The sequence below is a fragment of the Epinephelus lanceolatus genome, chromosome 16 (assembly GCF_041903045.1).
Source record: "Epinephelus lanceolatus isolate andai-2023 chromosome 16, ASM4190304v1, whole genome shotgun sequence".
Lineage (NCBI taxonomy): Eukaryota > Metazoa > Chordata > Actinopteri > Perciformes > Serranidae > Epinephelus > Epinephelus lanceolatus.
The window spans coordinates 42,118,410-42,179,357 of NC_135749.1; the positions used below are offsets into that span (position 1 = coordinate 42,118,410).

Below are 60,948 nucleotides of genomic sequence, written 5' to 3' on the forward strand. Positions count from 1 at the left end.
ACCAGACAATTAATTGCACAGCCTTAAGAGAACGTTTGGTTACATCATAACCTTGTTTCTCTGAGTGAGGAGATTATCTCCCCAGGCTCAAGGCCACTAGGTATTAGGGGTGTAAATCACCAGTTTCATCATGATACGATATTATATCGATTCTATGGACAACGATACAATATTTTTCGATATTGCAAAGTCTGCCATGATGAGATTCAGGGGTCTGTGATCAATATTATTAAGAGTAGCTTAAATAACCATAATCATTCAGTGGCTGTCTCATTATGTACTGTAGGTCACTAGTAATTTAAACCCCCCAAAAAATACTGTTTCAGCTTTTATGTCCTCTTGCCTAATATCCTGCTTAGTAACATTTGAGTTCTACATAGCCAAAAGAAAGAAGGCAGAGGCCCGCAAAACATCACCAATATCATATAAAAAGCTACCGTTCGCAAAAAAAAAATGTAGCGTGATGCACAACGTTTGCTCTGATGAGAGCGCACGTCTGCGGTGTGTCAGATTTGATATGTGTGGCTGGAGAATGTTGTTGAGGTAAATGATTTAGTCTAATGAAAAATGGTAGCCTATCTTGCAAACAGATATTTGTTGGGAAATAACAGCATGTGTATACAGGGTCTGAAGATCCTCTCCTGGCATAAAGCATTGCGTATTTATTCTGCCTCGATATCGATCGGTTTTCCTACATACGAACAACCATGTTTGTCTGACAGCTTGCTTCAGGCTCGGCAGTAGGGAGGAGACAGGGTGAACTCAGGGTTTCTTATAGAAAACCTGCCAGCGAGTAGATTAGGTTCAAAGAGTCAGTTGCCATGGCGATTGACTCAGAGTTTGACTTACCTCTCTTTCTGGAAATGAAAACCCAGAGTTTCCCTCATTAACGTTAACATACTCAGAGTTTTCACTAAACCCCCTTTCTGGAATACCCCCTGGTCTGTCTTCACCTACACATAAAAACAATTAAAAGTGTGTTGAATACTGTTGATCTTGAATGTGCTCTTCCACTGACCGGGTTGTCTGGGGAGGGGGCGTGGTAAACAGGTAGCAGATGTCGCAAATTAATAAATGACTGCTTGCCCCGGTTCCAGCTGTGTGTACATGCCGGTCAAACAAAACCAATTCCTCCGTCAGTTAAAACATTTTAGTTGGTGTTCCAGCTCTTTTTATGATGGCAGCTCCAACAGGTTATGGGCCCAGGAAGGAGCTTGGAAGCGGATGGAACCATTTATGTTTCGACGGAGATGAGAAGAATTATGAGTTGTGGGAAACTAAGTTTCTGGCACACCTGCGTCTGCTTAATTTGAAGAGCACCAGCCGATGATGACGATGCCGGTGCAGCAGACGACGCTGAGAAAAATCAAGAGGTGCATGCAGGTGTATGCAGAATTGATTCAGCTGTTGGACGATAAAAGCCTGCCCCTTGTGATGAGGGACGCGGCGGATGATGGCAGAAAGGCGCTAAAGATTCTGAGGGACCATTACGCTGGTAAGGGGAAGCCACAAGTAATGAGCTTATACACGGAGCTGACGTCCCTTCAGAAAGCTGTTAATGAGAGCGTCACAGACTATGTTATTCGTGCAGAGACTGCTATCACAGCACTGAGGAACGCAGGAGAAACTTTAAGTGATGGCTTGTTAACTGCAATGATCCTGAAGGTATGTAGGATATATATATATATATATATATATATATATATATATATATATATATATATATATATATATATATATATATATATATATATACACACACACAGACACACAGACAGTACAGGCCAAAAGTTTGGACACACCTTCTCATTCAATGCGTTTTCTTTATTTTCATGACTATTTACATTGTAGATTCTCACTGAAGGCATCAAAACTATGAATGAACACATGTGGAGTTATGTACTTAACAAAAAAAGGTGAAATAACTGAAAACATGTTTTATATTCTAGTTTCTTCAAAATAGCCACCCTTTGCTCTGATTACTGCTTTGCACACTCTTGGCATTCTCTCCATGAGCTTCAAGAGGTAGTCACCTGAAATGGTTTTCCAACAGTCTTGAAGGAGTTCCCAGAGGTGTTTAGCACTTGTTGGCCCCTTTGCCTTCACTCTGCGGTCCAGCTCACCCCAAACCATCTCGATTGGGTTCATGTCCGGTGACTGTGGAGGCCAGGTCATCTGCCGCAGCACTCCATCACTCTCTTTCTTGGTCAAATAGCCCTTACACAGCCTGGAGGTGTGTTTGGGGTCATTGTCCTGTTGAAAAATAAATGATCGTCCAACTAAACGCAAACCGGATGGGATGGCATGTCGCTGCAGGATGCTGTGGTAGCCATGCTGGTTCAGTGTGCCTTCAATTTTGAATAAATCCCCAACAGTGTCACCAGCAAAACACCCCCACACCATCACACCTCCTCCTCCATGCTTCACAGTGGGAACCAGGCATGTGGAATCCATCCGTTCACCTTTTCTGCGTCTCACAAAGACACGGCGGTTGGAACCAAAGATCTCAAATTTGGACTCATCAGACCAAAGCACAGATTTCCACTGGTCTAATGTCCATTCCTTGTGTTTCTTGGCCCAAACAAATCTCTTCTGCTTGTTGCCTCTCCTTAGCAGTGGTTTCCTAGCAGCTATTTGACCATGAAGGCCTGATTGGCGCAGTCTCCTCTTAACAGTTGTTCTAGAGATGGGTCTGCTGCTAGAACTCTGTGTGGCATTCATCTGGTCTCTGATCTGAGCTGCTGTTAACTTGCGATTTCTGATGCTGGTGACTCAGATGAACTTATCCTCAGAAGCAGAGGTGACTCTTGGTCTTCCTTTCCTGGGTTGGTCCTCATGTGTGCCAGTTTCGTTGTAGCGCTTGATAGTTTTTGCGACTCCACTTGGGGACACATTTAAAGTTTTTGCAATTTTCCGGACTGACTGACCTTCATTTCTTAAAGTAATGATGGCCACTCGTTTTTCTTTAGTTAGCTGATTGGTTCTTGCCATAATATGAATTTTAACAGTTGTCCAATAGGGCTGTCGGCTGTGTATTAACCTGACTTCTGCACAACACAACTGATGGTCCCAACCCCATTGATAAAGCAAGAAATTCCACTAATTAACCCTGATAAGGCACACCTGTGAAGTGGAAACCATTTCAGGTGACTACCTCTTGAAGCTCATGGAGAGAATGCCAAGAGTGTGCAAAGCAGTAATCAGAGCAAAGGGTGGCTATTTTGAAGAAACTAGAATATAAAACATGTTTTCAGTTATTTCACCTTTTTTTGTTAAGTACATAACTCCACATGTGTTCATTCATAGTTTTGATGCCTTCAGTGAGAATCTACAATGTAAATAGTCATGAAAATAAAGAAAACGCATTGAATGAGAAGGTGTGTCCAAACTTTTGGCCTGTACTGTAGATTGCATAGTTACAACTGGTGCCAGTATCCATGCAGCCAGCAGCTGCAGCAGCAACAAAGGCTCTATCAGCTACCAGCTGCTGTCACTTGTTTTTTTCTGTGTTGTTGCTCCTCACCTTTTTAAGATTCAAACAATAAAGATAAATCTAAACATTAGCTGGAGCTGAGCTAATGTGAAAAAAGAAAGAAAGGGTCGCTCTAGTCCTGTCCCATACAAGTTTGATCCTGAAAAACATTCAAGTATTCTGTTTGTTTGTTAATGTTTTTTTGCAAGCTTTACTGACCACTGAAAAGCATTCTCTTTTCACCTCATTGACCCCTCTAGATGTCCTATAACATGGTGTGGATGTGTAACCGGCTGATCCAGTTGAAACTGCTGAGTAAGGGCAACTTAGATTCAGATCCTTTGCAGGTGAGACCACTTTTTCCTCTCTAAACTCAAGTCACATATTGATATTTTTATAATTGTTTATCTGATTGTTTATTGTACAGACCAAAACACTTTTACTGTACAAGATACACTGCATGATGAGATATTGCAGTCCAGCGATAGCCGTGGCCGGACGCATAATGTTTTCGAGTTGTCTGTCACTGTGACCTTGCATCCGTCTCATTCTTTTGAATACAATATCTCAAGAACATCTTGAGTGAATTTCTTCAAATTTGGAACAAACATTTACCTGGACTCAATGATGAACTGAGAAGATTTTGATGGTTAAAGGTCAAGTTCACTGTGACCTTGCATCCGTCTCATTCTCATTAACATGTTATCTCTTAGACACAACACAGTTTCTTCAAATTTGGCACAAATGTCCACTTTGAGTCATGGATGAACTGATTAGAATTTGTTGTCAAAGGTCAAGGTCACTGTGCCCTTGCATCTGTCTCATTCTCATGAACGCAATATCTCAAAAGAGCCTTGAGGGTGCTGCCGGGGGAAGATGTATATGAAGCATCCATGTTTTCGCAGACATGGATGTAAACTGTAAGTGCAACTTGAATGGTTCAGCCGATAAGCCATAGGTTTAGTGACAATACACAGTCCGTACAGTCCAGAAAAGAGCTTTGTATAGGTACCATCTTTAGGCTCTTTGGGGAGGACCAGGGAATGAAGGTAAATGTATTATCCATAAATGATTTTAGCGCCATCCCCCTGCCTTCTGGAGACATACTGCTGAACTTTATCCACACCTTTATTCACTGGCCATTCACCCACTCCTCATATATGCATGTACAGCCTGTCTCTGCAAAAAAAAGATGTTAGCTATGCTCTGTTTTCCCTGCATTTCGTATCTGCTTGCAACACATGATATGTGTCAATGTAAACAACTGAGTCAGAATCGGAGTTTAAGATACACTTGAAAATAATAAATAAATAATCCATCATCAGGCATGTCAAGTTCTGGTCAGGTTGCTAAACTCCAGTTCAAACTCAGTCCAACATACAAACTAAAACATACATGACTCAAGATTGTTGAGTTTTATTCTTAGCATGCTAATTTATGTTCCATTTTAAGATAGTTATGTACTACAGTATCTCACATAAGTGACACTTTGATATAACTTAAAGTAGTCAGTGTACAGCTTGTATAGTAGTATAGATTTACCTTCCTCTGAAAATTACTCAAAACACAGCCATCAACATCTAAACAGCTGGCAACATAAGTGAGTACACCCCACAGTGAACATGTCCAAATTGTGCCTAAAGTGTCAATATTTTGTGTGCCAACCATTATTATCTAGCACTGCCTTAACCCTTTTGGGCATGGAATTCACCAGAGCTCACAGGTTGCTTCAGGAATCCTCTCCCACTCCTCCATGATGACATCATGGAGCAGATGGATGTGAAGACACCTTGCGCTCCTCCACCTTCAGCTTGAGGATGCCCCACAGGTGCACAGGTGCAGCCCCCCAAACCATGATGATGCCACCACTATACTTGACTGTAGGCAAAGGACAGTTGTCTTGGTGCTCTTCACCAAGGTGCCACACATGCTGAAAGAGCACCAAGACAACTGTCCCTTGCCTACAGTCAAGTATAGTGGTGGCAGCATCATGGTTTGGGGCTGCATGAGTGCTGCCGGCTCTAGGGAGCTCAGTTCATTTAGGGTAACATGAATTCCAAGCAGAGCATGATTGCCCCTCTTCAGAAACTGAGCTACAATGCAGTTTTCCAACATGATAATGACCCAAAACACACCTAGTAGATGACAATTGCCTTGTTGAGGAAGCTGAAGGTAAAGGTGATGGACTGGCCAAGTATGTATCCAGCCCTAAACTCACCTGTGCACCTGTGGGGCATCCTCAAGCTGAAGGTGGAGGAGCGCAAGGTGTCTTCACATCCATCATGGAGGAGTGGGAGAAGATTCCTGAAGCAACCTGTGAGCTCAGGTGAATTCCATGCCCAAAAGGGTTAAGGCAGTGCTAGATAATAATGGTTGGCACACAAAATATTGATACTTTAGGCACAGTTTGGACATGTTCACTGTGGGGTGTACTCACTTATGTTGCCAGCTGTTTAGATGTTGATGGCTGTGTTTTGAGTAATTTTCAGAGGAAGGTAAATCTATACTACTATACAAGCTGTACACTGACTACTTTAAGTTATATCAAAGTGTCATTTCTATAGTGTTGTCCCATGAAAAGATATAATAAAACATTTCCAAAAATGGGAGGGGTGTACTCACTTATGTGAGATACTGTATGTTCTGTATGTAACACCACATAAAAGATAGACCACATAGTATAATTCCATATATACAGTATTTGGGGAAAACACTGAAATTTACCCTGTAAAATTGGATGTGTTTGCTAAGTGCAACACAAAGTAAAATTGAAAGTGAAAGTAAAAATTCATGTTCTTCCTTCTCTTTCAGAGTTCAGGACGTTGATTTCTAACCATTGTGTTTCACATTGCAACTGTTTTACCTGATTCTATTTTATCTACCTGGTCACTGATGAAATTGTTGTTCACAGTGATTATTCTGTACTGTTTTTATTGTGCTGTGGTTCAAATGTGTCTGTAATCTCGACGACATTGGAAATGAGGGAAACCTCAATGTCCTTCGAGACTAAATAAAGGTTTGAAATGAAATGAAATTAAATGAATAAAAAATTGCTGAAAAAAGAGACAAAATGATAAACACCATCCAGTGATTTTCTTCTTCCGGTTTTTAACTGTAGCATGGTGCCCAGATTAGACCAGGTCAGAAATGTGTGATGTATCTTTGATACTATTTCTGAATTATGATGAACTGATAGAGGCGAAAGTGATAGCTAAGAAGTGGATAGAGCAAAACAAGACTCTTTAAGTCCAGTACATGTATGAGTGGTAGATGGACTAATTCAAATCTACACTGCAAGCTGTACAATATACAGTTCATGTGAGAGCTGAAATGTGCCTGTATTGAATCTTTTCTCCAGAGACAATGTGAAAGCGACGTAGAGGACACTGAAAGCAAGCCTGCCTCTCTGCTGTGTCGAAGACTCAGCAGCAGTTCATAGAGCTGAAAAGAGGAAGGAACAAGGGTCCAGCATGTTCAGCAGAGCAGAGAGGTCCAAGCTGGAGTGGAGCATCACTTAAGGGAAATGATCAAGTGAAACAGATGACTAAATATTGTTAAGTGTTTTAGAAATACTTGGGATGATAGTGACAAATAAGTAATTACTGCCATATCTGACAAGCATTTTGTAAAGGTCGCCTAGTTCTACCTTACACAAGGCATTTAGTGACGGGAAAAATTTATAATTTTTCATGTTCCGCTGTCACATTTATTAATGCTGTATGGTGAATTTATCAGATGCCATTTATATGTACACGGGTATGGTATGGACTGAAATATTGTTATTATGTTGATGCCAAAACTTGATATAAGGGGGAAGTGATGCATGGCGGGGGAAAACTGATTGTTTTTGTTCCTCGTGGATTACCTCAAGACACAACTTTGCTGCCAAGCGGGATGAGTGGTGAGGTTGCGTGGTTCTTTGTTTGTTTTTGTGAACTGCGGCGCTTCATTACGCTCCAACAGACTCCCCTTTAACATACATGTTTTCTTTTTTGCCGGCTTCTAGGACTTTGATTGACTGCTGGGGGGGGGGGGGGGGGGGGGGGGTACTTCGGGTTATTTTGTGAAGAGTGTGTTTTGTGATAATGTGGAAAAAGGGTTTGATAACCTGTGAATTTTTTGTTGAACCGGCGCCCACGCCGTTTCTTGTTTAAGTGTTATCTCCGTCCGGACGCGGACATGATTTATTTTCTTTCACTAAAGTTTGATTATTGATTCAACTTATTGTGACTCATTCGTTAATCTTCGTTTATTCTGAATATTTTAACACAGCAAGTGTGAGAATTTGAGTTTGTTTTGGGTGATAAAGCAAAATTATTTAATCTCTTTTCGTATCTCAAACACCTCGCACCTGATCCGCCCGTAACCTTTAGATTAGCGTTGTAACTTTTCCTTTGGTTAATTTTATTACAAGGGGAATTGTTACAATTTCTTTACTTCAGCTGAGCTGCTTACAGCTCATTGTCACTGATACATGCCTTTCATGATACTTGTTGTGAAGTGCAGAATGTGTTCGGGTGGTTACTGATTTGGGGAAAATGTCTGATAACACCACGTGCACAGAAAAGCTTTGGGTAGAACATTATTTCTCTACAGAAAATGTAAAAAGTACTTTGTCCACATCTTCCTTGACTTTTACATCACTGGTAATGTTTTCATGATCAGACAAATATTTACTCTTGATGAAATGTTTCCCGGTGATGACTAATACTGGGTCTTGTATAAGAATAAAATAAAAACTAAAATGACAGTATACATACATGTATACATGGGCAGATACACATTTCAGACATACCTAAGCAGAGAGCAACACAAGTCAAAATGTAAACATAAGTACACACACACAATCATATATATATTTATACATCAGTCACAGTTGTCTAAGAATCAGTTATGAAACATCACACAATTTTTGAGTTTTTATATATGTCAGAAATGGTTGCTATGTCCTGTAAAATTTAGCTGTAGAGCCACCGAGCGTACACCTTATTTTCTCCAAATGTAGAAAACTCATGAGATTACCAGCCCAATGTGCATGTGTGGGAGATGCCTCCTGCTTCCACTTAGTGAGTATAAGGCGTCTAGCAATGAAGGAGGCAAAGGCAACAGCATTTGTGTAGTGTCTAGGAAGAGGTATATTCTTTGAAATTACTCCGAAAATTGCAACTAGTGGGGAGGGTGTAAATTTGACTCCAAAAATCACAGAAAATGTATTAAATATCAATGTCCAATAATTATTAAGATTTGGACAAGTCCAGAAGGTATGAATGAGGGATCCTGTTACTGTTCTACACCTGTTGCATAAGGGATCTGTAGGCGGTGCAGAACCTTGAACTGTAAGAGGCCATGTCTGGTGCAAATTGAGGAAGAGTGAACTCTTTGAAGAATTGACTGCCAATTGTGATCTGTGATTTTGGAAGCCAAATCATCCTCTCACTGGGCTGTAATAGTGGAGAGAGAAGGAGAATGTACCCATATGGAAAAGAAATAGAAAAAACTTATAAGAAGTTCCATCACCTTCAGTGTATGTTTTATGTATTGTGCATCATATAAGGCTTATATGATTTACTCTTGAAAGTGGCCACTTTTGCATTTTTTTCATACAAGAAAATAAAAAGAATTACATAAGAATCATGTGAAATCTATGTATGCGGTATATAAGGAAAGTACATGTCAAAGTATGTTTTCCATACATGTTACATATAATTTTTGCAGTTTTTCCTATATGTCTGTTTTAAAGACATATGCTTTACATATATGAACAAATACCATTATATATATGTTTTCTGTATGTAAAGTCAATATATTTTGCAGGGGAATTATGCTTTATTTATATGCTTTCTATAAGCTCATTATATGTCATTTAATAAAAACCAGTATAAAAACATATATGAATATGTACCATTACATATAGTTTTTTTGTATGTTAAGGCATATAATGTCATGATAAACTATGTTTTCTTTGTTTTTTCTATAAGAATTCTTAAATGTCAGCCTATGAAATTTGAAATAAGATTATAAAAAATACATACTTTATATATATATGAATCTATACAGTCAGTGTCATATAAGTTTCTGTCATAAGAAACACATGACTCACACATGAAAGTGACAAGACTTAATTTGTCCCTTTACTACTGCAATTGGATCAAACTGTGTAACAAACTAGCAATGCACTAACTGCTTGGTCAGCTCCCAGAACAACTACTTTCTACTATTCAAATTACATAAATGCAGTCTATAAATGTTGTCTTTCAGTACCTGTAATATTGAAAAAAATGGCTGTTAGGCAAATTTTTAATTCAACAAACTTTATTTGCAAAACAAATTAGGCATAGTCACTTACATTAACTAATATGTACCACTGCTGAACAAAAATAATTTCACATTGAACAGTGTGTTTGTTTTCAACAACTGAAATTACACAACAAACAGCAACAAAGCTCAATTTAAGGGGATGCTTTACTATTGGCACGGAACTCTGTAATCTTGGCATTTATTGTGATTCCAATGCTGGAGGGTTGGGTCCCTGGCCACCTCTCAAGAGTTGCACCTACAGTATATATAAACAAAAATTAGGGGAAAAAATAAAAGAACTTAGTAGAACTTAACAGTTAGTAATCTGAACAAAACCAATAAAAACCAATAAAAGAAGGATCATTACATTATATTAATGTCTAATGGTGCCAGCTCTATTGCAGTGTATGGGAGATGCATGGAGAAGTTCACTAAAACGAAATACATCACACTGTATGACATTTGATGAAGAAATGCCTCTATCAAATGCAAGAATATACTTCAGACTAAAAAAAAACTTATTTTTTAAATGTGTTCATTTGTTTATTTGCTATTGGACAAAAAAACTCCAGAGGAAGATTAGACAGTATTCTATGAATGAGGTTCTTCCATTTGGCTGATGCATTTCTTCATTAACAGTCATAGATGTAGAAATGTTGGGTAGATATGTTCTCCATGCATCCAGAATGCTGGTGTGATGTATGACTATCTTTTTTAGGTTCCTTGATTGAAATCAGTGAATACAAAAAAGCATGGACTATTGGCAAAACACATATCATAAAAGGCTGATAACTTACTGTAGATGGCATCCAATTTATTTTTGTCCAGAGGTAGACGAGTATCTCCTCTGCCTCGTTTCCCTCCTCGAAGATTGCTCACCAGCAGTATCTCCACTGGGAAGACTGCCGTGAGCAGATGCCTCACAAATACTGTGGCCGAATTTGCATTAACGGCATAGGCCCACGGCAGTTTTTCTACCATGACTCCAGTCCCAGGATGGATCTCCACCTGTTTAAACAAGGAGACATGGTGAGCATTTTAGGATTCACATATGTATGATTTGCTCACCCCAAGAGACTTGAGACATTAAAACAAATGAGATCTGCCATAACCGTACATATTAGTTGTTCTGATTATTTATGAATTGACAAATGTATGAATTGTACAGTAGAAATAAAAAATTCTAAAAAAAAAAGTTGTTCTGACAGACAGTAGATCCAATATATGCACTGTATTTATTCTTTAAAAATCAATTACCTTCGACGACGGGGAGTCCCTTTTTGCTGGAAAAGCAGACTCTGATGTGGAGCGCGACGGTGCAGATTTGGGGAGAGACAGCGGTGAATCAGCAAATGATGAACCGGGCCTGGACTGCGGAGAACTTTGGGGGGGCAGTGGTGGTGTGGTAAGCTCTGAACTGGATCTCTCAAGAGGTTCAGCCAAATCAATAATATTCTTCATGGTCTGTAGGAGGTCTGGCACATCTATACACAGTAGACCAGAACAAAAATGGTTAACATCATTCTTTAGTATAAAGTAAATTATTGCAAATACAGGCTAAAGTGATATTTTTTAAGTGTACTGGTTGTCTAATTGTTAAATGAGTGGGAAGAAGTGATACCTTGGACAACCAACTCCTTCAATTTCATGTTCTCTTCTCTCAGGTCTTGGATCTCCCGCATTAGTTCAACCACTGTCTTTCTCAGACTTTTATCACTTGAAGAATGCGGTGAATCACTGTACATCTCAAGGAATTGCTCTGCAGGGTCTTTCCTTGTGAGAGCCTTTGACTTCTGGGTATACAGAGAAAAAAAGAATAGACATGGACATAGAACAACTGACAGAAAACAAAGACACAGATGATGGTGGAGTTGAGCAGTTGAAGTGTACAGACAACAGATTCAGTATCAAGAATCAAGAATCCTCATATATGTTTTTTTTAATGCTAGATAGTGGCGGCTATAATACAGTAGTGCCCACCACTTAAACATTCTGTTTACATGATACCACTGAATAGGGGTGTTACGGTACATGTATTCGAGGTACATACCAAACCATGAATTTTGTGTATCGTTACACCCCTACCACTGAAAAATATGGTCACCACGAAATAGTTAAAAGTAAATTGATGTTAACTTGACTGGCAATGACTGAGTCAGAATCTGAGTATCATCTGGATCTGAGTCATCTGAATCATCCTGATATCTTTGAGGGTGGACTGATGCCTTCTTGGTCAGGTCTGCAGGTTCATTTTCCTTCAGCAGTGCATCAAGTTTATGGGTTGCCTCAAAACGAGAAGCTAGAGAACAAAGGAAGGATAAAAACAAACAGATTTAATAACATACTGCTTATTACTCAAGAGCACTTTTTGTATCGCCATCTATGTTAAGTTTTCAGGCCATTGCAGCAATGACTAGTATTTCTATCAATGACTGAAAAACACAACTGCACACTGGACTGGTTATACTTCCTGTGTGCATGACAGAGAGAGGTAACAAAGAAAAGAAAAAAATGGAATTCAGAGAAAGAGACAAAGACAGCTAAACAAACAGGGTATTTGTGTATGTGATTAACTGCTGCAGTGTGATGTCAAATTGCATTTTCCATTCCCTAACTACTACTTACTAATAACATATTAATATGTGATGACACTGACAGCATCACAACAAAGTATGTGTTGTGTAGAGCTGTGGTTCATAGTGGGGTTAGCAAAAATGCTGATAATTAATATTTTACTATATTTCTATCCATATGAACAACAGAATATACAATTATTTTGGTTATGGTTTAATAGACTTTATGTACAAAAACATCTAAAAGCAAAAATCTCATCAGACAGGGGATTGTGTTCTAATTTATGTCACTTTAGGAGAACTTGATGTTAAAAATAATAGAAACCACTGCTGCAGAGTACTACTATGGTTAACATTATGAGAGCTACTGTGTTATAGTGTTGCTCATGCATTCACTTAGAGACAAGTGAAGTTGTGTAAGTGAATGACTGTTAATGAAACACAGTTTAACTGCCAGCTTACAACTTTCTAGCATTTTGTAGAGCAGTATACATGACAAAATGGTGGCAAAACTGTTGTAAAATAGTATGAGTTCCATTTACATGTGTAATTTTATTTCCACGAGTATATCTCACCAATAACACTGCAAACTAAGGTTGCTTTCACACCAGAGCTGTTTGGTCCGCTTTAAATGAGGACAATCTTCACTTCGAACCATATCAACATCAACTTACCACTGACAAAAATTACAGTGCCCCTGTAGCGAGGCCACCCTCCTCGCTGTTTCTTCCCATGGCGCCATTCGATAATGGCTGAGTAGGTGGAAATGGGATTCCCATGTTGGTCCATCTTGGAATCATCATACCCCCTATGTTATCCGTTTTTACTTCACTGAGCTTCCCAGAATCCTCCCCTTCACTCCACTGCACCACTGCAAACTTCCTCTCCATGTCTTCTGCAGTGATCAAAAAAATCTAATTATTGCTTAGCTAAGCAATATATGACCAATAGACATATAAGTCTATATATTCACAACTCCACACAATATACCCTTTTCACGGCAGCCATATTGACATGATATTTGATATGGACATCACAGTACGTTAACATTAAAATTGCGTCATAACATAAAGTTAAGTTACACTAAAACACGAAACATTGTGTTAAGTGTTTGTAACGTTAGCCTGACACTTATTTGCAACACTTGTCCACATTGCTTCTGCAGTAACTGATATGCAGTGTACCGGGTATCTGCAGGTTTAGGCATAATATGACGTTGTTTAATGCCAGCCAGTGTAATTTCATATGCACAAAAATTGAGAATTTCCACATTTCTAACTCGTTTTGATGTGTAATGTTACCCTTTAGCATTCAGGTAACCATCACTTTCAGCAAATATTGCAAAAACAGAAAATCAAATATATGTCAAATTTAAGCTAAAACCTTGAGATACATAACCGGTAGGAAAAATTACTTACTGCTAGGTTCATTTGTCTGCGTGGTATCCATAACTATAGACATATATACATAGACGCCGCATTGACTGCCGCTGCCTATCAGAGCCGACGTCCTCGCCGGTCGCCATCTTGGATGGGTCTCGCTTCGCCTCCACAGTGCATTCACTTCTATTGAGGAAGGAGCTGTATGCACAAGTAAAATAGCATAACTCACTGAATTTTCAAATGATTTTCACGCGGTTTGGTTTGTTACAAACGGCACGTATGTAGTTATGATACAGGATGTTTTCGTACATTAAAAACGCGGGATTTCATGCTTTAATACTTTCTGCAGATAGCAACAGCATGTTATTTAGGTCATAACACAGTTCTTTTATTCACCTCAACCCCAGAGTGGGATATATATATATATATATACAGTACAGGCCAAAAGTTTGGACACACCTTCTCATTCAATGCGTTTTCTTTATTTTCATGACTATTTACATTGTAGATTCTCACTGAAGGCATCAAAACTATGAATGAACACATGTGGAGTTATGTACTTAACAAAAAAAGGTGAAATAACTGAAAACATGTTTTATATTCTAGTTTCTTCAAAATAGCCACCCTTTGCTCTGATTACTGCTTTGCACACTCTTGGCATTCTCTCTATGAGCTTCAAGAGGTAGTCACCTGAAATGGTTTCCACTTCACAGGTGTGCCTTATCAGGGTTAATTAGTGGAATTTCTTGCTTTATCAATGGGGTTGGGACCATCAGTTGTGTTGTGCAGAAGTCAGGTTAATACACAGCCGACAGCCCTATTGGACAACTGTTAAAATTCATATTATGGCAAGAACCAATCAGCTAACTAAAGAAAAACGAGTGGCCATCATTACTTTAAGAAAAGAAGGTCAGTCAGTCCGGAAAATTGCAAAAACTTTAAATGTGTCCCCAAGTGGAGTCGCAAAAACCATCAAGCGCTACAACAAAACTGGCACACATGAGGACCGACCCAGGAAAGGAAGACCAAGAGTCACCTCTGCTTCTGAGGATAAGTTCATCTGAGTCACCAGCCTCAGAAATCGCAAGTTAACAGCAGCTCAGATCAGAGACCAGATGAATGCCACACAGAGTTCTGGCAGCAGACCCATCTCTAGAACAACTGTTAAGAGGAGACTGCGCGAATCAGGCCTTCATGGTCAAATAGCTGCTAGGAAACCACTGCTAAGGAGAGGCAACAAGCAGAAGAGATTTGTTTGGGCCAAGAAACACAAGGAATGGACATTAGACCAGTGGAAATCTGTGCTTTGGTCTGATGAGTCCAAATTTGAGATCTTTGGTTCCAACCGCCGTCTCTTTGTGAGACGCAGAAAAGATGAACGGATGGATTCCACATGCCTGGTTCCCACTGTGAAGCATGGAGGAGGAGGTGTGATGGTGTGGGGGTGTTTTGCTGGTGACACTGTTGGGGATTTATTCAAAATTGAAGGCACACTGAACCAGCATGGCTACCACAGCATCCTGCAGCAACATGCCATCCCATCCGGTTTGCGTTTAGTTGGACGATCATTTATTTTTCAACAGGACAATAATCCCAAACACACCTCCAGGCTGTGTAAGGGCTATTTGACCAAGAAGGAGAGTGATGGAGTGCTGCGGCAGATGACCTGGCCTCCACAGTCACCGGACCTGAGATGGTTTGGGGTGAGCTGGACCGCAGAGTGAAGGCAAAGGGGCCAACAAGTGCTAAACACCTCTGGGAACTCCTTCAAGACTGTTGGAAAACCATTTCAGGTGACTACCTCTTGAAGCTCATGGAGAGAATGCCAAGAGTGTGCAAAGCAGTAATCAGAGCAAAGGGTGGCTATTTTGAAGAAACTAGAATATAAAACATGTTTTCAGTTATTTCACCTTTTTTTGTTAAGTACATAACTCCACATGTGTTCATTCATAGTTTTGATGCCTTCAGTGAGAATCTACAATGTAAATAGTCATGAAAATAAAGAAAATGCATTGAATGAGAAGGTGTGTCCAAACTTTTGGCCTGTACTGTATATATATATATATATATATATATATATATATATATATATATATATACACACACAGTATTTATATACTGTATAAATACACAATACAAAACACAGTATAGCATATTATGTATAGCACACCTTTGTGCACATATTCACTTTTCCACCAGCAGTGCTGCAAATATCCCCTGCTGTTCATCCTTCTGTATCTTTTTTCAAATTATCTTGACCACAGTCCCATTTTCATAGTTATAATACCAATACCAAAATTAATTTCAGTGTTTATGTAAATACTGAAAATGTTTTTTACTACTTTTGAGGGATCACAGCAGCCAGTGTAATAAGAATAAGAAGAACTTTATTAATCCCTGAAAAGAAAATTTCAAAGAAGTCTCTAAGATCATCTATTTAACAAAGAATTATTAAGTCTGATGGCTGTGGGTATAAAAGAGAGTGTGTGTGAGAAATAAACTCAATCAACAATCAAGCATTTTCTTTATTAAAATATATTAATACATTTATACTATGTTTTGTATTGTGTATATTGTGTTTATACAGTGTATATATATATATATATATATATGTGTGTGTGTGTGTGTGTGTATATCAATCAATTCAATCAATTTTATTTATAAAGCCCAATATCACAAATCAGAGTTTGCCTCACAGGGCTTTACAGCATACAACATCCCTCTGTCCTTTGGACCCTCACAGCAGATGAGGAAAAACTCCCCCAAAAAAAAACCCCTTTAACGGGAAAAAAATGGTAGAAACCTCAGGAAGAGCAACTGAGGAAGGATCCCTCTTCCAGGACGGACTGACGTGCAATAGATGTCGTACAGAACAGATCAGCATAATAAATTAACAGTAATCCGTATGACTCAATGAGAGAGAGAGAGAGAGAGAGAGAGAGAGAGAGAGAGAGAGATGCAGGACAGATGGTAATGACAGTAGCTTACAACAACATTAATGAAAGTAATAATATTATAGTTATGGTTCTGGCTACTGTGATACAATATGTTGAAAGTATATATTAATATCTGGCAGTATACATGTGTGACAATAATCATATGTGTATAATAACAGTAGAAGTATGACTAATGACTAATGATGGCAGCAGCAGCAGGAGGCATCTGGCAGGACCACAGCAGCAACACAGTATATGTGTGTGTATATCTATCTATCTATCTATCTATCTATCTATCTACATATATATACAGTACAGGCCAAAAGTTTGGACACACCTTCTCATTCAATGCGTTTTCTTTATTTTCATGACTATTTACATTGTAGATTCTCACTGAAGGCATCAAAACTATGAATGAACACATGTGGAGTTATGTACTTAACAAAAAAAGGTGAAATAACTGAAAACATGTTTTATATTCTAGTTTCTTCAAAATAGCCACCCTTTGCTCTGATTACTGCTTTGCACACTCTTGGCATTCTCTCCATGAGCTTCAAGAGGTAGTCACCTGAAATGGTTTCCACTTCACAGGTGTGCCTTATCAGGGTTAATTAGTGGAATTTCTTGCTTTATCAATGGGGTTGGGACCATCAGTTGTGTTGTGCAGAAGTCAGGTTAATACACAGCCGACAGCCCTATTGGACAACTGTTAAAATTCATATTATGGCAAGAACCAATCAGCTAACTAAAGAAAAACGAGTGGCCATCATTACTTTAAGAAATGAAGGTCAGTCAGTCCGGAAAATTGCAAAAACTTTAAATGTGTCCCCAAGTGGAGTCGCAAAAACCATCAAGCGCTACAACAAAACTGGCATACATGAGGACCAACCCAGGAAAGGAAGACCAAGAGTCACCTCTGCTTCTGAGGATAAGTTCATCCGAGTCACCAGCCTCAGAAATCGCAAGTTAACAGCAGCTCAGATCAGAGACCAGATGAATGCCACACAGAGTTCTAGCAGCAGACCCATCTCTAGAACAACTGTTAAGAGGAGACTGCGCGAATCAGGCCTTCATGGTCAAATAGCTGCCAGGAAACCACTGCTAAGGAGAGGCAACAAGCAGAAGAGATTTGTTTGGGCCAAGAAACACAAGGAATGGACATTAGACCAGTGGAAATCTGTGCTTTGGTCTAATGAGTCCAAATTTGAGATCTTTGGTTCCAACCGCCATGTCTTTGTGAGACGCAGAAAAGGTGAACGGATGGATTCCACATGCCTGGTTCCCACTGTGAAGCATGGAGGAGGAGGTGTGATGGTGTGGGGGTGTTTTGCTGGTGACACTGTTGGGGATTTATTCAAAATTGAAGGCACACTGAACCAGCATGGCTACCACAGCATCCTGCAGCAACATGCCATCCCATCCAGTTTGCGTTTAGTTGGACGATCATTTATTTTTCAACAGGACAATGACCCCAAACACACCTCCAGGCTGTGTAAGGGCTATTTGACCAAGAAGGAGAGTGATGGAGTGCTGTGGCAGATGACCTGGCCTCCACAGTCACCGGACCTGAACCCAATCGAAATGGTTTGGGGTGAGCTGGACCACAGAGTGAAGGCAAAGGGGCCAACAAGTGCTAAACACCTCTGGGAACTCCTTCAAGACTGTTGGAAAACCATTTCAGGTGACTACCTCTTGAAGCTCATGGAGAGAATGCCAAGAGTGTGCAAAGCAGTAATCAGAGCAAAGGGTGGCTATTTTGAAGAAACTAGAATATAAAACATGTTTTCAGTTATTTCACCTTTTTTTGTTAAGTACATAACTCCACATGTGTTCATTCATAGTTTTGATGCCTTCAGTGAGAATCTACAATGTAAATAGTCATGAAAATAAAGAAAATGCATTGAATGAGAAGGTGTGTCCAAACTTTTGGCCTGTACTGTATATATATATATATATATATATATATATATATGTGTGTATAATATATACAATAATTGTATTGTGTATTTATACAGTATATAAATACTGTATATATATATATATATATATATATATATATATATATACATATATATATATATAGGGAGAACAGGCTCTGATTGGAGGGAGAGCTAACCACGCCCACTTAGGAGACAGGAAGAGTAACCGTTTTCTTAACATTGGATAAGCCTACAGTTGGGTATCTCCCTTCATCCAGTATCTCTGGTCAAATCTTTTACGAGCTCTTTGTAGCAGTGGCATCACAGCATGGATGGATTGTTGAGCAGTAACTTTACGAGACAGCAATGCCAAAAAGAAAACACGTTAACGTTACACCTGACGCAACAGAAAGAGACTGGTTGCGGAGAAACGTTCCTACACGTACTTTGACAAGATGGAAAAAAAGGTATGCGCACTCTCATGCAATGCAGCTCGTAAGTGATGTTAACATTTACAGTTATCCGTTACTAGTTACTGTCCATTGTTTCATTAGGAAAATCAACAGAGCTTTGACTGACTTTGCGAAGCACACCACCCAACAACATGTAGGCCTAAGTGCAACGTATTTCTTGTCCTCTCTGTCTTATCAGCTAACATTGTAATAGTTAAAGCCCCTACAAGGAACTTTCATTTTGAGTTGATTTTGGCGACCCTGTGGACAAAAGCGGTAGTGTTTTGCCGGAATGAAGCCTACATTTCCCATGAGCTCTAGCACGTAGTGGCGTAAAGACGCTTACCTGGCTCGCGCATATTTGTTTTGGGGATGAATGAAACAACAAGGGTACGTCCCAAGTCCCTTAAAATTACTGCTAACCACCTAACCTAGCCACCTTACCTAACTGTTTAGTACGGAAGACGAGAACGGCCATGTATTATTAATTGTACTTATTAATTCGTTATCTCGAGAAAACAAAGATTGTTGTCTCGAGATAACGAATTAATTAATTCGTTATCTAGAGATAACAAAGATTGTTATCTCGAGATAACAAATTAATTAGCCTAATTCGTTATCACGAGATAACAAAGATTGTTACAAAGAAACAAAGATTGTTTTCTCGTGATAAATAAATAAGTCTGATGATTGCTCGCTGGTTAATGTGATTGTCCTGATTTCAGCCTACAAGAGCTGCCACTGGTGTCCCAGGGAGGTGAAAATGGCAGATCACATTATTGATCAACGCATCAGGATGTACTTTAATCAAGGTCTAACACAGGCAGAAATTGCATTGTGTCTTTCTGTTAGAGATGGCATTCAGATTAGCCCTCGTCGTTTAAGGAGAAGACTAGTGCAGTTACAACTTCACGGGCGACGGTTAAGTGATCCTGCTCATCAACGGGAAATCACATCATGCTATATGTGACGTACATGTCCTTATTTGGATAACACATCGTGACGTCGGAACCATCAGCCTCCCACTGCATTACGCTTTAAAAAAAATAAAGAATCTGAATTTAAACTCAATTTGTCTGACTTACATTTATCTCTTTCATATCATTAATACATAGATCTATGCTTTTGAATGTGATATGCAGCCTGCCTGACTACATACAGTAGCCTTGGCATCTGGCATAGGCTAGCCTACTGTATGTAGTCAGGCTGCAGGACCTCCTGCGCTCAGAGGTGGAGCGGCGTTTTGATTAGGAGGGACTCCGCATAGCTGCAGGGCGAGAGCAGACAGTTCTCGAGGCTTAGGGGAAACGAGTGGATGTGGGTTCCCCGGAACTGACCCCCTTTCCACAAGAGCGGGTAAGCCTTGAGCTGGACATACTGAGGGATGTGTGTAGGGGACGAGAAGTTAGCACCATCCAGGATGTTGTGTCCATCCTGCAAACCTTGCAGCCCCAAACCCGCTTCATGCTGTCGGAGGTGGAGAAGCTCATTAAGCTCTGTCTGGCCCTGCCCATGTCTGTCGCGGCATCCGAGCGCTCTTTCTCAGCCTTGCGCAGGCTGAAAACCTGGCTGCGCAACACCATGACGCAGGAGAGACTAACACATTTGGCCATTATGAACGCTCACAGTGACCTTATGGATGAAAGCGATGTCTCGACCCTGCTTAAAATCTTCATCAGTAGGTCAACTGAGAGAAGGTCCACTTTTGGAAATGCATGAGTCAGCAGGAGTGCAGACTTTTTTTTTTTTCATTCAAGGTTACAAATAATGCTGTTATGTTCCTTGATTTAGTTAGCAAAGTTTCATTTTTTTAACAATAAAGATGCCGTGTTCATCCATTCTAGTTCTTACAACTGCATGTTATTATAAAATAACTTCAAATCAAATCCTTAATCACTGATAAGTGTGTGCTTCCCCCGCCCCCCCCTCAGAAAATAGTTCCGACGTCCATGCTGAGAACTGTCCTGTCCTTCGATAAAACCAAAATCAAGGTAACTCTCGAGATATTGCCTTGTTTTCTTCTTTGATACATCTGATACATTTGATTCATCTGTACTTTTACGTTTCTCAGACATGGTGTTTTATTCATAAATTGATGCTGACAGCAGGAAAACAATCGGAGATGAATTACCCAGGTCTAGCCCAGCCTTGCCTGCTAGCTGACCTGAAGAGAGAGAAGGTTGCTTACGCGGGGTCAGAGGTCAGAGGTGTTGGTAATAAATAGCTTGATGAATTTGAATGTGGACCAGAAATATGTTTTAATTTGGATTATGCAGAGTTTTTGATTAACCTATTGAGTGTGTTATTAGGATTTTATAAATCTAATGTGCACAAAAATAATTTTTGTAACCTCACAACCTCAGAGCAGACAAAGTTGTGCGCACCCCCTGCGATCTCTGGCGCCCCCCAGAGGCGTTGCTCTGCTTTATTAAATCTTGATCCTCTTTCAAAGTCCTGTCTTGTGTAGCCACAACATATGTGGTTTTGTCTTTACATGGTTGCACTTTTGCCATAGTACCAGCACCTTGACTTGCGCTGTGAACGGGCATTTTTCTAAATTTTGATAAGAGTGAACTACTTGCTATCAACCCTAAAGCCAGGGAGATATAAAGCATTTCAATGTAAGGTCAAAATGGACCACCTGACCTATTTGGGCATCAAGGTCACTTTTACATAAAAGGTTATTTGAGGAAAATTTTTAGCCCCATTTTAGAACGTGCCAAGTCAGATTTTCATAGATGGGACAATCTCCAACTGTCACTAATTGGACGCATTGATGTCATAAAAATGACCATTCTACCGAAATTCTTATATTCATTTTAATGTATTCCAGTTTGTATACCTCAAAAGTGTTTTAATACACTGGACAAATATATTTCTACATTTATTTGGAACAGCAAGCCCCCAAGGATGCGCAAAGATTTCATGCAAAGAACAAGACAATCGGTAGGGCTAGCACTATACAATTTTCAGTTCTACTATTGGGCAGCGAATGTACGAAATATGCTTTACTGGCTGGGTGCTTCATCTTCAGAGGTACCAACTTGGCTTCATATTGAATCATCATACTGTGGTAAAACCTCACTGCTGGCTTTGCTTGGGTCAGCTCTTCCATTAGAAATGAATACTTACAAGTGCAATCCTTTGGTATATCATTCTCTCAGAATCTGAGTGCAGTGTAAGAAAAGGTTTCGATTACAGTCAATGTCGATCCAGGCACCAGTTTACTCCAACCATATGTTTCCACCCTCTTTATTCTGCCTTTAAGATTTGGAATAGTAATGATTTACATAATTCTAAGGACCTCTGTGTAAATAAGGTATTTGCCTCATTCACTCAACTGACCCAAAAGCGTAATATCCCACGGACCCATTTCTTACATTACTTGCAAATTAGAAATCTCATGCAAAGCAGGTATCCCCAGTTCCCCAATTTCCCAGATCAAACAACTTTAGGTAGAATTCTCGACATTAAGGTGCACAACAGGGGAGTAATTAAAATGATATATACATTATCAACTCTACCCATATGGAAAAGATATAGATAAATCTTATAAAGTTTGTATATCTTTTGTCTGAAACTTGTATGTAATGCATATGACAGTGAAACCAGATATAAGATCCTTATTAAATTTGTACAAAATGAAACTTGTATGACAGTAATTCCACATACAATATCCTTCGTAGAAAAATGTAATATCAAACTTATATGAGTTGGACAATAATCAGTGAAACTAAACTCTTATAAGTATTATAGAAAACACTTACAAGATTTACTTGTGGTGCCACAAACAACATAATCTGATAATAAAATTGAAAGGAAAAGCATGACTGAAAGCAGGTTTTCAACATGTAATGACATAGGACTGTTAAAATGTTGCTAAGTTTAGCATTTTTGCAAAACCAGGATCAAACGAATTAATTTTCCTAAAATTAATGCATGGGTAATATTGTTTAACATTTTAGGAGCAATTATATCCACTAAGTTGGGAAAAATGATTAAATCAACACAGCAAATATTCAAAATCCCTGTTGAATGTATTCAATGTAACGCAGAGATTGAAAAAGACTATTCATCCCATTCTTGTAGAAATAGTTTTAATTTTGCACAAGATCAGCAGATTACATAAGTTGCACATTTACTTAAGAAAGAAAAAAATGGCAATACTTGTTCCCTTTTTACATGACCCAAGTTCATTATGACAGTGCTTTAATAATTGTTGTACCACTTTACCACTATTCTTTTGGACTGTAGATCGAAATACATAAATATTGATAACATGCATTACAAAATGTTTCACATAAGAATCAATGGACATTTTGTTCACTCTGATGTGCCATTTCATTTGTTACATTGGTAAGTGTTAAGACACAAATCTTTCCTTTTCAGCTCAGAAACCCAAAATCAATAAGTGACAATCATTTAGTTAACATTCAGTCATTTACAGTAATACGTGTTCAATAGCCGACACACAATCGAGCTGGACTGTGGACACTGCATGTACATACATGGTCTAACTATTTGAGTAGCATTTATGGCTTTGTGAAAGCCTGTGGGAAAGTGGACAGTTGACATATAGCTCAGTTGAGTTCTGATGAGAGAACCTCTGGCTAACTTCTGCACTGTGCAATTGCCATATTTTCCTATGGCATATAAACACTGATCACCCATGTCAATAAAGTGTGAGACTGTAAAAATACTTCCATCCTTCAAAAGCACAACAGAGTTGTTTCTTTGTTTTGTTTTGCTGTAGGTATGACCATGAACAACGTCTCCATTTACAGCAATTCTCTTGTAGTAACTCACCACAGAGTTTGTGGGAACCTCTCTCACTGTGTGGAGAGCAGCTTGGTCACCAAGAGATATTAATCTTACGTTTGGTGGACCAAGGGCAGTCACCTCAGTAAACTTTTTATACTCCTTGACACACTGGTTTCCTTGTCTCATGTCATTGCAGAAATCTTTAACTTCTGCAGGTGCATTTGTTAAGAATTGCTTTGCTAAACGGGGGAAAGCACGGGATAATGCCACTCGTTTGCATATTTGTTGTGGTACAGCATGACTACTTTTTACTTGTTTCAGGAGGTACCCATTGAAATCTTCAAACATAAAGGCTGAGTGAGCCCACAGAGGACCCCAGTTCACAACACTTTTGCTTAAATGCAGTAGTGAATGAACATTGAAGGTCATGTGCTCTTTACCATATAGTGACTGCACACCTCCAACAAAGTACACTAATGCCTCATGCGCATGATTTATCAGTTCAGCATTTAATTCAGACCCCAACAGAATGCTTATGCCCTCTATCAGTAATGCCCAATGAGAGTGATACTTCTGTGGAAGTATGCCTTTCAAAACTGGCATGCTATAGTACAAAAGCCAGTGCTGCCACTCATGGGCTTTCCAGAATTTGTGTTCTGTTGGAGATCTGGGAACTCGAGCAACAATACCTGGAGGTTTAATAGACAAGAGATGTCTGTCCATGATTGCTGTTTGTGCACCAATATACCATAGCACAGAAATGCTTTTAGAATCCATCCATAAAGTCGCCATGTATCTGCACACACCAAGCAACACACAGTGCATGTAGTCAGGGACCATTCCATTGATTAGATCAAACAATGGTAAATCTGCAAGAGCAGATGAGCCCTTTATGCCCAATATAGTCTTCCCTTCCCTTTCAGCTATTTGTCCTATTTCTACTGTGGTTTTATGATTTCTGTCACTTGGCTTTTCATCTGGACATGTGTAAACCCTTGTGCTTCCTTTTCCTTTCCTTGTTTGCATCCCAGGGTGAAGGCAGACTCCACAGCCATACTCACCATTAAACTGCTTAAAATTCTGTAGTAATGGCCTTGCTACTGCATCACACACACAGCACAACGTGTGCACTTTCATGTGTCTCAATGACTGATCACTAGGATGCTGCCACTCAAAACCAGCTTGAGAAAGACTGGCACACTCCTCAACAAATGGTTTAAAGAAGCAGGACATGTCTGGCTTTTTTGGTCCAAACCATAATGCACATAAAAGTACATGTTTATTTCTACTCTCAGGGGGTATCTCATTAACACAACATAATATTGGCCAAATACTAAATTTGGAGGACTGAAAAATTGGTACACCATCACAATGAATGTAAGGGACAATGAATGTAAGGGACAGAAAATCCTCTTTACTGTTCGATTTTAAGGTCTGATATAAGGTGCCATCACATATGTCCTTCATTACATGCCTACTACTGGCATCAGCACGAAAACATAGATCATGCATACCCTGGTTCTCAAGAATATCTTTCAGCTGATCTTTTAATGGTATACTAATAAAGAAATGTCCTTCCTCTAAACTGGCTTTCACTGTTGTGAATGATGTCGTTCAAACTGATCTGTAATATCAGCTAATGGTTTCTCCAGAAAATACTTGCTTGTTGGAACTGCACTAGTCCCAGCAGAATGTAACTTGAGTAGTTTCAGCAGGTCTTCCATCAATACACCTGTAGTGTTGTGTCTCAACGCAAAGGAGATAATTGAGATGATGCTTTGCCCTTCCGCTAGTCCATGGGAGGTGTGGACTTCGTCTACTTCTTGAGGGACATTGTCCTAAATGATTGAAAAATAAGCACTGCATTGAAACTGATTAGGTTTCACTTGTTTTTGCCTCATTACCTTGTTTTGGCAAACTGCACTTAGCATAGAAGATAAACAAAAGCCACAATATATGAGAAAGAAAACAGAAGAGGATGGATAGAAAGTGTACACGTCAATGAACTGCAGAATGTGTCATGGTTTGTCCACTGATAAATGAATCTAATGTTAAAAAATGCAATCAACCTCATGCGAATGCTTAAGTTTTGTCTCACCTGTACCATTGTGAAAGATTCTGCTCTTTGCTCTTGTCTTTGGCTGGTATCTTCACCATTTTCCTGAAATGGATACAAATGAACAACTCATTAAAGAGGAAGAGAGGAAGAGGAAGGAAGGGATAGCGGGAGCAGATGATATGATACTGTAGTTTAGTCTCACCTGTGGCAGTGTGAGAGGTTCTGCTCTCTGCTCTTCTCTCTGGCTATCATCTTCATCCCTTTGCTAGGAAAGCCACAAAGGAACAACACAGATTGTAACTGTAATTTAACTGTAAGAGTGAAGGACAGAGATAGAGCTGTTTAATACTGTAGTTTTGTCTTACCTGTGGCAGTGTAAGAGGTTCTTCTCTCTGGCTATCATCTTCATCACTTTCCTTAAAATGATACAAAACTACTCCTATTAGACGGATTTCACACAGCTCCCCGTTAAAGTATTACAATGCAGTTTTTCTCACTTTCCTTATTGTTGACTGTTTGTTTTTTAACTACTCAGTAACATAGTGTAGTGTTTTTAAGTTAAAAACTGTATATTTTCTTCTTCTATTCAACGTTTTAACTATAGCTACCTAAGTAATGTTTTGGATAAAATGTACTGCAGAAATATTATGAAGTGCGGCCTAGTTTCTCAAATAACTTTCTTCTCACAGCTACACAGAATTCACCATTTACATGGCAAACATCATGTATTGTGTTGCATACAATATTACTGTAATTCGTGCCCATCAAAACCCAATTCAAAATGCATAAGTGTATGAAGTTTAATACTTTTATGAAAAACTGAACATTTCTGCTTCAATAATTATTGTGTGTGGTGGGCTAAAGTTCACTATTTTTTACATTAAAGCCGCTACAAGGAACTTTTAACTGGATATGCACAAGTCTCTCGTGTTAGCTGTCCGGGGAGCCACACACAGAGGCCGCAGGTTGCGCAGATTCACCCCACGCCAGCAGGGATGAGGAGAGCAGGGGCCGCGGGGCTGGAACACCTCATCCGGGCCGACGACAGGTACCAGCCAGGCGTCGACAGGGTCCAGCGAGTGCCGAGAAATAAAGAGGCGAGGCACAGCCAAACAGGCTTTCATCCTTACCAGCCGACCGCTGCGTTTACCCCGGCGGCAGCGCTTACGCCGGAGAGGTGGACCTGGGGCGCAGCAGAGGTGAGCTGGGATCCCTGATAGGAGCGGGGGCAAAGTTTTCCCGTCAGGGGGTACTTCTTCTTCTTCTTCTTCTTCTAATGGAATTCCGGCAGGCTGTACACTAAATTGTGTAATGCTGCCCTCCACAGGTCAGATTGATCTATTCAGTTTAGATTTTCTGATACAGTCCAGCTGACCGGAGAAAAAGAATTATTGCTTTCCCAATTAGATGGAAGTCCGCATCAGAAGAGAATATAGATTTGAAAGAAAATGAAGAAAAACCCAACTTAGATAACTCCCTAAACATGTGCTGTCTTTCATCCCAATATGTACTGCACTCAAACATTACATGCTGCGGTGTCTCCAACTTCCCACACTGGCAGAGACCATTTAGGTTCTTGCCTATTGTTTTGAGGTTGCTGGCCAGACCACAATGCCCCAGTTTTAAACGAATTAAGACCACATCATCCTTTCTTCCAGTTTTAATCTGTAGCCTCCTTCTTTTAACAGATGGCTGCAGGGAAAAGTAATGTCTGCCACGTTGGTCTTCTCTCCATTCTTTTTGCCATTGTTCCTCTAATTTTTCTTTGCTAATTTGAAAGCACTCAGGCTTCCCAAGAAACACATTCAGATCAACAGTATCTTTTTCAAGGGATTTTTTTGCCAGTTGGTCGGCTCTTTCATTTCCTTCTATACCTGAGTGGCCTGGTACCCACATAAATTCCACATTACATCCAGTTTTACCAAGTCTATAGTGGCAGCACAAGATCAGGTCAGGTCGAGCCCTTGATGCACCATTCTTCACGGCCAACAAGGCAGCTTTAGAATCTGAACAAACTATGCTTTTTAGGGGTCTAACAACCTCCACCCACCACATGGCCCACAAGATCCCTAGGAGCTCAGCAGAAAAGATAGACAACTTGTTAGATACTCGGATGGTCTGTTGAATATTAAAGTCTGACACAAACATTCCAAAACCAGCCTTTCCAGATATTGGGTCCACAAATCCATCTGTAAAAATTTGAACATAGTCTTTTTGGAGACTATTAACATACTCATTAACCTCATTATATGTCTTTATGTTTTCAAGAGAGGATACATGAACTTCAGGTTCAGGTATATACCAGAGAGGGACAGGGGAACAGAAAGACATGCACATCCTGTCTTCTTCAAGCCCAAAGGTCGAGGCGAGCTTTTTAATATGACTAAGGAAGTTTGACCTCCTTTCATTACCAACAAATTCCCAACAGTTTTCCAAAAGACATTTAGCAAATGGGACACATTTAATAGTACACAATTTATACCAATAATGGAGCCCAAGCTTATCTCTCCTAATTCTTAGAGGAGCCTCCCCCATTTCAACAAGCAGAGCTGGTATTGGAGTTGTTCTGAAAGCTCCACAACATATTCTTAGAGCTTTGGCCTGAAGCCGATCCAACTTCTCAAGCACAGATTTGGAGGCTGAGCCAAATACAACACATCCATAGTCTAAAGTAGACCTTATAATTGCTCTGTATATCATTAGCAATGTCTCTCTTTCAGCCCCCCAGTCACATCCGGCTAAGCTTCGAAGAATGTTGATTATTTTCTCACATTTAAAAATAGTTTTATCAATGTGGGTTCTCCATGTTAGCCTCTCATCCAACCACACACCCAAAAATTTAAAATTGCTAACTCTTTCTAAAGAGCTCCCATACATTGTAAGGTTTAGAGGGGGAACCTTCCTTTTTAGGCCAAAAACCATAAATTTACTTTTGGGTGCAGAGATTTTAAACCCCCACTTGTCTGCCCACTTAACAACCTGATCTAAGGCCTGTTGTGTTTGACAGAACACGTGATGCATGTTTTTCCCTCTCCTCCAGAGGGCACCATCATCTGCAAACAATGATTTACCAAACCCTTGTTGGACATTTTCAAAGATATCATTTATCATAACATTAAAGAGAACTGGACTAATAACTGAACCTTGCGGTGTGCCATTTTCAACCTCAGCAATTTCAGACTCAATACCTTCTATTCTCACTTGAATAGTTCTATGATTAAGGAAATCCTTAATCCAGTAAAACATTCTGCCATGAACGCCAGCGTCATGCAGCTTCATCAGCACACCCTCCCTCCACATGGAGTCATATGCTTTCTCTATATCTAGAAAAACACAGATCACAGCTTCTTTATTTATAATAGCTTTCTTTATGTCCTGATCAAGAACAGCAACAGAATCCATTGTGTTTCTGCCAATTCTAAAGCCATTTTGATAATTAACAAAAAAATTATTAGATTCAAGGAAGTGCATCAACCTATTTGTAACCATTCTTTCCATTACTTTACACATGACTGATGTTAATGCAATCGGTCGATAGGATGATGGAGAAGATGGATCTTTTCCGGGCTTCAAAATAGGAACAACCAATGCATGTTTCCATTTCGTTGGTAACATTCCAGCCTCCCAAACATAATTATAGAGTGCCAACATTTCTTCAAGTGCTCCCTCTTCTACGTGTTTAAGCAGTTCATAGCTTATTCCGTCCTGACCTGGAGTAGTATTTAACCCAGTTTTTGCATCTTTAAGCTCTTTTAACGAGAAAAACGCATTATATGACCTATTCCTTTCACCTACATAATTCAATTTCCATTCATCTGCTTTCAGGAGCTCTTCTCTTTCTCTCAACCCTTCATGCCCTAGGCTTTTTGAATTGTGCACATCTTGGAAAGTTTTAACACACATGTCTGCCTTATCTTTACTAAAAATGGCCTCAGTGTGCCTGTCCTTTAGAACTGGAATTGTTGTTTTAACAACTTTTCCTGACATTTTGTGAATTCTAGACCATAATTGTTTGGCTGGAGTGTCTGGTCCTAGCGTCCCACAAAAGTTTCTCCAACATTTCCTTTTTGCGTTCTTGACAGTTTTCCTTACCAACGCACAATAACGCTTGTATTTTATGACATTTTCCTGGGAAGGGTTCTTACGTAATTTTTTAAACGCAAGTTTCCTCATGCATATAGCTTTGCTACATTCGCTATTCCACCATGGAACTATGGCTCGCTCTTTAGGGATCTTTCTAAAGGGGATTGCTTCTGAAGCAGCAGTCAAGATCATTGCTATTAAAGAATCGTTAAAATCATCAATTGACCCATCACTGCAAACACTCTCTAAGCCTGCAGCTATCTCCTCTTCAAACTTATCCCACTTTGCTCTAGAGAAATCAAATCGTTTGGCTCTGTCCTCTGATTTCTTTATGAGAGGTCTTCCAAATTTGGATAAAACTGGGAAGTGATCACTTCCCATTGGGTCTTTACTCAAGACACTCCACTCCCCTACCCTTGCAAGAGCCGGTGAAGCCAGAGTCAGGTCTAAACATGACATTTTTGAAGTTTTAATTTCAAAGCGGGTCAGTTGTCCATCATTTATTATAACTAAATTAGAGTTATCTAACAATTCCTCTATTATTTCCCCGTTAGTACCTCTATCCTTACTTCCCCACAGAGGGTTGTGGGCATTGAAATCTCCTACCCAGATGACTTGCGAGCTGCTAGCCTTGCTCATTATGTTCTCAAGCTCAGATAGAATGAGGGGTTTACAAGGATTATAAAAATTAACAATGCATATTTTCCCCTGGGGGCTCCATACCTCAACAATTAAATTTTCAAAAGACGTATCACATTCACAAATTCTATATTGCATATTGGACTTAACAAAAGTTGCACATCCTCCTCCTGGCCTGTCATTCCTGTCCTTACGCAGGCATACATATCCAGGAATAATGAAATCTAGACAAGGCTTTAACCATGTCTCCTGGATACAAATTAGATCAGGTTTTATTTCACAGTCTCGAACTAGCTTTTTGAGCTCCTGGCCATTGGCGATTAAACTTCGTGCATTCCATTGGAGGATGCAGAACATCATAAATATTTAAACATCATCATAATCTTCAATGAAGTCACCCTCATCCATATCTTCTCCGTCCTCATCATCCTCCCTGTCAATGTAGCTTGTCTTTTCTTGGCTTGACCTCATGTAGTCATATAGAGATTGGGGAGCAAAGACTTTCAGACCCAAAAACCTGACTGCTGCTTCAGACACACATTTAATTATATCAGATCTGGACTTCTTTTCTCGAGCCCCGTACAGTACATCAACAATGAAAGCCATCAAGGATTCTTTTTTTATCACAATTTCATCCCTTGCTATGATGGATGGAGGCGATTGAGACATCAAAGGCCCACCTGTTCTCATTTTTCCAAGGGTGCTTGCATCACCAGCCCTTTCCACTTTCTTCAGAGCTTCCGCATAAGAGATCTTGTGCTCATCCCTGACCTCCTGAACTTGCTTTGCTTTTATAAAGTGGCCACACTCCTTAAATGAAGCCGAATGACTTCCTCCACAGTTACAACATTTAGGAGTTGACACTCCACAGTTCACTACATCATGGTCACCTCCACACTTGGCGCAACGCCTATCTCCTCTGCATGACATAGCCATATGCCCAAACCTTTGGCATTTAAAACACCGAAGTGGAGACCTTTGAAACTGCTTCACCTGGTATGACAGACAGCCAATGTACACCCTTGCTGGGAGAAAATTCCCCTCAAAGGTTATCAAAACTGGAGAGTTTGGGTTCCCCCCTTCTTTGGCTTTAAACCGCTTCACTTCCTTTACTTCTCCTCCTTTAATGTTTTCTAATATCTCTCTCTCTGTCACATCAGCACAAACACCATAGATGACACCTTTAGACACGTTTTTCTTTTCCGAAACTGAGATTTCCACTTTCTTTCCTCCAATTTTCCCAATTTTTCTTGCTCTTCCAAGTTGATCTCTAGTGCTACACATCACTAGGAGCACCCCACTGGGAAGGATTCGTGCATCTATTTCCTCTTCAACACACCTAAGAGACTCAGCAATCTTCAGCGGATTCACAGCTCTAAAGCCTCCAGCAACCTGATCCTTCATTTTGAAGAAAATTTTAAATTCTTCCACAGGCTTTACCATTTTCAGTCTCCTGTCTTCGTTTTCCAGAGAGGTGTCCGAGCGATCACGCTTCCCCACAGATCTAGATCCGTCCTCACCTCTCTCCCAGTCCTGCACCCCTCCCCCGTTACCCCTCATGGCCGAAGCCATGTATCAAAGAGACTACCAGGCCCCAAAGAGAGTATACAGAACAGAAGCAGAGAAGGAAAAATAAAGGTTAATATTCACGTGCGTACTTCTGACCGTCTCAGATAACGTACACAGCCACTGCCAGAGACCGCAACAAGCAGAGCAGGAACACCGGTCCGGACCTATACAGGCCGTCGGTCGATATTCCCGCACTTGCCCACCGCAGTACTCCAAACAGCAACACGGCCGCGTTTACAGTCACAATCTCTCCACAGAACTCAGCTTCCAGACGAACCTCTGGTGGATTTCCCAGCCGTCAGGGGGTACGTCCCAAGTCTCTTATTTTATACTGCTAACTCCTAACTCCTTACTTGAACCGGAAGTCGTTCGAGCTCCGCCATCTTTAAGGCCGTCTCATGTCTCTTATTCCTGCTAGTAATGAGTTAGCGTTAGGCGTTAGGAGGGATCTGTTAGGTGTGCGATAAGTAAGGTAACACGAGAGGTTCCTAACAGGAAGTCTTTTCCAGCTTGAGGCCATGACGTATAAATACCCGCCCCCTTCGTCTGGCTCATTTGAACGAGATGGCGGAGAAATAGCGCAAGTGTACCCATTACATGCATTCTTTGCAATGAAACGCTGTAATTCACATGCCTACGTGACTACAAAGAATATCGTTAATGATATTTCGTGCAAGACTGTCATGTTGTAATTAAGTTTATTTCATTCACAACCCGTTGCGGTGTTCAGCGGACTGTCTGTGATGCGTGGCTGTTAAATGTACAGCTGCTCGAGTGATATAACACCACGCACACACATACACAAACACATTTGCCCATCATTAATTGTCCTGCATGTCATGTGAGTGGAATAATGTTTAATAGGCTGTAGGTAATATTAATTATTAATATTAATATTAATTATTATTATTACTTTCATTAATGTTGTTGTAAGCTACTGTCATTACCGTCTGTCCTGCATCTCTCTCTGTCTTTCTCTCTGTCTGTCTCTCTGTCTCTCTTTCTGTCTCATACGGACATGGACGTCGGAACTATTTTCTGAGAGGGGGGGCGGGATTTTTGTTGGGAGGGGCGGGGGAAGCACGCACACTTATCAATGATTAAGGATTTGATTTGAAGTTATTTTATAATAACATGTTATAAGAGAACTAGAATGGATGAACACGGCATCTTTATTGTTAAGAAAATGAAACTTTGGTAACTAAATCAATAAGGAACATAACATTATTTGTAACCTTGAATGCAAAAAAGAAAAGTCTGCGCTCCTGACTCAGGGCCGAATTCACAAAAGGATTGCATGGCTTTTGCAGCCGCTAAACCGGTAAAAATGGAGCAAACAGATACCGTCTAATTCACAAAGCACGCGCAGAGGGTGAAATGCTCCACTAACTGCGCTGCCAAGCAGATTGCATCTCGGTGCTCCGGTGTTATTTGCACGTATTTAAATGAGGTAATACGCATATATTTGGCGCAAAAATATAATATATATTTATGCAAATGAGCTTCATTGATAAACAACGTCTAATTCACTAACACCAGCGCTAATAGCCACACGCAGTTTGAGTGAAGTAAGTAGCCTAACGTCTTTAGAAAGCTGGTGCAAACTGGGCGCTCCTCTGTGGAAGCCTCTCGCCCAGACTTTCCAGTGATCGTGGCAGCAGTGATCGACTGTTAAATCAGTCTGTAAATAATATTTTGACATTATTATTATTATAGCTAATCATTATTTCTTTAATGGCATCCGAAGATACTGATGCGTTGAACAGGTGACAGTCTGCGGTCGTTCTCAAAACGCACTTCTGTCACGCACTTCAAAAGCAACTTTCAATAATTTATTTTACGAAACGGGGGAAACAAACGTGAACAAAAACGGTTCCATAATTCATATTAAATTCAAAAGATAACGAAAAAACAGCTACAAGTGAGAGGGAATAGTGATAAAGTGGTCAAACTTGGTTAAATCCACAGCCTCAACCCATCCGACACTGTTAGACTGACTCACCAGCAGACATCACTATATGAGGGTATACAGTATTCAGTAGGCTACTTTGCCAAACAAAGTCTAATTAATACCAGCGCTAATAGCCACACGCAGTTAAGTGAAAAAAATAACTTTGCCATGTGTGGCTTATTGCAATCAGGGGCAAATCAGGGGCAAACCAGGGGCAAACTGCACTCAGCTGCCAAACTTTGTGGGCGTGTTTGCGCTGGTACACTGTAAAAAAAAGTCCGTAGAAATTACGGTAAAAAACTGTCAAATAGCAACAGTCAAAGGCCGTAAAATCTGAAGTAGTTTAGCACCGTATTAAGTCCACTGAATTACCGTAAATCAAGAAATAAGACATAACTTTGATTTTTACGGTCATAATATATAGAAAACACAGAATTTTTCTGTGAAAATGAAAAAGAAACATAAAATTCATGGGGAAATACTGTAAAGTCACAAAAGAATAATTACCCTAAAATTAACGGCATTATTCTGCCTAAATTAAAGATTTTGCTGATTTGAATTTACAGTATAAAACTGTTAAACATTCTGCAAAATCATACCTTCATTTCTACTGGAAGAATATGTTAAAAAAAAAAAGTAAAGTAACGTTGATTTCAATGTAAAACATATATGTTTAAATAATATTATTTGCTGTTATTTTATATAGGGTCCTATGCATCTATAGATATTGTGTTTGACCTATTAACAGAGCTATGCTGTAATAAACTCAGCAAAAAAGGTCTGAAAAATTTTGTTTGGTAGATTATTTCTCTGTTCGTTACTACAATGTTAATTGTCATTGTTTTTCATATGGTTGGGGAGCCTGTGTATTAACCTTTACAATGAATTACCTTACCAATTTCAGTTTTAAGAAAAAAAAATTGCCTTTAAATATTGTTTTTAAATGTTATTTAAATTAATTTCTTGAAAATAACACAACTCATATGAACCTCTGGAATTAAAACATGCATACATTTTGCAATTTTTGCTGATGTCAAGATATTTATAATATAATGGTGATTAACGCTGGATCGAGGGGCCCCCTTTTAATTTTGCGCAGGGCCCCAACAGACTCTAGAATCGCCACTGCAAGTTGGACATCATTAATAAACTGGCTTTCCAACCATATACAATGCCAATTAGCATTATAACAATCGAGAAATAATTGATCCAATTTTTTTTCCAGGTTTATTTAGAACAGCCAAAAAGGAGGTTAAAGTAGAGCAAGGCCTCCATATACACCCTTTAGGCTACTGTGATATAAAATGAAATGTTGGGATTTGTGATCAATTACATTTTTATGCCAAAATATTGAAAATATTAAAACATTAATCTGTGGTCTGTTCTGCCTGTAGGTCTATAGTAACGCATGTGTCCCTCTTTAGATACCATCCAGAGGTAAATTCAGTTTATATAAGGAAAAGCATCTCAAAACATGATTATAAAAGCATCTCGAAACATCTGATTGATTGTAATAGCATCTCAAAAATGCTAAATTTAAAAACATCTCAAATTATGGGAATTATTTTAAAAGCATTTCAAAACTGAGTACTAAGTTTTATTCCCCCCCTACAGCTTGGGGATTGTGCATTTGTTGACATTAACGCGCCGAAATTTAAATAGGCCAATCAGCGCATTTTATCTGACTCCTGTCTGTTAACCTCTGACCATCTCCGGATCGGTTAGGTTTCGTTTCCGACTTCACCCGTTCAAGTCCACAGTCTTCACCGGAGGAGCTTTAGCATTAGCGGTCTGGAGTTTTTTGGAATTAACCTCAGCCAGAAGTTGTACCTGTCTTCAGTTAACTCGGTAAGTAAATCAACACAAGTTAAAGGCTTTAACGTTAGTTGAATTGGGTTTATTCGGCTAGAGGGTTGCATTACAGACAGCAAACATGGCGTTAATGTCCCCATAGCTTTGTACGTCTAACGTTAGCTAAGGTTACATTAGACTTTATAACAGCCTGGAAACGTCTATTCAAATACATGTTTAGGAAACAGAGTGTATCATTAGCAATCGTTTTATAAGTTTGACTGCTTTCGAAAAATGCAGTGTGGGTTTAACGTTAACGTTACCCCATGGTTTACCCGCCTGGCGGGCTAAGCGGGATCAGTCTATTTGCTGCAGCCTTTTGGTTAGCTAACCGTAGCGGTTACCGCTAATATTGTGTAACGTTAGGCCAAACCTCGGTGTATTATTTCACTATCGAAGATGTATTCTTGTAACATATGTGGAGCAAACGTTCAGTCTGTAAAAGCATATGTTTTGCATTGCAAACTGCACCGCAATGAACCCCGATATCTGTTTTTAAATGTGTTGAAACAAGCTGTAAACAGGTGTTTTCAAGCTATACAGCTTTAAAGTCGCACTTCTATCGCCACCACAACAGCAACGTCACACCAACCGTTAACGTTACTCAGGGTGTGACCTTAGCGCCATTAAAATGCACCGTCTCACTTTGTGAACGCCAGTGTGAGGGAACTAAACCGTTGGTTGCTCACTTAAAGGAGCATATAACAGAAGGGCGTCATGTAGCTTGCCCAGTGAGAGGATGCAAAAATGTGTTCACTGCAAAAACGTCTTTTACTTCTCACATGTCCAGAAAGCACAGACATTGGTCAGAAAATGTGATTTGTGCATCAATCACAGATACACACTGTGAGAGTCCAACTACAAGTGCTACCATACAGGAACCTGCCAGTGTGTCAGATGCTGAAGACACTGTAGGGGACGGGTCTAATTTCAGTGACCTGTATCTGAGAAATATATGTATGTTTTACATGAAACGACAGGGACAGCATCTTCTTCCAGTGTCTACCATTCAAAACATTGTTGAAGAAATGCAGAATATACGTGAGTTGGGACAGACATATACTTTGAATCGACTAAATTTGCTTCTAAAAGATATGTCAGTTTCAGATGAAGACATTGTAAAAATCAGTGACACAATTAAACAATCGGACCTGTTTACAGCTTGCCACACAGGGCCCATGAGAACTGCTTACTCAAGAACCCAGTGCTTTAAAGAGGACATGAAACACTAAACATAGTTATCATAATTTAACGAGGGTCTCTCACCCTAAAAAGATAATTTTAGTTTAAACTTTGAAAATGAAAGGAATCTCAAAATCCTGTCATTTAAGTTCAGCTGTCAAAACAAAGGGCGGCGCCATGTTGGCTGTGTCGCCGGACGTGACGTCAGCGGAGTGGTTGGTTGTCAAGCTAGCGATCGCAGTGAGGAGCAGAGATTACACAATGACAGAGAAAGACCAGCCGACAGGAAAGCGAGTTAAGGGAGGCATGTTTTGCATTGCCCCTGGATGCACAAATGAATTTTACAGAGTGAAAGACCGGGAGAAGACTGTACACTTCCATCATTTTCCACGACAACCACTTGCTCTCCGATGTTGGCTAGCAGCAATCAAAAGGATTGGTAATGCTAGCATTTGTAGTGAGCACTTTGTAGATGAAGACTACCTGGAGGAAAGGTTTTTTGATGAAGCAAGAGTACTGGTGACTCGTAGAAGCAAAAGGTTGAAACCAGATGCTACTCCCTCTATTTTTAACTTTTCTGCCTATAATGATCGGTCTACAGACTGTCCCACACAGTCCACTTCAGAAGTGGCTGTGCGCCGTAAGGAAAGAGCCAAACGGCGCACCCAGTTGACAGTTCAGAGAGAGGTAAATACACGACAAACATCCCAGTTTAGCTCAGTTCAAATGTTCCACAGCCCAGTTCTCAATCACGATCATCCCCTCAATCACTGATATGAGCTGTCAAGTCTCCCGTTTTGGCCGGGAAACTACCGTATTTTATCCCTCTTTCCCGCCGTCCTCCCATATTAGTATTTCCCGTAAACCTCCCGTATTATAATAACATAATAACCCTGTATTATAACGTAGGAATGTTCACAGCATTTCAATGTCAACAAAGGTAGGCCTATCAGATTCTGATCACCAACCCACTAACCCCTATAACACTGGTGACAAACTGCACAGGATGAAAGTACAGTCACACCCCCACAATAAGACTACTACTACTCCTGCAGTTCCCAAACTTTTTTGCGCAATGAACTGGTTTCATGTAAGACAATATTTTCACGGACCGGCCTACAATGTGTGGCAGATAAACACGGCGAAATAAAATGATACGACCGGCATGAAAACAAATGTAAAATGCACAAAAAATATAACTCACCATAACGCTGAATCAGTAGGAGCCCTGAGCTTATTTCTCTGCAAAAATACGGTCCCGTCTGGGGGTAATGAGCAAGAATGACACCAGAGGTTCTCTAAAGACGTTTACTATTATTGTTACTCACTTTCACTAGCATGTGGGTGTAATTTTGGGGTAATGAATCACGTGACCGAGACAAGCGCTTGACATGTGTCCAGTTCCACTAGCACTTCTCCCCCATGTAGCCTACACTATTTGGATTTGTCCTCATCAGCTGATCAGCCACATGCTCTCCTCATCATCCGATTGTGCCGGGGTATTTAAACCCCCCTGCTTACCTGATCATTGCGAAGAAGATGATCATTCCTGGCTATTCTGCTGTTGTGTGCTGCCTATGAAGATTTTCAATCCCACCACCTCCCCAGCATCCACCTGGGGCTCTGTTTCTATGATCCCCAGCAGGGGTCTGCTATTCATTCCCTGTCATGGAGATCATTTTCAGGGAATGAATTAATTGACACGGTCTGTCGCAAAACTTACTTCCGTCGTGATAAAATTATTCATGCTCTACTTCTGAATGCAAAATAATTATGCTCAATAAAAGATACTGATTTCAATTCTGAGTTGTCTGACTGAATAGTGGTCATATTGATTTATTGGTTTGTCCAAATATGTTACACAGGAAAGAGAGGAACTTGTTTAATTTAAGGATGAAGTCTTTTGTACATTATTTTATACCATAAATGCACTAGCATATCTCACCATATTTATATATTACAGAACTACCTGTCAAATTAAAATTAATAAGCGAGTCCAATCCATGTTCTTTCATCAAGCCAATTAAAACCCCGGCTGTACCCATCATGTCTTTTTTTCACTATTGTAAACAGTTTAACAAAGCAAGTTGGTTAATTTGGTTGACATTGCAATGATTACTCTTGATTAATTTATGGTAGCTGATAAAATTATGCTACTTAAAGAAAACTGAGATGACATCTTGAAGTGCAGTTTCATAAGAATAACATTTTAATAATAATAAAACATTATGTTTCCTAAATAACTTTTCTAAACTACATTTTAAGTAGGTTAAAAAACAAAACAAAACAAAACAAAACAGCATGCAATTAATATAATTCCAAACAGAACATCAAGGTGTTGAGAGGCAGGAGGTAAAGTCTGCACCCTTTCTTGAAGCCATAAAGTGTATTTCAGATAATGTTGTGATCCTACTTGGAAAAAGAAAATTGGAAAACATATTTACAAAATCATGCCCAGCAATAGGCTTACAAGCTTGATGGTGGCAGAGTGATGAACCATTCAGTTTTATAAACACCAATAAATAATTAACTCTATCTATGCACTGAATTAACATCATCTTATGCCATGGTCTGGGTGAATACTCTTTTCTGTGATTGGCTCACAGGTGTGCATCAAAACCGTTGACTCACACATAGTCTGACTCAATTTTGACTTTGATGAAACCATAGTTATAAGTCACCAGCAGCACAAATCAGAGACAACTCCTACTCTGGGCACAACTCCGTGAAACAGTGGAGACCAACGGATGAGGATTGGAGGATTCAGCTGGGTCAATCTAGGAGAAGGTTGTCTGCCACAGTCTCTACCTTGCAGCTCTCCCTCTGTGGTCATTGTCTTTGCCCAACCCATTCAGCATGTTGTGATTGATCAACCTTAAGATGTGAAAAATGAAAAAAAAGAGAAGGCATTATTATATTAAATATATTTGTCTTTTGTTGTGACAGTTAAGGCAAAAAGTCGCAGCATGACAGACAGGGAGAGAGAGATGATCCGTGTTGAGGAGGAGGAGGAGGTGCAGCAGCAGCAGGAGGAGGCTCAGAATAACAGTCAGTGTGAGCACCCAGACTGATGAAGAAACTGCAATTACTAAAGAGTACAGCAATACAGGCACAGTGACAGACAACATCCTATTCAGCAGCTACATTATCCATGATCATCGTTACAGCAAAACAGTAGACTGCATACCTCCATCACTACCACCACCAACTGAGTTGAGTGACGATGAAACCGCGTTGAGTGTTGAAGAAATGGAGGGGTCTGAGGCGTGCAGCATGGAGGAGGGACTGGATGAATATGATGAGGATGATGAGTTCAGATTGAGTGATGCCAACAGCATGAGTGATGAGTGTGTGAGTGATGTGGAAAATGAGGTCTCAGCGAAGGACATGAGCATCATGTCAAACAAAGAAGTTTTAAAGCTCTTCAATGTGTGCCACTGGGAGGGTTGTGGCAAGTGTATTGTCCAGCCACCAACTTTAAAAAAATGTGGATTTGGAGTACAGATCAAAACAGAATGTATTGACAGTCATGACTATGTCTTCAACTCTCAGCCTCTTGTGAGAGGAATGATGGAGTGTAACCTCAGTATCCCAGCCACTACCTTAGCCAGTGGCAATGAGAGCACTCCATTTCTGGAGATCTGTGAAGCCATTGGTCTGCAAACCATTTCAAGCAGAGAATGGTTTAACATTCAGAAGGCCTACATTATCCCCGAGATAAATGATTTGTGGACAAAACACAATGAGGCTGTGCTGGCTGCATTACAAGATCAGCCACTTCTTGTCTCTGGAGACGGTCGATATGACAGCCCTGGCCACAATGCAACATTTGGCACTTACACAGTTCTGGATACCAAATCAAACTTGGTGGTGGCACAGGAGACTGTCAAGGTCACAGAGGTCAAGAGCAGCTACTGGCTGTAGGTTGAGGGTCTGGAAAGGTGTCTGTCCAAGCTTGCAGAGTGTGGTGTGCAGGTCTCTGTTATTGCCACCGACTGCCACCCGTCTGTGCAGAAGGTTCTGCGAGAGAAACACAAACAAGTGCAGCATGAATATGACCTGTGGCACATTGTCAAGAATCTGCGGAAAAAAATACTGGCGACCCACAATGAGGAGCTATATGAGTGGACAAAAATGATCACAAACCACCTGTGGTATTGTGCAAGCACCTGTGAAGGAAGCGCAGCCAGGCTCAAGGAGAAGTGGACATCCATCCTTCACCACATCACCAATGTCCACAACTGGACATGTGGTGAAATGATGACCCGATGTGAGCATCGTCCATATACTCCAGAAGAGGAGAGCCTGCGGCCCTGGCTTTGTCCAAACTCTGCTGCCTTTGAACACCTGCAGAAGATTGTTCTTGACAAGGCAATTTTGCAAAAGCTAGAGAAGACGACAAAGGGCATTCACACAGGTTGGGATGAAACAATAATCAGTTTAGTGATTACCATGATAACATTTCTGATGGTTAAAAGTACCATATCAAATTTGAACTATCACAACAATGGTATATGATTATGGTGCCGTTATAAGCACAGTAAAAAAAAATTCCCTGCTTCTACCATGATTATGTCATGGATGTTATTTTGCTGATAAATGTTTATGCAAACAAAAATGCATAGTGATCCTAATTTAATTAGAGTTATCAATACAAAAGCCAAATGATTTCAGTGAGTGCCTCAACACTTTTTTTTAAACAGTACACAATTAAACAATACAGTAATACAAATGATAACTGTGATAATTTTGGTCACAATAATTGCAATATGAAGTTTTCATACCGTTTCATGTTTATGCACAGGGCAGCTTGAGAGTGTACACTACTCCTTGTACACAAAATATGCCACCAAGAGGAAGAAGTTTCTCAGGGAGAGCTTTGAGGCCAGGCTGAAAACAGCTGCACTGGACCACAACCTCAATGTCAGCAGAGCCACTGCAAAAACAAATAAAGGCCAGGAGCAGTTCAAACAGCAGTATTCTAAAGGTGCAGGAGAGTATGTGGTGACAGCAAGGAAAGTCAAGAAAGACTGTACCTTTAGGGAAGACATTGTGTCCGGTGTGTTGCGCAGGGCCGAGGCTGCATCCATACGTGCAGAACTCCAACAGCACAAAACAGAGACAACATGCACCCTGGCCCAGCACAAAGGGGTTGAGAAACCTGAAAAGGCTCAATCTGTGGCAAGAAAGCTCAGCCGCTTTGCACCGCTGCTGCCCCATGAAGCTCCCTGAAAAACACAGGACACTGAACAGTTGCAGGGTGCTTAAGTGAAACAAACTGAGCAAGTTAGTTATCAGTTAAGTTAAGTAGTTAAGTTAAGTTGTTAAATTGTTTAATGCTGCAGTGAGATAGATGACATGATATTAAATTATCCATTTATTCTATAAAAAAATAAGTTAATTCTTTGTTACTCTGATCACTTTACAGGAGACAAAATTACTACTATCCTACAATTAATGTTCATTGATAAAAAAATGTGAGCACTGACTTGTCTCTGTAATTTACAATTTTTATTTGCATGATATGACAGAACAAAACCAAACAAATCCATATCTCATTTCAATACTAACCGACATTAAAAGTCATCATTGTCCCAATATTCAAAGCCGTGGTATTCCGGAGATGGGAAAGCAGTCCTGATGATGTTCACCACACATGCTGGAATAGGCAACCTGTTCCTCCTCCCAAGGTGTCCTCTGGCCCATAAAGTGAACTGTCTGTATGCAGTTAACCTGAACAGACTGACAAAAAGAGTTGTCTATTATTTGTTGGCCTAAACAAGTTATATTGTATGACATTACATGGAAAAACACGTGCTGTATCATAATGTATATCTCGTATCTCAGCCCATTCAACTTATAGCTACATTCAATCACATTTACTCGTTTATTACCAGTTGCCGTAACAGTTAAGTTATTTTCATACATCTTCATTAAATGTTAAACGCACTTCTGCTTATGTTAAGTTGTATATCAAGGTTTAAGTAATTATCTTTGGAGTGACAGTAATGCATGAAAATGTGGTTCAAGCCAAGGAAATTAAACAAATTGAAGCCTGGCAACATTAGTGTGTTTGACCTGCTAACTAATAAGCATGCTAACGGCGCCAACAGTTGCATGCTAATGCTAATGTTCGTAACATTAGCATGCTAACAGCTGCATGCTAACGTTGGTAAAGTAGAATAAACTGATGAGATATAACGTTAGTAACGATGGATAATATCAGACAGACTGCTTTTATCTGACAGACAGCGACTGCTGCTATTTAAATTACCTTACAACAAATAGCATCAACTTTTAGGTTAGCTTTAACCCACCTGCTGTTTATAGGCCGCTCCAATCTCTGCACGGACTTCACGCAGGGATAGCATAGACACCTCCAAGACGTCCCTCTCACAACAGAGCATCTGGAAGGTGCGGGATAGGGTTATGCAGGACAGCTCCCCTAACCTACAATCCACATCAGCTTCACGGCAACAGATGGACTCCACGGTGGTCGGCATTGCGGAGCCGTGCCCACACATGCACCAAGCAGTGTTGCCGACCCTCTCCTGGCTGCCATCCTCGTCCGGAGCAGCTGCAGCCGCCTCCTCCTCCGCGAAATTGTAAATTTCCACCCTCCTCCTCCTCGTCACTGGCTCAAAGGCATAGGCCATTGGGTTTGGTGATAGATTAATAACGTTATCTCTTTCGGCTTCTTTTCTCTCTGTAAATTTCGGTAAAACTACTGCTCTTCTACTTCCTCCGCCTACAGACACAGTGTCGTGAAACCAACCAACCACTCCGATGACGTAGGCAGTGACGTAAAATAAAGATGGCGCTGAGCACGGGCCGAAATGTATCGTAAATGCATTTAAAAAGTGGATTTTCTCTAAAATAGGCTGACTTTTCCGATTTTTTATTTCGTCAGTATGTCTTAATAATGCACACATCTCCTATGCTGGTGTCTGTTCCGTTTGTTTCATGTCCTCTTTAAAGACATGTTCAAATATGTGGAGCCCAAAAAAATCTTGTTGGGCAGAGATGAGAACAGGACAGAGAGGTGTGCCTATTATATTCTTGTGTTAAAATCTTTAAAGGGTATGCTGGAGTCCGGTTTTTGGCAGGGCCTCATGTCAGTGGATCCTAATAATGTTTCCAAAACAGATGTTCTCTCTGACAGTTGTGATGGTAAGGTGTTTATGTCAAACACATTTTTTCAGGAAAACCCAAGGTGTCTTAAGCTGGTTTTATACCAGGATGCATTTGAAGTTGTGAACCCATTGGGTTCTGCAAAAAAGAAGCACAAGGTTTTGGCTGTGTACTTCTCTCTACTCAACATGCCCCCCCATGTACGATCAAATGTTGACCACATGCAGCTGGTTTTATTGTGTAAAGAGAAGGATTTTAAGGAATTTGGCCATGCCAAGGTTTTTTCTGAACTGCTTACTGACCTGAAAGAACTGGAGGGAAATGGGATAGCAATGGGAGATGAACTTGCAGTCAAGGGAGCTCTCTACTGCATTGCTGGGGACAATCTGGGCTCTCACACCATTGGTGGTTTCACAGAAAATTTCAGTTCATCTCAGTACTTCAGCAGATATTGTCTGATTTCTCGAACTGAATTTCAGGGTGCTGATCCTAACATCTGTGGACTGGAGCGGACTCCAGAAATGTACAGATCTGCCATTGAACAGCTGGAGACAGAGCATGCTCCACAAGTACAAGGGATAAAGTTCAGGTCAGTATTTAATACTCTACAAAACTATGATGTTTGTTCACCTGGCATGCCCCCCTGTCTCGGTCATGACATCTTCGAGGGTGTCCTGTCATGCAATGTTGCTCTTTACCTCAAGTACTTCATCAACAAAAAGAAATGGTTCACATACACAATTTTGAACAGGCGAATCAAGCAGTTCAAATACAAAGCAACAGATGCTTGCTCCAAACCTTGTGAGGTCAGTCCTCAAACACTGAAACTGAGTGGACATGCTGTTCAAAATTGGAACTTCTTGAGACTGTTGCCTCTGATAATTGGAGACAAAGTGCAGGACCCCCAAGATAATGTGTGGCAGTTAATTTTGCAGCTTAAGGACATTGTTGACCTGATTTGTGCTCAGCAAATTTCCATGGCACAGGTCGCCTATCTGGATGTTCTCATCCAAGAATATTTGGAAACCAGGAAGGCACTATTTCCAGATATGAACTTGAGACCTAAACACCATTATTTACGGCATTATCCTGGACTGATCCTGAAATTTGGCCCACTCATCAGGCTATGGACTATGTGTTTTGAGAGCAAACATAGTTACTTCAAAAGATGTAAAAGGCATCTGAAGAATTTCAAAAATCTGTGTTTGACTCTTTCAGAAAGGCATCAGATGTTACAGGCCTTTCTTTCCGCTGGGTCCAGGAGTCCTCCATCTTTGCAAATGAAAGATGGCTCACCATTTTACTCAGAGCTTTACAGTGAGCAAGTGAAAGGCACAATCCTCCATTTTGGCTTCACTGAAAGAAATACAAAAATTCCTGTTTATGTGCAGTATAATGGGATAATTTACAGGAAGGGCCAATTTGTTGTCACTAAGAATGATGACTCAGTGGAGTTTGGTGAAATCATCCTCATTCTCGTGAAAGATGATTTTGCACTTCATTTTCTGATGAGAGTGTATGATGGGGAATTTCTTTCACACTACCACATGTACTCTGTAAAAAAGGACAGTGGAAGATTAGAATGCAGACATGTTAGTGAACTGATTAACATGTGGCCTTTATCATATTACATAAACAATGGACACCAGATTGTCCCATTGAAGCACAGTCTCTTGTCACACTAAATCAGTAGGCCAGATGCTAACCTGTCTTTTTTGTGTGTCTTAACAGATATGGCTGAATCAAAGACCGTAAGTGATGCCATAGCAGCAGTGCTTCTGGATCTTCCTGATCAAGTTGTCAAGTCAGTAGAAGATGCTTTGGAGGCGCTTGGTGCAGTAACGACAGATGATTTACAGTACATTACAGAGGGAGACTTGCTGCCAGTATTAAAGCCCATACAAGTCAGAAGACTGGTTGCTGCCTGGGCCCAAAACAGTGAGTGTAAAATATTGTCACCACAGCACAGCACACACTGCACAAGTAATTAAATTTTATTTTATTTTTTATTTGATTTTTGTAATTCAATCGAAATGCAATCTGTCAAAAATAAATTTTGAATGTATTTTGCAGCCCTACTATCTAGAGGTGTGTCAATATGCTGCATTCTGTTACAGAGTAGAAAAACATTAAAGGTTTAATGATTTCAAACCTCTTTTGTTGTACTTTTACAGACTCGTCCACTCCAACTTCAGCCCCGGCATGTTCCTCTCCAGGGTCTCTCCTTTCCTCTCCCTCTCCGTCCTCCGTCACTCCCTCACCAGCATCATCCACAGCTACATCATCACCCTCAGGAAGTTCTTATACTCTTGCGCCAAATTGGGTAGACACTTTTCAGATACCATGGCAGAAGCTCCCTGAAGAGTTAGTACAGAGTTTGGAAAGACAGAAAAGGCCAAGTGCGCGACTACGACGAAATATGATAAGGATTGTTGTCTCCGAGATGATGAAGATTTGTAAGAGTCCAACCAAACACAACACCACAGAGATAGCAAAAAGGATGGTGGCCAGGTATCCAAAGTCTCTTCAAGATGTAATTGATGATGATGTTACTGGACTTGGATATCATTCCCTGGCAAAGCAACTCCAGGCAAGAGTTGAAAATGTCAAACGACCTGACACACCAAAGATAAAGAAACGCAAAGCTGCATCAGGTGATGACACAGATGAAGTATCTGCTGAACAAAGAGCAAGTGTTCAAGACATGTATGGCTGTGTCAACTGGATGCCGAAACATCTGCCACTCTCTGAGACTGTGGAGAGTCAGCTAGAAAAAAAGAAAAAATGAAAAAATTTGAAGAGATGAACTACAATTCAGATGCTTTGAAAGAATTGATCAAGTCCACCTATTTCACACATCGTAAAGAGATCAATAATGGTGTAAGCATCCAGAAATTAAGCCAGGAATGGCCATGTTTGTTTAAGGAAGTCGGTATGGCAGCACACTTCCAGGAACTGACTGGCGTGAGTTTGATTGAGTCCTTCCTTGCCAATGTTGACACAAACGGGGCACGTCTCTTAAACTTCTTCAAACGTGTTGATGCACATAAACACAAACAAGTCCTGGATGCTCTTCTCAAGCTTCAAACTGAAAGAGGTCAGTCCACTGGTTGCTCAGAAGAGGTCATACAGATGGTGCTTCTTTTACTGGCTCATTTTGACGAGAAGGAAGAGCATCTGTTCCATTTCGTCGAGAAGACAATCCTTGCTGAGGAGGTTCAGATGGAGAGTGTGCCACCAACACCCTGCCTTATTGTGTGTGGTAAGTAAACTGAACCAAACCTGCAAGCTTTCTCTACTGGTATACAAACACCCACTTGTACTCTTGGCTTGTTTACTTTGTTGTTAGCTTGTAGCCCACTTTGAGACACTGGCTAACATTTTTCCTGATAACAAGTTCTGCCAACAGTAGATTGACTCTCATCCTATATTGAAATAAGTACCATTGAATTTCTATTTATGGCTGATATTGAAGCCCTTGTCATTAAAGTTTATTTTTTATTCATGTTGTTTATTCTTAGGGTCCTCCTGCTTTGCTGCTGAGACATTTATGTTGAGCATCGATAAAGAGGTTGTCAACGACCACATCACTTCCTTCACATCTGCCATCTGCCTGATGTTTGGCAGTTAGTACTGCTTCAACGTACACTACCCAGTGGAACTACGGTCTACACTGGAGTTCCTCCAACGGTAAAATATTATTTTTCTAAAATATGTTATAATATTAGAAAATGCAAGGCATTTGATATCCCTCCTGAAGTTGTTCTCTCTCTCTCTTCCTCTCTCTCTCTCTATCATAAAGGTGTTTCTTTTCAATAAATCCAGAGAAAGGCACCAAAGTCGAGTGGAACAAGAAGAAAAAAGTGTTCCCAGAGTCTTGACTCTGATCTCAGACCTTGCTGACCATGAGTGGACCTTCCAGTGATGTTGAGAGATGATATGATAAAAGGTACACTTAGTGTTATATACACTGCAGATATTGTGTTGGTAACATTTCTGAAAGTTTTACAAGATGTATAGTTTTACAAGATAAATTGTCTGGTACAGTTTGTACATGTTCAGTTTTACTGCACTGGTTTTGTACTGTAAACAAGTTGAGATAAACTTGCTTGTGATGGTAAGGTGTTTATGTCAAACACATTTTTTCATGATAACCCAAGTTGTCTCAAGCGGGTTTTATACCAGGATGTATTTTAAGTTGTGAAGCCATTGGGTTCTGCAAAAAAGAAGCGCCAGGTTTTGGCTGTGTACTTCTGAATTTCTGAAAGTCTTACCAGATGTATAGTTTAGATAAAATATCCGGTACAGTTTATACATGTTCAGCTTTACTGCACTGGCTTTGTACTGTATACAAGTTGAGATAAACTTGCTTGTGATGGTAAGGTGTTTATGTCAAACACATTTTTTCAGGAAAGCCCAAGTTGTCTTAAGCGGGTTTTATACCAGGATGTATTTTAAGTTGTGAACCCACTGGGTTCTGCAAAAAAGAAGTGCAAGGTTTTGGCTGTGTACTTCTGAATTTCTGAAAGTCTTACAAGATGTATAGTTTAGATAAAATATCTGGTACAGTTTGTACATGTTCAGCTTTACTGCGCTGGCTTTGTACTGTATACAAGTTGAGATACACTTGCTAGTTACGGGAATGTATACAATTCATATGCTTAAAGGAATAGTTCACTTTAACGTTAAATTCAGTCATTATCTAATTATATGTCTCCAAACTGCTCATCTGCTTTTTACCGCAGATCTCTAAAATCCTGAAAGCTGTCAGTGTTTTGTGGATTAAAAATCTTAAAAAAGTGAATTATTCCTTTAAGAAATACTTAAATAATGCATATTCATAACCAATTACTGTATGCACTAATGAAGGATGCATTTTGCAGAATTGTAGTTTCAGCTCAACTTAAATAGATCATCAATCAAGGATTGTTAGTTCACAGTTACTTCATATGTTAATTGATATTTGACAAGATTAGCTTGATTTTTTTTTTTTTCCTAGTATAAAAGTTTATGGACTCCTAAATTTCCCTTACAACTTTTAAGGGAATAGACCGAATAGTATTTTTGGACAGATTTGCAACACAGATATTTTTAAGATTAGCAGTGTGCCACAGGCCATGCCAATAATGGTCAACTGAGTGTAAAGGACACTTGTTTGCTAACAAAATAATACCATCAGGTGTCCAACAAATTCTATTAGGCATAATGCCATAAAGATTCAGGTGTTGCCCATGAACTTATATATTAAAGAAATCAAGCTGATCTTGTCAAATATCAATTAATATTAAGTATGTGTGAATTAATAATCCTTAGTTGATGATTTAAGTTTGAACAAATAAAGTAATAGTGACTTCATAATTAATTGTCCATCTGTCATTCAGTGCATGTAGTAATTCATCATGAATTATGCATTAATTAAGCATTCCTTACGTATATGACATATCTCTCAAGTCAAATGTTAACTTTTAAAAAATTTCTTGCAGTCATAGAGAAAGTATTTCTTAGATTTATGATGCAAGATTTGAAACTTTTGCTGCCCTTCAGGGATAATTTTATTTTGATACTATGAAAATAATACACTGTGTGTACACAAATACCAGGTTAGATTTGTACCAAAAAGTGCATTTAAATGTTCTCAAATGAAGTGTAAAGGTTTCCTGCCAAATTTTTTACTCTGTTCAAATAAAGAGTTTCTATATTTGAAAATTTTAAGGTGGATATTTTTGTGGCTGATTTGGTAACATTTTTTCATGTAAATTTTCAGGTAAAACAATGTTTTTTTTTTAAATGTAAAATCTTTTTTTTTACGGTAAAATATCAAATTAAGCAAAATTTTTGACCGTAAAATCAACAGTATCAGTACATTTTTTTACTGTAAATGAGGAAAAATGTTTAACCGTAATTTAACGGTAGAATTCTGGCAACCACAGCTGCCGGTATTTTACTGTTAAAAAAAAAAAAAAAAAAAAAAAAAAGTAAATTTTAAGATAAAACTATGTTTTTTTTAAATTTTGAAACTTTTTTTTAACGGTAAAATATTGAATTAAGCACATTGTTTAACTGTAAAATCAACAGTATTAATACATTTTTACCGTGAATGAAGGAAATGTTTTACCGTAATTTAACGGTAGAGTTTCGGCAACCACAGCTGCCGGAATTTTACCGTGAAAACAACAATTTCTTTTTTACAGTGTATATCATTAGCGCAATATCCTTTGTGAATAGGACGTTAAGACGGAGCAAACTGCGGGTGCATGTGAAGTGCAATTCAAGGTGCTATCAGTGGCCGCAGTTCATTCTTTGTCAATTCGGCCCTCAGAGCTTTCATGCATTTCCAAAAGTGGACCTTCTCTCAGTTGACCTACTGATGAAGATTTTAAGCAGGGTCGAGACATCGCTCTCATCCATAAGGTCACTGTGAGCGTTCATAATGGCCAAATGTGTTAGTCTCTCCTGCGTCATGGTGTTGCGCAGCCAGGTTTTCAGCCTGCGCAAGGCTGAGAAAGAGCGCTCGGATGCAGGGCAGGGCCAGACAGAGCTTAATGAGCTTCTCCACCTCCGACAGCATGGAGCGGGTTTGGGGCTGCAAGGTTTGCAGGATGGACACAACATCCTGGATGCCAAGGCTACTGTATGTAGTCAGGCAGGTTGCATATCACATCAAAAGCATAGATCTATGCATTAATGATATGAAAGAGATAAATGTAAGTCAGACAAATTGAGTTTAAATTCAGATTCTTTATTTTTTTTAAAGCGTAATGCAGTGGGTAGGGAGGCTGGGGTGCGGGGGTGCGGATGGGAGGGGGTGCGGCCGCACCCCCCACACCCCGAGTTCCAACGTCTATGGTTCTCGGTCAGAATGCGTCATTTGTGGTGAGAAGCTAGCTAATGACAGCATGAAGCCAAGCAAGCTGAAACGACACCAGGAGACCAAACACCACCAGACTATTGGTGAAAGTCGAGAATATTTTGAGAGGAAGAAGCAATTGGCACTATCAAGAAGATCCACAGACATCAGAAAAGCTTTTGAAAGAGCAGGTAGTGATTTACACAGATCTAGCGAGGCGTCATTTAATCAAACCCGCCTGCCTGAAAATTGTGGAGAGGCTATGTGGAGTGCAGGTTGTTGATAAACTGAAAACTGTCCCACTCTCGGACAACACCGTGAAAGACAGAATTGATAAAATGGCTGCGGATTGCCGCCAAAACCAGCTGTACAAGAAGCTGAGGAATGGTAACTTTGCCGTTCAGCTGGACGAAACGACAACAGTGTCAGACGAGTCCGTCCTCCTCGTTTATGTGCAGTATATTGATGCTGAGGATGGTCTACAAATCTAGCAACAACAACAACCAGACAGGATATATTTATGGCTGTGGACTCATATCTCTCATCCAACAATCTGCCCTATGAAAACCTGGGCCGCAGCAATGATGGGCAAAAATAAGGGGTTAAACAGCCACCTGAAGGAAAAAGCCCCATGGAGCGTGATTTTCCACTGCATGCTACATCGGCAAGCACTGGCAAGTGAAAAACTTTAAGAAGACCTTGGTAACACCCTGTCAACTTTTGTTAAAGTTGTAAACTTTATTAAAGCTTGCCCATCTAACAAGAGACTTTTTGCCCAGCTGTGCGAGGATGAAGCGCATCAAACACTGCTGCTACACACGGAGGTGTGGTGGTTGTCACGTGGACAAGTGCTTGTGCGTTTTATGGAACTGCAAGAAGAAAATAAAGGAATTCTTGCAAGATCACAATCAACCACTGTGTGAACAGCTGACTGATGCGTTATGCATCAAAACGGCATACCTGGCGGACACGCTCACGCTCTAGAATGAGACGAACAAGCGGATGCAGGGATCTGAATCAAACATCATGCAGTGCAAAGACGTCCTGGACGCTTTTGTGCGCAAACTTGATTACAGAGTAGAAAAAATGTCAAACTGGGATTTACAGCATTTTCCACTGCTGCTGAAACAGTCAGCTGGCCCTGTGCGTGCGAGTTTACCCGGCACCTGAACTTGCTCCGTGAGGAGTTTAAGAGCCGCTTCGCCGACATCGATGAGTACTTATCAAAGGAAGCGTGGGTGCTGGACCCCTACATTACCATCCTCAAGGACATGGAATACCTCGGCTGTGAAGATGAGCTTTGTGACCTTCAAGCTGATTCTGTGTCAAAAAAATATTTCCTGGGGTGTCGGTAGCGTAGTGGATAGATATAGAGGTGATGCCTCGCTGCAGTGGTCGCGAGTTCGACTCTGGCTTGCAACCCTTTGCTGCATACCTGATGAATTTCTTTACAATCCATTATACAGATCTTGTTATCAGTCACTTAATATAGTGAGGAATATCGTATCTTACCACGTCTTAGGCTTGCGTGTGTTTGTCCCTGTCTATCCACATTTGTAGTCCGGCTTTCAAGATGCAAATATCTCCATACTGTCCAGTTGAAACTTTGTATGAGAAGACCAGTGCACTTCACCGTTGCACACACAGACAACTGAGGCCTAATTATGCATGCTGACAGGGCAGTAGTCACCATATACACTGAGGGGGACACGTTCCCCCCCAATGCCCAATTTTTTTTTTACTGCAAACAAAGTGGCAAATATTATCTTGGAGGACATCATTGCACTTGGTTAACTATTTTTCTATGATCTTAGATGTAAATATTGCATGTTTCTTTCAGATAAAACACATTTTGACTTGTGAATGAGTCAATGGAATTTCTTGCAATAATGAAAAAATACTGGCAATCATGTCCGCCTGGCACAAACCACATGTTTTCGACAACTGTGAAGTGACAGAATGTCCCAGCATCATGGTTCTTATATTGCCAGATCCAGAAACTCTCCCCTCTTCATATATTTCAGAATATGTCAACTTCCAACTTGCTATGGTGAGATACATGTAAAAATGTAAGAATTTAGTTGGATTTATTTTTTCATTGATATAAAAATTAATATAAAATACAGGCACATAGAAGGTCATGGAATGATGGCAAATCTGGATTGCCCAGATTGTCCTGGAAAAAAAAAACAAGATATAGCATGTGTATGTAGCCTTTATAATGACTGTGATATGATCTTAAAAGTAAAGGCAGTAAAAATACCCCAAAAAAGGCCTAGGGCCCATAGGGTTAAAATGTCGTTCTGTGTGTAACGTCATTAGATGTTTCATTTGTTGCAGCTAGCTAGCTAAGTAGCAATAAAGCTAGTGCTACATAATAATGCTACGATAGCTGTTGGACTCAGATAATGTTACAGATTGAAGGATATGAGACTGAATGGCAAGCCAATAGCTAGCTATCTGGATAACTGCTCCTTCTTGTGCTGAAATTTCCCTGACAAATATCAGTGATAATGACTAACACTAGCTTATTCACAAAATTGCACCAGAGATGTGAGCGCCACTTGGCATCATAGCACATTGTAGTAAGCTCGATTGATATTGAAATACATCAGTGAATTAGGTCTACACTGGATTACTGGGCTGCAAATTGGCTAATTAGCAATTAGGCAAAATAAAAAATGCTGTTTTACTACTATTAGTGAGTTCTGTGACATTTTATGATTTACACCTACCCCAGCAGCACTTTTTGTCTTGAAACCATTGTGGTCCCTGATGTTTGTGTCCCCAGTACCGGTGGGGTAATGTGGTTTGGGGGGGCACCAAAATGGCTAGGGCCGGCCCTGACGACGTGTGTGATGTCATTTGGTTATTCTTGTCCTTTTTTTCTTACTTTTACTATTATTTGAGTCACTGTGTCTGTTCATGTGCCAGCCGAAATGTTCTTGTAGTCAAATAAAAAGTGCCAGCAGATTGCAGGAGCAACATTTTAAGTACTGTACTCAAACATTCAAGCCACTGAATCCTCCACAAGTTCCTACAAATGTTTCACAATAAAAGCCTATTTAGAAAATGGAGGGATTCTCTCAGCCGAGGTTATAAGAGGCTTTTAATTTGAAACAAATTCAGGAAGTGTTGAGTTTGAAATGATGGCGCGATGCATTAACTTTATGAAGGCAACGGGAGCGGATAAAAAGTTATTATATAAAGACACAGAGGGATTAATAAATAACGGACTGTCTATAATGTAGTCTGTTTCAAATGAAGCTGGTAGCCTCTGCCGTTGTGGTGAGTAAAAGCCCCGCCACTATTTTTAAATTTTCTTACTTTAAGTCATCTGGTGAAAATTCTTGTATTTTTTAATATCGCAATATATATTGCAGTTTTTTCCAATATCGTGCAGCCCTAGTGTGGATGTTTCACTTTCCTGCATCTCTCTGAGAGTTACAGGCTGCATGATTTCATCCTGAGCCTCTTCCACAGAGAAGCACCTCTTCATCTTGCTCCTTGGTTATCACAGGAATGAAATGACCAGACAGCCAAACTACAGTTTGTGACAGGACTTCAGCCAGGGCCCTATTAGGAAGCAGGCTCAACAAACTCTGAGCCTAATCCCGATGTCCAAGTTGACTGAGCCTGAGCTGAGAAACTCTTGAGTTTTCGGTTCCAGAACAGCTGATCAGTCAGCTCAATCAACTCTGAGTATGTTCAGCCTGAGAGAGGCACGTTCACGGCGAGCACCGAAAGACATCATCAGTGGAGTGCAGATAACATGATATTCAGTGACCGAAAGCAGAAAGCTACTTGTTTCATCCCAGCGGAGTCGGAGATTTTAATGACCGTGAAATGAAAAAAAAAACAAAACACGTCAGCTGCAGCTAAACAGTGTGAGGTGTGATGGGAACAGACTACAGACTGTGTTAGTAGGTAATGAGAAGTGATGTTATGTAATGTTATAAGTTAATGTGTCTAATATACAGAAAATATAGAAACACTACACAGAGTTCAAATAGCTTATTTTAATATCATTTGCTGTATCATTTTATTCAATCAATCAATTCAATTTTATTTATAAAGCCCAATATCACAAATCACAATTTGCCTCACAGGGCTTTACAGCATACGACATCCCTCTGTCCTTATGACCCTCACAGCAGATATGGAAAAACTCCCCCCAAAAAAACCTTTAACGGGGGAAAAAAAACGGTAGAAACCTCAGGAAGAGCAACTGAGGAGGGATCCCTCTTCCAGGACAGACAGACGTGCAATAGATGTCGTACAGAACAGATCAGCATAATAAATTAACAGTAATCCGCATGACACAATGAGACAGAGAGAGTGAAAGAGAGAGAGAGAGATGCAGGTAATGACAGTAGCTTACAACAACATTATTGAAAGTAATAATATTATAGTTATAGTTCTGGCTACTGTGGTACAATATATTGAAAGTATGTATTAATATCTGGCAGTATACATGTGTGACAATAGTCATATGTGTATAATAACAGTAGAAGTATGACTAATGACTAATGATAGCAGCAGCAGCAGGAGACATCTGGCAGGACCACGGCAGCAGCACAACCACACACGTCAAGCTATCCAGGCACCGCTGTGATATGAGTTAATCTGAGAGACAGTGGAGCACAAAGGCTCCAGAGAAGAAGCCGAGTTAGTGACATCCAGAATGGCCGAGTTAGCAAGATGCAGTAATAGAATACGAGGGAGAGAGAGAAAGAGGAGAGAAGGTGCCCGGTGTATTATAGGGGGGTCCTCCGGCAGACTAGGCCTAAGTCAGCCTAACTAGGGGCTGGTACAGGGCAAGCCTGAGCCAGCCCTAACTATAAGCTTTATCAAAGAGGGAAGTCTTAAGTCTAGTCTTAAATGTGGAGACGGTGTCTGCCTCCCAGACCGTAACAGGAAGATGATTCCACAGGAGAGGAGCCTGATAGCTGAAGGCTCTGGCTCCTGATCTACTTTTGGAGACTTTAGGGACCACGAGTAACCCTGCGTTCTCAGAGCGCAGTGTTCTGGTGGGATAATATGGCACTATGAGCTCTCTAAGATATGATGGAGCTTGACCATTTAGAGCTTTATAAGTTAACAGTAGGATTTTAAATTCAATTCTGGATTTTACAGGGAGCCAGTGCAGCGAAGCTAAAACAGGAGAAATATGATCTCGTTTCTTAGTTCCTGTTAGTACACGTGCTGCTGCATTCTGAAATAGCTGGAGAGTTTTTAAGGACTTACTAGAGCTACCTGATAATAGAGAGTTACAGTAATCCAGCCTAGAGGTAACAAAAGCGTGGACCAATTTTTCTGCATCTTTTCGGGTCAGGATAGGCCTAATTTTCGCAATATTACGCAGATAAAAAAAATGCAGTCCGTGAGGTTTGTTTTAAATGAGAATTAAAAGACAAATCTTGATCAAATATTACTCCGAGGTTTCTTACGGTAGTGCTAGAGACCAGAGCAATGCCATCTAGAGAAACTATGTCATCAGATAAAGAGTCTCTGAGTTGTTTGGGGCCAAGAACAATAACTTCAGTTTTGTCTGAATTTAACATCAGGAAATTGGTGCTCATCCAAGTTTTTATGTCTTTAAGGCAATTATGGAGTTTAGTTAATTGATTACTTTCTTCTGGCTTCATCGATAAATATAACTGTGTATCATCCGCATAACAATGGAAATTTACAGAGTGATTTCTAATGATGTTACCTAAAGGAAGCATATATAGAGTAAATAGGATTGGTCAGAGCACAGAACCTTGCGGAACTCCAAAACAAACTTTGGTACGTAAGGATGATTCATTATGAACGTCAACAAACTGAAAACGATCAGATAAATAAGATTTAAACCAGCTCAGTGCAGAACCTTTTAGGCCAATTAAGTGATCCAGTCACTGCAGTAGAATTTGATGGTCAATAGTGTCAAACGCCGCACTAAGATCTAATAAAACAAGTACAGAGACGAGTCCTTTGTCTGAAGCAATCAGAAGGTCATTTGTAATTTTAACTAGTGCTGTCTCAGTGATATGATGCACTCTAAATCCTGACTGAAATTCCTCAAATAAATTATTATCATGGAGAAAATCACACAGCTGGTCTGTGACTACTTGCTCAAGGATCTTTGACATAAAGGGAAGATTAGATATTGGTCTATAGTTGGCTAACACCTCTGGATCCAGGGTGGGCTTTTTTAGTAGAGGTTTAATTACAGCTACCTTAAAAGACTGTGGTACATAGCCTGTTAATAAGGATATATTGATCATATCTAATATATGCGTATTAACTAAAGGAAAGACCTCCTTAAGTAGCCTAGTTGGGATGGGGTCTAAGAGACACGTTGATGATTTAGATGAAGAAATCACTGCGGTCAATTCTTGAAGAGAAATTGGGGAGAAGCAATCTAAATATATATTAGGTTTTACAGCTGTGTTTGAGGTTAGATAGGTACTATCTGAGGACAGGAGGTCATGAATTTTGCCTCTAATAGTTACAATTTTGTCATTAAAAAAGCTCATAAAATCATTACTGCTAAGGGCTAAAGGAATACAAGGCTCAATAGAGCTTTGACTCTCAGTCAGCCTGGCTACAGTGCTGAAAAGAAACCTGGGGTTGTTCTTATTGTCTTCTATTAATGCTGAGTAATAGTTTGCTCTGGCATTGCGGAGGCCCCTCTTACAAGTTTTGAGACTGTCTGTCCAGATTAAACGAGATTCTTCCAGTTTGGTTAATCGCCAATTCCTTTCAAATTTTCGCGATATTTGTTTTAACTTACGGGTTTGAGAGTTATACCAAGGAGCGAACTTTCTTTGCTTTGTTAACTTCTTTTTAAGAGGAGCTAAGTGTTGTTCGCAGCGAGACTACAGCGCTATCGACAAAATGATCAAAGTCGGTACAGGAAACCTCTGTTACTGAGGGACTTGGTATTGAATTTAACGACGGAGTAATCTTTTCCTTAAATTTTGCGACAGCACTATCTGATAAACCTCTAGTATAGTAACTGTTGCTGAGTGGCGTGTAATCGAGTAAAAAGAAATCAAAAGTAATCAGATAATGATCCGATAGCGAGGGATTCTGTGGAAAGACTTTTAGGTTATCAATTTCAATTCCATACGTCAGAACTAGATCGAGGGTATGGTTAAAACAATGAGTGGGTTCATGTACACCCTGACTGAAGCCAATGGAGTCTAATAATGAGATAAACGCGGTAGCCAGGGAGTCATTATCAACGTCGACATGAATGTTAAAATCGCCTACAATAATAACTTTATCTGATTTAAGAACTAAACTGGATAAAAACTCTGAGAATTCAGATACAAATTCAGAATATGGGCCAGGAGCATGGTACACTAAAACAAATAAAAGTGGCTGCGAGATTTTCCAGGTCGGATGTAAAAGACTAAGAACGAGGCTTTCAAATGAATTATAATCTAGTTTAGGTTTAGGGCTGATTAACAGACTAGAGTTAAAAATGGCTGCAACTCCCCCTCCTCGGCCGCTGCCTTGAGGAATGTGGGTATTATTATGACTGGGAGGAGTGGATTCATTTAGATTAACATATTCATCTGGACATAGCCAGGTTTCAGTGAGACTGAGTAAATCAATATGATTATCTGATATTAATTCGTTTACTAACACTGCTTTAGACGATAGAGACCTGATACTTAACAGTCCGCATTTAAATCTCCTGTTTTGTCTTTCTGTCACAGAAGAGGTTTTAATTTTTATGAGGTTGTTATGCACAACTCCTCTTTGTTTAATTTTAGATTTAAATAATTTAGGTGGTCGGGGGACAGTCACCGTTTGTATAAAACTATGAAAACTATGGCTGGGTAACTGAACTAGAAGCTCAGAGAAGCGTATAGGACTGCGTCTCCGAGTCCTGGTCTCAACTCTGGGTTGTCAGGGATTTAAATTACTAATAAAGTTTGCCAGGTTCCTAGAAATGAGAGCAGCTCCATCCAAAGTGGGATGAATGCCGTCTCTCCTAATAAGGCCAGGTTTTCCCCAGAAAATTTGCCAATTATTAACGAAACCCACATCGTTTGCTGGACACCACCTGGACAGCCAGCGATTAAATGATGACATGCGGCTAAACATGTCATCACTAGTCAGATTTGGGAGGGGTCCAGATAAAACTACGGAGTCCGACATCATTTTTGCATATTCACACACCGAGGCAATATTAATTTTAGTGACCTCCGATTGGCATAACCGGGTGTCATTGCCGCCGACGTGAATAACAGTCTTACTGAATCTACGTTTAGCTTTAGCCAGCAGTTTTAAATTTGATTCAATGTCGCCCGCTCTGGCCCCAGGGATACATTTGACTATGGCCGCTGGTGTTGCTAACTTCACGTTCCTCAGAATAGAGCTGCCAATAACCAGAGTTTTATCCTCAGCGGGTGTGTCGCTGAGTGGGGAAAAGCGGTTGGAAACGTGAACAGGCTGGTGGTGAGCCGTGGGCTTCTGCTTGGAGCTGTGCTTCTGGCGAACCGTAACCCAACCTCCCGGCTGAACGGGAGTTACCGGAGGACAGTTAGCTGAGGCTAAGGCTATGCTATGTGGCTCCGCACCGGCTACAGGGGGCTGGCTAACTACCGCAGCTACTGAATGGTTTTCCATGGTGCGGAGCCGCGCTTCTAATTCACTAAGCCTCACCTCCAACACAGCAAATAAGCCACACTTATTACAATTACCACTGTCGCAGAGGAGGCAGAGGTATAACTGAACATTTGCTACACCGAGCAAGAAAGAGCAGAGGGAGAAACCATCGCTAACTAGCTACCAAGGCTAGTAACGTGCAAACAACAGCTAAGAGATTAGCGAGAAAGTCGTAGAAAGGAGGAGAGCTATAAGTGCTTAAACAGAACCAGTGTGGGTTAAGACTTGAAGTAGACGTTAAAACAACGTTAAAGCAACTGAAGTGAGAAAGCAGGCTAGTAGAATCCACCAGAGCAGTACAGAGACGCTGTCACAGAAACACCGGAAATGACACAACTCGCTTACCGCAATACGTCAGCACGTCCACACAAGAGGGAGGAATGGTCTGAAGAGGAATGGTTATTCAGCTGTTTTTTGTGGGCATGTCACACCAAAACCTGTTTCCCCCAGGCAATATTTTTGCAAGCGCACTGTTGCTGTGGCACCGCCCAGAACGATTGTGATTGGAATTCCTCGTTTTTTTAAGATTAGATAAGATTCAGGGCTTTTGTTGCCTCTCATGGCAAAGCAGCGTAATGTTGAGGGAGAGAGGGAACAACGCACAGCAAGAGGCTGCAGGCTGGGTTTGAACCTGCGGCCGCTGCATCAGTGTCTGATCATGGGGCATCTGCTCCATCCACTAAGCCACCGATGCTCTGTTGCAAATATGTTGATAATCAGTTCTGATTTATGTCCAAGGAAAACCACAAAAAACAGTCAAAAGTCTTTTCAGAGCCAGAGTCACTTTTCTTACGGCCTGACAAACCGCTGTCTCTCTGATGTGTTCAGTGTCTCTGATGTTATAAAGAAAACTGCCGCTGCCGAAGAATCAAAGGACAATGCTTAAGATTTGCTCCGATGATAATGTAAATCCACGATGTGTAATATTTGATATATCTGGGTGGAACAGATTGTTACATGAAAGATTGTGAGGTCAAACAGTATCTTTCCTAAAGACACTCCTCCAGGGAGACATCCAAACGGGCTCTAATCACCTCTTCCTAACTGGGCCTCAACATCCACAACTTCATTCACTAAGGACATGCCATGTCTCTCCTACCTGCGATACGCTCAGCCTCAGCCTTAGGTAAAGCAAACCTGCGAACCAGCAGGTTTCATGGAGTAAGTTGCCATAGTA

General features: G+C 40.2%; 1 protein-coding gene, 1 long non-coding RNA gene and 1 pseudogene across 9 annotated transcripts; 1 reads left to right on the forward strand and 2 right to left on the reverse strand.

The window, feature by feature from the left end:
• Positions 1-9,766: 9,766 nt before the first annotated feature.
• Positions 9,767-38,604, reverse strand: LOC117246618 (uncharacterized). 2 transcript variants are annotated; one of them, XM_078176117.1, is made up of 8 exons: positions 38,331-38,604; positions 26,217-26,267; positions 26,054-26,116; positions 25,891-25,953; positions 11,391-11,562; positions 11,027-11,253; positions 10,567-10,777; positions 9,767-10,025 (listed from the first exon to the last, which is right to left on the reverse strand). In XM_078176117.1, exons 1-8 carry the CDS (start codon positions 38,331-38,333, stop codon positions 9,922-9,924), a joined length of 894 nt encoding a protein of 297 aa, XP_078032243.1. In that variant the 5' UTR covers positions 38,334-38,604; the 3' UTR covers positions 9,767-9,921. The 2 variants fall into 2 exon arrangements, with proteins under 2 accessions (XP_078032243.1, XP_078032242.1); XM_078176116.1 differs by lacking the exons at positions 9,767-10,025; positions 10,567-10,777; positions 11,027-11,253; positions 11,391-11,562; positions 38,331-38,604 and adding an exon at positions 23,112-25,630 and having other exon boundaries at positions 26,217-32,551.
• A 708-nt stretch (positions 38,605-39,312) lies between these two features.
• On the reverse strand, positions 39,313-43,895 carry LOC117251794 (uncharacterized). Of its 6 annotated transcripts, XR_013493659.1 has the most exons (7): positions 43,444-43,887; positions 42,698-42,868; positions 42,163-42,354; positions 41,911-42,062; positions 41,296-41,473; positions 40,967-41,146; positions 39,313-40,000 (listed from the first exon to the last, which is right to left on the reverse strand). It is a non-coding gene; the product is annotated as an uncharacterized LOC117251794 (long non-coding RNA). The 6 variants fall into 6 exon arrangements; XR_013493660.1 differs by having other exon boundaries at positions 40,314-41,146; positions 41,296-42,062; positions 43,444-43,895; XR_013493658.1 differs by having other exon boundaries at positions 41,296-42,062; positions 43,444-43,892.
• Positions 43,896-44,092: 197 nt separating this feature from the next.
• On the forward strand, positions 44,093-49,912 carry LOC117251793 (uncharacterized; annotated as a pseudogene). The gene is made up of 5 exons (XR_013493657.1): positions 44,093-44,846; positions 45,989-46,195; positions 46,432-47,519; positions 47,779-47,947; positions 48,060-49,912. The product of XR_013493657.1 is annotated as an uncharacterized LOC117251793 (transcript).
• The last annotated feature ends 11,036 nt before the right edge of the window (positions 49,913-60,948 follow it).

What these genes read in the sequence shown, in the direction of transcription:
- LOC117246618 (XM_078176116.1), bottom strand. Translation starts at nt 25,304, where the DNA reads ATGCATGATCTATGTTTTCGTGCTGATGCCAGTAGTAGGCATGTAATG.